Raw genomic sequence first — 72,089 nt, 5'->3', positions numbered from 1 at the left:
ACTGTTTAGAAATATAACAGTACAACTTAACATAGAGGTTCATTACACATAACTAAATCACAAAAACCTGGAGCCATGCACCTACTATACAATGTTGTATGATAATTTAGGGAATATGTGAATACTGCATGTTACCAACATCCTTGTTTAACTTTCTGTTCCTTCCCAGTGAGTACGACGACTATGGATTCAAGACCATTCCTGATTATGAAGTAGAGGACGTGAAGCTCCTGGCCAAAATCCAGGCCCTGGAGATCCGTTCCAACAACCTGCGCAACAATGAGATGGTGGACAAGCCTTTGCGGACCAGGTGGGCTAACTACCTGGCCAGCCGTCCCTTGGACCAGCTGGCTCCCTCCCTGGAGCTGAAGGGCCTGATCCGGTGTGGGATCCCTGTGGAGTACCGGGAGCAGGTGTGGCGCTGGATCGTGAGGACGCGGACGCAGGTCTATAGGAAGCGGAATCCCAATCGCTACCAGGAGCTGAGGAAGCACTGCGAGGTGTCTGAGCACCCGGCCTCGCGGCAGATCAGGCTGGAGCTGCACCGCACCCTCACCAGCAATAAGCACTTCTCCTCGCCCACCTCCGACGCAGTCCAAAAGCTGCAGCGCATTCTGCTAGCCTTCTCCTGGCAAAACCCCACCATCGGCTACTGCAGGGCCTCAACCGGTACTGTACCTTTTGTATTGAAAGTTCTTAATGCCATTCGCTCATTAAGTAGTAAAAGGTGTTGCCAAAAAAGACAAAACACTTTCTTGTACTTCTTGGACGTGGACTAGCATAACTTATCATTTTCTAAAACAGAGAATAATGCCTATTACCGGTAAGCAGTGCCACAGGTAATGGCAGCATTACCGGTGTTTAACATTTTTCATTGGAGGTAGCTATGCCAGGAGACTATACTAGAGCAATGTGTTGTTGTATTATAAATAGCAATAAGAATACACATGCAAACAGTGTTTATTTATTGAGTTCAGAAATATTTGAGAAATTGACACCTAGTGGTTGTTAACTGTGTTGTGTATTCTTAGCTACTCATCCCTCCCCTGTACAATATATCTTTTTCTGGAATCACAAATATACTGGCCCAGATATGTTCTTTAATATTCTACACAACTGTAAAGACAACTGTGGTGGAAAGCACAAGTGGCCATATTCAGGCAGATTAAAAATAATACGATAGCCAGTCCCTGACCATCTTCCAGCGTCTCCTCAAGACTCACCTCTTCAGACAGCACCTGTAGAAACTCCTCTTTTCCATCTGGACACTTATCGCTCTTCCTTAAATGCACTTTACTTGCTCTTATCTGCTCCCTATTTTACTGCATTTAACCCTGTACTTTAGAGTACTGTAATCTGTTGAGTGTCATTTAATCTGTAGTATTTTGTATTTAATTATATCCTGATGTAACTATCACTGACACTGTTATCTGTTCCGTTATTGAATTGTATTTTGTCATATATACTTGTACTTGCTAGAACCGAAATGATTATATTTTCTTGCTCTTAATTGTATTAATACTTGTACTGATTCTTGAAATGTATTTTTGTCTACGACTGTAAGTCACTCTGGATAAGGGCGTCTGCTAAGAAATAAAATAATAATAAATACAAATAAGTGTATAACTTACATAATTTCTTGCTAGTTTCATACATCAAATGTATTTATTCCTCTGAAAATTTATTTCAAAATAGGGCCTAAAATGTGTAAACATGTGGCTTGGCACACCTATGTGTCCCCCTTTTCTTCTGAATATTAGCAGCACACTTCCAGTGGAGTCATGTGGTGTGTGTGTTTCCTCTTGCAGGTTGGCAGCTATTGCACTTTTAGTTCTGAAGGATGAAGAGGATGCCTTCTAGTGTCTGGTGGCTGTTGTTGAAATCATAATGCCACAAGACTACTACAGCAAAACCCTCACTGCCTCTCAGGTACAGTATGTACAACAACTGATTTCAAATCAGTGAACCCTCTTCTTCCCTCCAGGGACACAAGGACGCAACAAGCCCTTGCCACCTCTCGATCTTAGGCAACTTTCTGTGCCTCATTTTCTTTTCCCTTGCGGTATCCATTGTAGAGCTACCTTCTGGATATGGGTTTGTTCCATCCCGAGTACGTGGCCTATACACCTCAGTCTTCTTCTTTTTGTATCTGTGATGATTTGGTCTTCTCGTGGAGGTCTTTATTTGAGATTTTGTTTGACCAGTTTTTGCCTGTTTTCCAAAGGCACCTGTTATGGAAATTGGCTAATTTGTCCATGTCTCTCCGTTATTACTAAGAAAATGTTAAAATATTTGTGACATTGCTCGTCAGCCTATAGCTGAGTTTTAATGCTATCCCCTTTGCTTCTCCAGTAAGTACTGTGGATGTGCTAATTCAGGCAGTCATAGTCCCTATTTGTTCTAACAGCTGAGCAACTCCTGCTGCTCTAAGCAGAGCTCTTTGTTTCTTGCAGGCTGATCAGAGGGTGTTCCGTGACTTTCTTGCTGAGAAGATGCCTCGCCTGACGGCCCACTTCAAGGAGCACAGCATCGATCATTCCCTCATCACCTTCAACTGGTTCCTGGTGGTCTTCGTGGAAAGCCTGGTCAGCGACATCCTGCTCAGAGTGTGGGATGCTTTCCTCTATGAGGGCACAAAGGTACAGGGCTGGCTGTGTTAGTAATTGATCCTTTAATACCCACCCCCCCACCACCAACACTACCCACACCACCCACACTTACCCAACTGTGTTGAAACGTGCTTAATACATTTTTCAGCACAAATTGTTGAGAAAAATTGTCTTAACTTGCAAACATGTGCACAGTATGTCACACTTACATTGTAACAGCTTATCCAATTATTTTAAATTATAGTAATGACATTTTAGAGAGTTATATAGAGTAAAAATGAAAAACATGGAAATAAGTAAAATATAATTAATTATAAAAGGGCTCAGTCCAGTGACGACTTGATGAGCGAAAGTATCCTTCTTTTTTAACCTGAACAGTATTTCCTTCTTTCTGTTTCCAGGTGATATTTCGCTGTGCACTGGCCCTCTTTAAGTACAATGAAGAGGACATTCTAAAAATTCACGACAATCTGGAAATCTACCAATACCTCAGTTTTTTCACCAAAACTATCTCTGATGGCAGGTGAGGCAGAATGAGGATGATGATAATGTACAGCAGATGCATCAGACCAGTTGCTGTCAATCACAGACTGTATAAACAGTTCACACTCCTCTCACTCACTCCAGTGGCCATGCTTTTAACCACTAGTAAAGTTAGTGATTTCAATAAACTGTCTTGTACCATTTTGATGATGGTAAATGTGAACAGTGATTTTGCAGTTTACTGAGCTTTACCATGCATCCACTATGAAACCGTAAGTCCTTCTTTACCATTCATTTCCTACAGGTAATGGAGCCCCCACCTCACAGACCCACATAATGTCTTCTTTGCAGCTTAGAAAACAGATGTACTGTATGTATAGCTGTTTAATGAACAGTTTGCAAGCAGATTATTAAAGTGTTGAACAATTTAACTGGTGGGTCAATTGGCTGGTTTCACAGGCCCTGATTAGCACTAATCCTGGACTACCTATTGTTATCTTAGGTAAGGTAGTCCAAAATTAGTGCTAATTGTAGTTTGTGAAACCAGCCATTTAAGATCCTATTAAAAACAGAATTTTCTTGCCATTAGGTCTTAGTAGTAAAAATAAGTTATCCTAAGGATGAATAATTCCAAGGTTCTGTTGCCTTTTATTTACTGAAAACATTTCCTTTCTGTTATACTGTAGCACGGAACTGGATCAATCAGTCTGCTTTCTCTTGATTTTCAGTGAAATAACTGGGTTTATATGATAATAATTTGGCAGAGCTTTCTCACAATGACTGTAAAGCAGCAGAAATATGTTTCCATTTAGTTCTCAAAGCCTTTTTCATTGGAATTATTGATTCAATCACCATGTTTCTCCTCTGCCCAGCCACTAAACCTGAAATACAAACGCATTCATTTAGATGCAGCCATTCATGCTTCAGTATTAGACAAGAATCCAGGCAGTGCCGGCTGTGCAGAGACAGGGGGCCATTGACTGATTTGGACCACCTGAAGATTGATACACTGTAGAAGTTAATGGGTTCAATCTCTAAACAATTATGTTATAAAATTAGCAAGTAACAACTTTGTATGTCAGACTTAAATTTTTTGTTCCTGTTAGAACTGTGTGGGGCTCCCGAGTGGCGCATCCAGTAAAGGCGCTCCACGTGGAGTGCAGGATGTGCCCTATAGGCTGGACGTCGCGAGTTCGAGTCCAGGCTATTCCTTTGCCGACCGAGGACAGGAGCTTCCAGGGGGCGGCGCTCAATTGGCCGAGCGCCGCCCGGGGGGAGGGAGGGTTAGGTCGGCCAGGGCGTCATCGGCTCACCGCGCACCAGCGACCCCTGTAGTCTGGCTGGGCGCCTGGAGGCTTGCCTGTAAGCTGCCCGAGAGCTGTGTTGTCCTCCGACGCTGTAGCTCTTGTGTGGCTGCATGGCGAGTCCGCAGTGTGAAAAAAAGGGGTCGGCTGACGGCACACGCGTCGGCCATTCCAAATTGGGGAGAAAATAATAAAAAAAATTTGGCAACGACTAAATTAAAAAAAAAAAAAAAAAAAACTGCATTGTTTCTCAAGTGTGTATGTTTGTCTTTTTGTGTCTTTTTATGAATTTAATTTTGGCAGGCCCATACTTTATTATTTATTTATTTATTTGTGTATTTTTTGAAAGGGGGAAAAATGCAGAGTTCCCAGGTCCTTTAACTTTGCAGTTGTTTCATCAGTGGCATTTTGTTTTCTCTGTATCTTCTGTCTTTAGGAAACAGAAGCATTTAATGATATGAATCCCTTCCCTATGAAGCTGCTGAAGAACAGACGAGAGTTTCACATGTAGAGCCTGACAGCCGAGCTGCTGGAGCTGGAGAGGATACAGAAGGAATTTGTGAAAGAACAACAAGTGGAGCGCAAAGACAAGGACCAAGGACACGTTGAGATTTTGTTTGTGCTTTTTTTGTTTACTAAAAAATGTGAAGAGAAAAGCTATAATAAAAAATAAGAATAATGGAAAAATGTGTTAAAATAAATTATTTTTGTGAAGAATGGGTTGTCTTTTGCACTCGAATCAATGTATAAGGGCCTGTTGGCAACCAATACAAGCTGCCTTTATTTTCTCACGTGTTGCCAGGTTGATTACCTGGTCAAAGACTAAACACATACATGTAAAACATTTAGAACATATTTGTATTCTGTATTTGTATATTATGATATTTTATTGGATTTTTTATGTACGTATCATTGCACAATAGGGAGAATTAACGAGAACATATCGAATATTTAGGCGTTCATTTTTGTACTGCTGTTTTATAAAGTGATGGCAATCTGAACTATAGTCAAAGTCTCTCAAAGTGAATTATTATTTTAGGAAAGTATTACGGCACAAGCACTTGTATATTACCAGTGTCACTCTCCTCACAAGGTTAAACTGTGAAACCCAGAACATACTTTAACTGGCTGAGATGAGCCCTTTTCAAGGCATTTTCTCTGCTGTATAATATAACAGAACTTGTTTTTTGATGAAATGGTGTGCATTTTTTGCATCCTTTGTGTAAGGTATTTGAACTGAAAAACATCAAATACTGGTATTATCATTGTGTTGTTTTAGATTTGTTAAACAAAATCTTATTCTACTGAAAATATTTCTCTTTTGTTTCTATAAAGGTTTATATAAATACAGTAATAACATTTGCTGACACTGCAGTGGAGAAACACTTCATTTATTAATTTGTCCCACAGCAAATTCAGAAAAGATTGTTAACCTGCAATGTTGTATGGGTTGTGGGCTGTAAGAGGCAGCTTGCATGCTAGACAGGAGTGGAGAGCTGGAGAAGTAACCTGTCTTGCTAAGAAGTATGTAGCCTGTTCTTTAATGCAAAATAAAAGTGATTGCTGCTTTTGAAGAACGCCTGTTTCACACTTCCATTCTTACCAAGTCATTACTATATATATATATATATATATATATACACAGACGTGCTCAAATTTGTTGGTACCCCTCCACAAAAAACGAAGAATGCACAATTTTCTCTGAAATAACTTGAAACTGACAAAAGTAATTGGCATCCATCATTGTTTATTCCATATTTAATAGAAATCAGACTTTGCTTTTGATTTTTTATTCAACATAATATTGTAAATAATAAAACAAATGAAAATGGCATGGACAAAAATGATGGGACCGCTAACCTAATATTTTGTGCACAACCTTTGGAGGCAATCACTGCAATCAAATGTTTTCTGTAGCTCTCAATGAGACTTCTGCACAGGTAGTTTGGCCCACTCTTCCTGAACAAACTGCTCCAGCTGTCTCAGTTTTGATGGGTGCCTTCTCCAGACTGCAAGTTTCAGCTCTTTCCATAGATGTTTGATAGGATTCAGATCAGGACTCATAGAAGACCACTTCAGAATAGTCCAATGTTTTGTTCTTATCCATTCTTGGGTGCTTTTAGCTGTGTGTTTTGGGTCATTATCCTGTTGGAGGACCCATGACCTGCGACTGAGACAGAGCTTTCTGACACTGGGCAGTACGTTTCGCTCCAGAATGCCTTGAGTCTTGAGATTTCATTGTGCCCTGCACAGATTCAAGGCACCCTGTGCCAGGTGCAGCAAAACAGCCCCAAAACATAACCGAGCCTCCTCCATGTTTCACTGTAGGTATGGTGTTCTTTTCTTTGAAAGCTTCATTTTTTCGTCTGTGAACATAGAGCTGATGTGACTTGCCAAAAAGCTCCAATTTTGACTCATCTGTCCAAAGGACATTCTCCCAGAAGGATTGTGGCTTGTCAATATGCATTTTAGCAAATTCCAGTCTGGCTTTTTTATGTTTTTCTTTCAAAAGTGGTGTCCTCCTGGGTCTTCTTCCATGGAGCCCACTTTCGCTCAAAAAGCGACGGATGGTGCGATCAGAAACTGACAGTCTTTGGCAGTTATCCTTGGTTCTTTTTCTTCAATTCGCACTATCCTTCTGTTCAATCTGGGGTCGATTTTCCTCTTGCGGCCGCGCCCAGGGAGGTTGGCTACAGTTCCATGGACCTTAAACTTCTTAATAATATTTGCAACTGTTGTCACAGGAACATCAAGCTGCTTGGAGATGGTCTTGTAGCCTTTACCTTTACCATGCTGTCCTTTGCTTTCTCTGGTCCATGTTCAGTGTGGTGCACACAATGATACCAAACAGCACAGTGACTACTTTTCTCCATTTAAATAGGCTGAATGACTGATTACAAGATTGGAGACATGTGTGATACTAATTAAAGAAACTAATTAGTTTGAAATATCACTATAATCCAACTATTTATTATCTTTTCTAAGGGGTACCAACAAATGTGTCCAGGCCATTTTAGAATATCTTTGTAGAATAAGCAATAATTGGGCCATGGGCAGCCAGGATGACACTGGACCATCCACAATGATTAGTTGAAGTTCTTGAGGAAAGTTGGCGGTGAAAATCTGCTGGTCCTGAATGACTCATCATTTTTTTTTTTCAGTTTAGTAGTCACCAATTGTTTTTATTATTTTCTCCCCAATTTGGAATAGCCAATTATTTTTAGGCTCAGCCCACCGCTACCTCCGCCGCGCTGACTCGGGAGCGGCGAAGACGAACACACGCTGTTCTCCAAAGCGTGTGCCATCAGCCGACCGCTTCTTTTACACACTGCAGGCCCACCATGCAGCCACCTCAGAACTACAGCGTCGGAGGACAATGCGGCTCTGGGCAGCTTACTGGCAAGCCCGTCCGGCCAGACCCAAGCCCCCCCGCCCCCCCCCCCGGCCGGTGCTCTGTCAATTGTGCGTCGCCCCCTGGGAGCTCCTGTCCACGGTCAGCAGTGGAATTGCCTGGACTCGAATTGGCGACGTCCAGGCTATAGGGCACATCCTGCACTCCACACGGAGCGCCTTTATCGAATGCGCCACTCAGGAGCCCCAAAATGACTCATCATTTCTGAGATTTCCTTATGAAACATAAACTTGTGCAGTCTTTGGAATATAACTGCCTGCCAGTTAAATACTTGTTCTCAGGCCTCTATCAAAGTCAATGACATGTATTATGTATGAAAGCAAACCACCGTACATTCATTTCTGAAACCTTTTCTTTCAACACAATAAGCCCAATTAAAAGTGAAAATTATATTTATTTTCCCCAACAATAATATGAGATTAAATATTTTAATGTCCACTAGGCGGAGACATAATTCAGTTTCTAACACACCAGTACGTTCTTTTTATACAGTATGCACAGTCTTAAACATAAATAATGTTATCTGCAAAAGTGGGTTACGATTGTGATATCTTAATCAATATTTCATGATGAAACTGTTCTTGTTATAACGTGTATTCTAATAACATTTGTACTTCTTTTTCACATTTTGTATTGTACTACGTTTAGTATTAGATAGTAACTTTGCCTTTGCCACTTGTGTGATATTAGCGTAGTCTTGAGTGATAGTATTATTCCATAATGAACCATGCAGTATATAAATTGCATGCATATATATATATATATATATATATATATATATATATATATATATATATATATATATATATATATATATATATATATAATTGCATGCCCCGGTAGCTAAATGCTTAGTTACGGCTCTGGGCAAAACCAAAGCCCATGGCCAGTATACAATATTTTTCTGTATGCATTCTTTTCTGTTGAGCACTACTGACACCGTTGAAACGGTGAGTCTTAGGTCGCCTGCGGATACATTAGTGATTAGTCCAATCAATGCGTCTGGACCTGGTGTGTAATCCCAAGGCAACTGCTCACTGTTAACACATTTTAAGACGTTAATTCACGTTTTAAGTAATACAGTGTCCCCTTCAGACATGTTAAAGGAGAGACTCGGAAATAACACTCAAAACTATGCGCGACTAAATACCATCCTAACTCCTAACATCCAAAAAAAAATAAAAAATAAAAAACAATAATATATATAAAAAAGCATGCCCCGGTAGCTACGGAGTCTTTCCATCCACCTCCGGTTGGAGGTATGACACAGGCCAGGTTTTTGGGATGGAACCGCATAACAGTCTCGCGTTTTGATTGGTCCATGTCTGTCACATGAATATGTCGTCCCACGAGTGGAAAAGCTTGCAGGCATTTTTAACATTGTGATCAGAGAGAGAGAGAGATCTGGTTTCCACAACCTTACCATTAAAATATAATTTGGTATTACGCTGTACTGATATAACAAACTATGGGTAATTACTTTATATGAATTATGATGTTATGCACGAATGTAAGAATTGGCTTTCTGTGGTGGTGTACTTTTTTCTTTCAAGTAGCATATATCTATAATCGTGTTTGCGATATATTTTAATATAAAATGTATACTCTATTGCAGTTTTGTTAGAGGATACATTAGTTTATCTCCAATGTAATCACAGTTTTACATATAGACTGCCCCTGTTTTCATTTACGTCGCAAATTCTGGGCTGCTTTGCTTTTCAGATAATGTCCCAAATTCTGGGCCGATTTGGTTTGCAGATAACGTCCCAAATTCTGGGCCGCTTTGGTTTTTAGATAACGTCCCAAATTCTGGGCCGCTTTGGTTTTTAGATAACGTCCCAAATTCTGGGCCGATTTGGTTTGCAGATAACGTCCCAAATTCTGGGCCGCCTTGGTTTTTAGATAGCGTCCCAAATTCTGGGCCGCTTTGCATTTTCGAATTCAGCTCAGTTTTGGGGACTCAGTTGACAGCCGAGTTTACCATAAACTGGATCGTGAATTCATTTGAGAGTAACCCATAGTACATGAATCAAAGTTAATGTATTTTTTACTCTTTCCAGAAATCTTTTTTTTTTATTTATTTTTTTTTTTTTTATGAAAAAACAGAAATAAAATGTAAATGTTAAAAAAAAACGTATTTCTTATTACATGAAGAAACTACATTGCACTGAAATAGATACGTGAAAATTAATTAAAGCAGTCGTTTTCCTTTATTAAAGACTAATAGTGAAAATAAATGATTGTAGTAATTTTTCTTTTACTCTACCCTTCCCAGTCTTTTCCCCGCCCCTCTTTTGCGCAAAACCTGCACTCAAATTCCCCTCCACACACGTGTACCACCACCATTGCAAAATATATTTTCGGGTATTCAGCCCCATTCATGTCTATGCCAGTGTTAAAAAACACATTTTCAGTCATATCTCTCGAACTAGAGTACCTATAACCACCGTTCGAAGGGTACTAGAACAGCATGAATGTAATTTGCTCAGTTTCGTAGCAATTCTTTGCAGAAAATATTTTCAGGGCGTTCAGGGTGTTCAGCCTCATTCATGTCTATAGCAGGGTTGAAAAACATATTTCAGGCATATCTCTCGAACCCGAGCACGTAGAACCACCATTCAAAGTGATATAGACTCAGGGGAGCACCCCAAACCACCCCCTAAAACGGTGTGGTGGTTCACCCAAAAACTCATGTCATGACGAAAAAATTCACTTTGCCAAGCCGTCCTGGCATCTGAACCATGAAAATGGTGACTCCTTGTGTGGGGCCCCACGGGGCCCGGCCACAAAAAAAAAATCAAGTTCCTAACCCCCACAGAACCCGAGATACGCCCTGTCAAAAATGTCCAAAAACTATCCTTTTCGGGGTCATATCTCCATGACCCTGGGGCCTAGAAACCGGGTTGAACTTCCTAGGGTCATGTCTGGGGGCCCTCTTTCACAAGGAGCCACCCGTTTTCAAATGCTACATTTTCAACAAATTTACACATTTTCAGCATGATGGAATGTCAAGGTTGCATTTCCAATAGCTTTTGAGCTCCAGGTTGTCAAAAAAAGTCTAAACTGGTGTCCTTTCTAGCTGGGGACACGTCGCTTGGAGGGATCGACAGGGGCCCCGAGGTGGACCTCCGTACCGATTTTCAAGTCTCGGGGACCCCCGGAACCCGAGATATAGCACCCTGAAAAATGTCTATGGGAAATCCCATTATAAAACCCCTTTGGGGCAACGCCCACCATCTGGCGGTGGGGTGGCGTATGAACCCATGGCTGATATCTTTCTTTAGCTAAGACTCTTGTGCACACAAAGAGTGCCCTTCTGAGTTCGCTGGCCCAGGGGTCGTGGAGATACGGGTACGATAAGAGACCACCCCCTTCCCTATGGCAAATCCCATTATAAAAACACCACTGGGGTAAGGCTCGGCCAATGGCGGTCGTGGGTCGTACGAACTCGAAGGAACCAATTTTCTTTAGCTAAGACTGTTGTGCATCTAAAGAGAGTACTAGCGAGTTTGTTGGCCCAGGATATGTGGACTCATGGGGTACGATAGGAGGACCCCCCCCCCGACCGCGATTTCCTATAGCAAAATACATACAAAAAATGTCCATTATATATAAGACCTGAAGTGTGCACATTTTGTAGTGTATTTATGCAACAGAAGCACCAATTTAAGTCTATTCCTAGTGTTTTGTGATCACAGTATCAGCTTGAGTGTATCGGAGCATAGTTTTGCACCAAAAGCGAGCAGAGGCGAAACAAAGCACTATATACCCTATTCTTTAAAATATCTCTTTGCAGTGCAAATTTGAGGAACGCAACCACTTAGCAACTTGCAAATTGGTACTGCAATTTAAAGGCCTGTAGTGTCAGACTGGTAGTCCCTAACTGATTCAAGTGTTTTTGGAATGATTCCTGCAAAGACTGATTTATAAGAAAAAACAGAGATTGACAAACAGCATTTTGCTTTATATGCAGAAACGGGCAACTACAAGAGGGTGTCAAACAAGCTGTGAATGTCCTAGGAGGCTACAGAGTACCTCTGGGTATGAATCCAGATGCTCGCAGTACCTGTTCTTAGATGTCCGAAACCACTGTATAACCTGTATAACCTATAAATATCACTTTTTATTGTGTATTTGAGGAACACACCAATTACAAACTTCAATTGAATTGCTGTGCTATCAGAATATCAGTGTATAACTTTGCTGGGTATTGCAATGTATGCTGGGTATCAAAAGGCCTTCACTTTCACAAAAGGCTGTCAATTTAAAAAAGGCCGTCAAAGTTACAAAAAAATAGGTATGCTCCTAACCCAATACTTGTCTTTTTAATTCTGTGCATCCAAATACTTGTAGTTAAAAGTTTTAAGAATTAAGCCTACTGTTTGTTGTTCTGTCCTAAACCAGCAGTTTGTCACCCAAATTTATTAAATAAACAGAGGGGGGGGGGGGGGGGGGTCATCAGATTATTCTCCATTTTATTGTAACTGAGGTACCGTTCAGTTGAGCGAAAATTGTAAAGGGGTACTCAAGCTGAAACCTCCAGATAGAAGGGGTACAATTTCAAAAAAAGGTTGAAAACCCCTGACCTGCAGTATAAATGATCAGGAATAAATAAGGGAAATGCTGACTAATACAATACAATAGGATTTATTTGAAGTTGTTGAAGGGCACTGGTCTCTTAAACCCAGAAGTTCTGATAAACCCCTATGCCTCACTATATATTGATGGACATTACATAAGCAAATGAGATGACCTTTTTTTTTTTGGTATACCATGTTCCTAAATGTTTTCTGAGGAGAGTAAAAAATAATTAACTTTGATTCATGTACTCTTAAATGAATTAACGGTCCAGTTTATGGTAAACTGTGCATGCATGACTTAGAAACTCGGCTGTCAGCTAAGCAGAATATCTCAAAAACTGGCCTGAATTTGAAAATGCAGAATTCTGAACGTTATCTGAAAACCAGAGCAGCCCAGAAATTGGGATGTTATCAAAGTGGCCCAGAATTTGGGACGTTATCTAAAAACCAAAGCGACCCAGAATTTGGGACGTTATCTAAAAACCAAAGCGGCCCAGAATTTGGGACGTTATCTAAAAACCAAAGCGACCCAGAATTTGGGACGTTATCTAAAAACCAAAGCGGCCCAGAATTTGGGACGTTATCTAAAAACCAAAGCGGTCCAGAATTTGGGATGTTATCTGCAAACCAAATCGGCCAAGAATTTGGGACATTACCTGAAAAGTAAAGCGGCCCAGAATTTGCGACGTAAATGAAAACAGGGACAGTCTATATGTAAAACTGTGATTACATTAGAGATAAACTAATGTATCCTGTAAGAAAACTGCAATAGCGTATATGTTTTATATTAAAATATATCGCAAACACGATTATAGATATATGCTACTTGAAAGAAAAAAGTACACCACCACAGAAAGCCAATTCTTACATTCGTGCATAACATGATAATTTATATAAAGTAATTACCCATAGTTTGTTATATCAGTACAGCATAATACCACATTATATTTTAATGGTAAGGTTGTGGAAAGCAGATCACTCTCTCTCTCTCTGATCACAATGTTAAAAATGCCTGCAAGCTTTTCCACTCATGTGATGACATATTCATGTGACAGACATGGACCAATCAAAACGCGAGACTGTTATGCGGTTCCATCCCAAAAACCTGGCCTGTGTCATACCTCCTTTCCAACCACCATATATATAGATATATGTATGTATATTTGCATGTCCCGGTAGCTAAATGCTTACACTGTAAAAACACTGTATTTTTAGGTGGGATTAACCTTAATTTTTACATACATTTTTCAGTTTTTTTTAATTAAATGCAAAACATTTCAATATTACTGCAAAATACTTTTTTAAAAAAATATGTACTATTAATTTTACGGAAATATACACTGAAAAACATGTACGTATGCAATTTGCTTACAAAATGATAAATTCCGTTAAATTAAAGAAGATAACTTTTAAAAAACCGCACAAGCTGTATTTATAACGACACAAACTTTAATGTTAATGTATGTAACTGTTATTTAAAAAACTGTAAATTACTGCTAAATTAATTATTTAACAGGCTTATCTGAGTTGAATTAAATAATGAAAAATGTGTTTACTTTTTAATGTCGTTCAGATTTGTTAAAATGAGCTGTGCTGTAGTTTTCTTCCTAAAATAATAGGCCTACTTAATTTCAATGACTAGAAATAAACAAGAAAAGCTGCACATTTCAAACTCACCAGTCCTCAATGACTTAATTTGATTAATTATTCAATTAGCTAGATACATTTAACACCTATCCAGGCCCCAAACTAGTATATGAGAATCGGCAACTGTACCTTGAATCAAATGCACGTTTCAACCATCAATTTAAAATACCTCGCAATTTAAAAACAGTGTGTGTATATATGTGTGTGTGTGTGTGTGTGTGTGTGTGTGTGTGTGTGTGTGTGTGTGTGTGTGTGTGTTAAATCGAATGAATAATTAGATCAATTAAGTAATTGAGGACTTGTGTGAAATGAAAACTGAGTTTGACACTCCTCTTTTAAACCCTTCTCTCAAATATGGTTTGTGGTCGCTCTGGTCATTTTATATCGATTTAAAAAGCGCTGCATTGATAACAAGCCAGCACTGCTGCACAGCCTCTCTGACAAAGCCGACAAGCTGACGAAGCTCTGTTCACCACCACCCTGTTATCAGTAAACTTTTTTTTTTTTTAAATGTCATATTGATGATTCATTCATTCATTTCTAATATTAATTGTACCTGAATTATTCATTTAATTATAAATGTTAACTTAAGTTTTTAGAAAAACTTGGACTTTCTAAAATCTCGCGATACTATCAAGCCTGGATGACGAAATGTCCTGGACATTACCTCATGTGAAGTAGAAACAACGTTTGTGAGAAGCCATTTTATTTTTACCGATGCAAAACTCTGCTCGACAGAAAAACTTGAAAGGTGAGTTTGTGTTTGGCAACACAAAATGTTGTATGAATGATATTTTAATTGTACCGAAATGAAAAAGTCTGTATTTTAATTAGAGCATGTCACGAAATATGAATTAAAAATAGTGGGAGATTTAGGATAGCCATTATTCACACATTTTATACAACTAAAGACAGTGTCCGTGCTTAGATGTGTTGTGAACTTGTGTGTGTGTGTGTATATATATATATATATATATATATATATATATATATATATATATACAGACGTGCTCAAATTTGTTGGTACCCTTACAGCTCTTTGAAATAATGCTTCATTCCTCCTGAAAAGTGATGAAATTAAAAGCTATTTTATCATGTATACTTGCATGCCTTTGGTATGTCATAGAATAAAGCAAAGAAGTTGTGAAAAGAGATGAATTATTGCTTATTCTACAAAGATATTCTAAAATGGACTGGACACATTTGTTGGTACCCCTTAGAAAAGATAATAAATTATTGGATTATAGTGATATTTCAAACTCATTTGTTTCTTTAATTAGTATCACACATGTCTCCAATCTTGTAATCAGTCATTCAGCCTATTTAAATGGAGAAAAGTAGTCACTGTGCTGTTTGGTATCATTGTGTGCACCACACTGAACATGGACCAGAGAAAGCAAAGGAGAGAGTTGTCTGAGGAGATTCAGAAAGAAAATAATAGACAAGCATGGTAAAGGTAAAGGCTACAAGACCATCTCCAAGCAGCTTGATGTTCCTGTGACAACAGTTGCAAATATTATTAAGAAGTTTAAGGTCCATGGAACTGTAGCCAACCTCCCTGGGCGCGACCGCAAGAGGAAAATCGACCCCAGATTGAACAGAAGGATAGTGCGAATGGTAGAAAAAGAACCAAGGATAACTGCCAAAGAGATACAAGCTGAACTCCAAGGTGAAGGTACGTCAGTTTGTGATCGCACCATCCGTCGCTTTTTGAGCGAAAGTGGGCTCCATGGAAGAAGACCCAGGAGGACTCCACTTTTGAAAGAAAAACATAAAAAAGCCAGACTGGAATTTGCTAAAATGCATATTGACAAGCCACAATCCTTCTGGGAAAATGTCCTTTGGACAGATGAGTTAAAATTTGAGCTTTTTGGCAAGTCACATCAGCTCTATGTTCACAGACGAAAAAATGAAGCTTTCAAAGAAAAGAACACTGTACGTACAGTGAAACATGGAGGAGGCTCGGTTATGTTTTGGGGCTGCGCCTGGCACAGGGTGCCTTGAACCTGTGCAGGGCACAATGAAATCTCAAGACTATCAAGACATTCTGGAGTGAAATGTACTGCCCAGTGTCAGAAAGCTCTGTCTCAGTCGCAGGTCATGGGTCCTCCATAATGACCCAAAACACACAACTAAAAGCACCCAAGAATGGATAAGAACAAAACATTGTACTATTCTGAAGTGGCCTTCTATGAGTCCTGATCTGAATCCTATCGAACATCTATGGAAAGAGCTGAAACTTGCAGTCTGGAGAAGGCACCCATCAAACCTGAGACAGCTGGAGCAGTTTGCTCAGGAAGAGTGGGCCAAACTACCTGTTAACAGGTGCAGAAGTCTCATTGAGAGCTACACAAAACATTTGATTGCAGTGATTGCCTCTAAAGGTTGTGCAACAAAATATTAGGTTAGCGGCCCCATCATTTTTGTCCATGCCATTTTCATTTGTTTTATTATTTACAATATTATGTTGAATACAAAATCAGAAGCAAAGTCTGATTTCTATTAAATATGGAATAAACAATGGTGGATGCCAATTACTTTTGTCAGTTTCAAGTTATTTCAGAGAAAATTGTGCATTCTTCATTTTTTGTGGAGGGGTACCAACAAATTTGAGCACGTCTGTATATAAATGTAATTTATACATGCATACAATTCCATTAAATTAGCCATTGTATGGTCTCATGTTATGCTTTACCTAAAATAAATACATTCATCCTAAACTGGTATAGAAATGAATTCCCTGTATCTACTGGCATACATTTCATCAAATGCTCTTGTCAAATGCTCTTGGTTGTGAACACAAAAATAAGCATTACTGTTCTAGCTTTGTTTGTTCTCAGTCTTTAAAATGTATATTAACAATCTAACAGCTTGCAGCTAACATGCTTAACACTGTGCGTAATAATGATCTACGGATAAGCTTGATCAATTATGAAAGAGATTGTTGAATTAATTTGAAGGAGTAGCAATTTTATATATAATGTCTGTTCCGTTCTAATATCCCAGTATATAGTCACTTATAAGTTACGTTGCAGTACTCCACACCATTCTTCCCATGGCCTGAACTCAGAATAAACTGTCCAGCTAATAAGTTATAAATTGTTCATTGGCTATGAAAGAAGGGGTTCTTACTAACTTTTCACTTGTAATCTTACATGAGAATCATCCAGCCAGTTGTGCAAGAAAAGGCTCTGATTGTTGTATGATAATGTGGGGGAGGAATGTATCCAAAGAAAAGACAAAAACTTAGTGTATGGTGTATTGAGGGTTTAGTAAGTTGAAGGTAAAAGATTAAACTTCAAAGTATATTGAATTTGGTATTTGACTGCATTGTGACCACTTTAAAATCCACAGCCTTCCTTTATAGTTTGAGTTAAGCGAACAGAGCAAGGCTATCATTTTAATCTTTTTTTTCTTTTCTTATAAAGCTATAAAATAGCAGCTCTGTAAGTGTTTGCTGTAAAAAGGTTCAGTATAACAAAGGGAATCCTTTTCAGATGCTGCTTTGATAATACACAATAGCATCCCCCAAGCAGGTTTCCCTACATCTAAAATATTTGGCAATGAAAAAAATGGATTTCTGTGAAGGAATGGTTTGCAGTGTGCAGGTGTAGTGATGATGCAGTGCTCCAGAACAAACACACACAAGACAGTTCACAATTAACAGCTCTTTATTTTCAGCTGGGTTGCGTGCCAACAACACTTTAAATAGTAAGCATGGGCTCTACACATCAATGTGTATTGCGCCATGCAAAAGGAGGGTTACAGTCCCGAAATAATAAAAACACTTTTTAAACACACAATACACAGACACAGACATGTCTCCTGACAGTGGGTGCTCTAGTGCAAGTGAATGGTGAAAGACAAACACAGAGGTAACAGTAGGTCAGTGTAGTCCGGGGTTTGGTGCTGGCGTGCAGCGACAGCTCCCAGTTCGTGTTAGCCGTCTAGCCAAACAAACAATGACAGTTAGCTGACAAACAAACAAAACACAAAACACTCACAGTACTTTTAATTCTCCTGTGCATACGGTCCTTATAGTTTAACCATCAAAACTAAGGAACAGATCACTGGGGCCACTTCCCCTAAAAACCCTCCGTCATGCCCTCTTTCGGTGGCGCGGCCAATCACGTCTCCTCCAATCCGTGACTGACACATCACCTACCGCATTAAGGCGCTGACTTCAGGTATCGTGGCCCCACCCCCTTCCTGAATGTCCGGCTTCCGACTGACCCTGGAATGAACTGCAAAAACATCCATTCTGGGGCACTCTGTTCTGGTTCTACAGCGCCCTCAGAGATTGGGAGGGAGATTGTTGACGAGGATTCATTCACTCTCTGTCACAATTACCAACCATTTTTATTAGTGGGGCTTGCAAAGCAAGAGTCCCCACTTTAAATCTTCGACATACTTCTTATTATTATTCTTTGGCACGCTACTCCTCTTACACCGTTTAAGCTAGAAACGCCGTTCAAACTTTAAAACGTGTAGACTGGTCTGGAATAGTGTGCTTGTATACAACTTTTTGATATCTTTTATACTTTTTAAACTATTAAGCTTTTTATCCTTTTTTTGTCCATCTTCCTTCACTTTAATGGGACTTTTTCAACATTCTAAAGATCCCCATTGTTTAAAAACTCCCAGACTTCCAACATTCTATTTACTGTAAACGATGTAACTTTTGACACAGATCAGCTACTTTGACCACTTTCCCAACAAGTTAGACAACTACTTAGAGCAAATGAAATCTTCCTCTACTTCTCAGCTATTCAAATATGAAATCAAAACAGGAATGGCGTCTACCAATCAAGAGGTACAGCTGTTTTAGTACTGTAGCGTTTCAACAGGAGGCAGAAAACAGGAGACACGCTTGGTTCTTGGTTCAATGCTTTTATTTTCGGATGCTAGCTTGCACCCACCAGAGTCCACTGCTCTGTCTGCTTCTCTGCATTCAACCACTTTACTCCATACAACAACAAGATGGTGTCGCAGCGCCTTCTTATAATATTAGCCCCATCCCCCTTATGCAAATAGGGTATCAGGGCTCAGGCACATATCCCATTGGCCCTCATCCACACACTAGGATCAATGGGGACAGACTAATAACAACCAATCTTAACAGACCAGAGAAGACAAACAGACAGGTTACATTATACATAGGAGCACATACACTAAAGGTAAACAAAGCAGCTGCGGAATACAGCGGGAGGGAATAAACACACATAAACATAGACAGCGGGGATTACAGAACACAAACACAACTGCACAGACCGCTACGCAGTGGTGGAATGACCTTCCTACAGATGTCAGGACTGCCCCAGTCCCTGACCACATTCCGGCGCCTCCTTAAGACTCACCTCTTCAGACAGCACCTGTAGAACTCCTCTGTTTTTCCCCTTTAAATGTGCTTTACTTGCTCTTATCTGCCCCCTATTTTACTGCATTTAATCCTATACTTCAGAGTACTGTAATCTGCCAAGTGTTTAATCTGTAGTATTTTGTATTTAATCATATCCTGATGTAACTATCACTGACACTGTTATCTGTTGTATTATTGAATTGTATTTAGTCACACTTGTACTTGCTTGAACCAAAGTCATTGTATTTATCTTGCTCTTAATTGTATTATTACTTGTACTGTGATACTTGAAATGTATTTGCTTACGATTGTAAGTCGCCCTGGATAAGGGCGTCTGCTAAGAAATAAATAATAATAATAATAAAAGTATAGCAGAGATTCTGTCCTATCCCTGTGTGATTTATACACAATATACCTACATCATATCTACAATATATTTTGGGACACTTTGGGGACAGACAGATGGACACAGACAGACAGACAGACAAATAGCTAGATAGATAGATAACATATAACTATAATGACAGAATAAAGAAATATTGCAGTTATTGAATTCCAGCCATCATTAATTCATGTATTAATAAGCACGTCGTATATTTCAATAAAGTGAACACTAAAGTCGCGTACGCCATTACAAACTGTAATTTGCCTTTTAGTCATATGAATTGGTTGTGTATAAATATTACAAAATACCGGCCGTGTACATGAATAATACATTCAACAATTATTATACGATAATAAAATAAAATATACGATATCAAATCTAAAATGACCTTTATTCATATAAAATGATCGAGTCGCAATATAAAAGCAATATTAATCCTAAATAGACTCTAGTTAAGCAAAACGCTATCAGTATGGCTAATTATTAATCAAAAGCCCAAACATATTGCACCCCCTAAACCCCAGAGACACACAAAGAGAATCTTTCTTTCTTTCTCTCTCCTGCTGTTGGTCGGCCCCTCCTTTCTATGCACCCCCCTCCATTCTAATAGTGCAGCGCCAGCCCTTTTCTGAGTCACGGCGGTGTCTAACCAAACCCACCTTGCTGGCTGCTCTATTTTTTTTACTCATCCACTCTGCCTCAGAAAACCCTGTCATGACTTATAAATGAATAGTACACCCCTGACACCTAATACCCCCATTGGATAATTTAGCCACCCAAGGAAACATCACATTCGTTTAACACGTCTTCCACTTGAGTGTTATTCACTCTCTGCAGCAGATTGTACTTTTCACGAGAAACGCTGATTTTCACCTGGACACATCCTTTATGATCATCAAAGGTAGGAAAAACAAACAACAAAGTCAATGTCAGTGGCTGTGCGTTTCAGAAGTGAGCACTTCTAAGGTAGCATCGTATTAAAACTGTTTTTGCATCATGTTCCTGGGGAAGCTACAGTTAAATCTGTAAGTTCCTATTACAAATAATTACGCTTGCCTGACGTTCAAAGCAAAAACTACCCTTTCTAAGTATTAGTGTTTTCCGCGTTTGTAACCCGTATGTTATGTATACCTCAGATAAAATGACTTGTTTAAACTGTTTTTAAGTCCTTTTTATTTGTGTTTATTTTCTGTTTACTTTTTGGAGTCAGACTACCTGCTGTTTTATTGGTTTAAAACAACATAAATTAGAAGCCTACCATAGACTACATTTTAACGACGTATTCATTAAAAAGTATTGATATAGTAGTGCCTGGCGGCTATGGTTTAACTGTTTGTTGTATGTGAACAAAGTTGTGAGAAGTACTTTTCCGGTCACTTTCTGTTTAAGACCGGGGACCAAGTAACCAACATTTTTGTCACACTAGTGAAGCATGCGTTTGTGATGTATTTTCAAACTCGTGGTGCTGTCAGTACGTGTTTGCAGCCACCGGTGTATTTTTAAAATACCCTGTTCTCATCTAAAGCTTTTTGTTTCCTTGGTGTTCTGAGGTATCACTTTCACAGTCGTGTTGCTCAGCCCCACTAATTGTACGTTATGTGGCTTGTGTCAGAACAAACGGTTTGTGTAGACGGTATGGCGATTGGAATCGGAGCGGCCGTGCTGCTGCCGTTGCCTTTCATGCATAGATTTCAGTAATTATACGCACAGGAGAGAAGTTTGCCCCGAACTTCGACTGGCAGGTAGGTCTGCCTATTAGGCAGATAATAAAACACCTCTCTGCGAAAACCCGCCTCCTCAGTTACATCACCAAGGAGACACGCCTTCTAAGGGCAAAAGCTGCCTGTTTCCACGCCCTCACATTCAAACTGAAAACTGCGTGCCAAGGTTTTGCAGCAGAACAGATTTGGAATGAAAAAGGTAGGATGTTTTATTCATCTTCTCAAAATACACCGTTTTTAGCAGAACGTGTGCACACAAAGGCATTAAAAAATGTTGAGTTACGCCTTAAATATGAATATGAATATCTTCTTCTGTTAAGTTGTATTATATAACGTTTTTTTTTTTTAAGTGTAGCTATCATTTCAAATTTTAGTGATGCTTAATCTCCACCTTTGTCTCGTTTTGTTGTTCAAACGTATATTTTAATTATTCACTTTATGTGCAGCATAGTATTTATGCTGTACTGTGTGTGCAAGTTGTTCACAGTGATCCACAACATTCAGTTACACATAATTTATAATTGATTTGCTGTTAAAAATGATAATACAAAATATAATAAACTTACCAGGCATGTCAGCTGAAGTTATGCTAATGTCCTATGTCTAAAGCAAATATTGGTAACAGAATAACAAGGTTGGTTACTCTAAACTAAATTATTAATTTACCAGCTGGTAAGACTACTGTAGTTAAACACAGAGGCCTGGAAGGCAGGTTTACATTGGCTGGTTTATATTGGGCACATGCCTGGCAGGCTGGTTTATAATTGGGCACATGCCTGGCAGGCTGGTTTATATTGGTAACATGCCTGGCAGGCTGGTTTATATTGGGCACATGCCTGGCAGGCTGGTTTATATTGGGCACATGCCTGGCAGGCTGGTTTATATTGGGCACATGCCTGGCAGGCTGGTTTATAATGGGCACATGTCTGGCAGGCTGGTTTATATTGGGCACATGCCTGGCAGGCTGGTTTATAATGGACACTTGCCTGGCAGGCTGGTTTATAATGGGCACTTGCCTGGCAGGCTGGTTTATAATAGGCACATGCCTGGCAGGCTGGTTTATATTGGGCACATGCCTGGCAGGCTGGTTTATATTGGGCACATGCCTGGAAGGCTGGTTTATATTGGGCACATGCCTGGCAGGCTGGTTTATAATGGGCACATGTCTGGCAGGCTGGTTTATAATGGGCACATGCCTGGCAGGCTGGTTTATAATGGGCACATGCCTGGCAGGCTGGTTTATAATGGGCACATGCCTGGTAGGTTGGTTTATATTGGGTGTTTAAATTGGGCACATGCCTGGCAGGCTGGTTTATAATGGGCACATATGTCTGGTGGCATTTGATGGGCACTGTGTTAATGTTTTATTCTTAGGAGGTGAATTGATGATATACGTCAGAAGGTTCCTTTAAATGTGGGTCAAAATCCAACTTTTCTGAGTGATTTGTTACGGAATGACACACATCACTGAGAAATTGTTTAACGTTTTTTTTTCTTCCTTTTAGTGAGATAATGGAACGTTTCTGGATCTCATCACTTGAAGACTCTCTGCGCAAGGAGTCTGACGCACGTGTGCAGAAAACGATACATATTGTAAAACGAGATTCAAGAGAGGATTTTATGCAAAATCACTTGACATGTCTTAAGGAGAATGGAACTGGCACATTTGTAGCTATCAAAAAAAGAGGGGAAAATCACTTTCAGTGGCAATGTGAAAGGTCCAATAAACCAAAAGGTAAATCCTCAGGAGCACCTTCAATAACTCGTGCCAATAGATGTGGAGCGTACGTTTCTTTTACATTTGTGAGCAACAATTCTACACATGGGCGCAACTCAGTATGGTTTTGCATTTTATGCTGTGCTAGTGAAGAGCAACCAAGGCTGAGGAATACCTGTAGCATTTTTTATTGTGAGTGAGGAATCCAGTGACATCTTGTCACTGTCTGAAAAAAGTTCAGGAAGCTGTTGGAGAGTTTCAGCCAAGATATGTTTTAAAATTCATAGTTGAAGTTTATGTATGAAATGCAAAGGATAAACAGATTAAGATGAGTAACTTACATGGCAATGGTATTTCATGATTGCATAATTTACAGCTTATACTGTAGAATGTTTGGGGTGGTAATGTGTCGTTTGATATAAAAATTATTATGAACATAAAATGTGATATTTGAAACAACATAATGCCAATATAGGGTTTAATTTAAAACCGAGTTTAATCTGGTTTATATAGTTATCTTATTATGTAGAATTTTGTTTAAAAAAAAAAAAAAAAAAAAAGAATTTGCAGCCCATCCAGTAAAACTACAAGTATGGCAGCAATCAACCACTCCCTCAATCTCACGCTACCCAATTTGGCAGCCTTGTAGCGGTACAATCAGCTTTGTATGCAGCTCTCTTAATTTACGAAGTGATAGACAGATTAAGTATTACTTCCTTTTTATATTTCCCTTTGCAGATGTGTCATGGTAGATAGGGACATGAAAGAAATCAATGCAGTACACACAGTGTTTCCTTATGCAAAGGTGCTGCTGTGCTGGTTCCATGTACTTCAGGTAAAAAACCAAAACCACTTTCGGTTAGGGGTCATTCCGGGTTGATTGCAGTGTAGCAATGACTGTGGTCCATACCAAGTGGACTAAAATGCAGTCTAGCAAATGCTGCAAATTAGACCTGATTGCACCGTACCAAAACCAAATAGTTAATCATGTGAATTGGTTCAGCTGACGTGAACATGCAGAACACGTTAGACCGCCCATGTGGACCAATATCAGAAGCAATGCAGAAGATAAGTCACATCAAACTTTTAACAGTTTAAAAACCCTTCAGTAGAATAAATATCATCTAAAAGAGTTCCAAAATTTTCCATAGAGGAAAAGATGTATTTAGTACACCTAATTAAAAACTACATTAACAAAGCTTACAGCACCAGCAAAGAAGACGAGAATGTTATATTATGTAAAATGGCATGGAAAAATATTGAACAGAATTTCAATGCTAACCTTTTGGGGCGGCCGCAAATTTTTCAGGATAGAGGTGTACAGTACTAACTGTAGTCCAAGCACATGGACTAAACCTCCTCATTCCACTAGTTCAGGGGTGGCCAACTCTGGTACTGCAGAGCCACAATCCTGCTGGTTTTATAGGTCTCTCTAAATCATCAAACACTAATCAACTGGCACCCATGGGAATTTTGACCAATTAAGACCAATTAATAATGTCAATTAAGTTATCAAGGGCTCGGTTAAAACAAAAACCAGAAGACCCTGTGGCTCTCAAGGACCAGGGTTAGCCAGTCCTGCACTAGTTAGATGAATCAAGTGGACTAACTGGTACAGTGCAATCGACCCTCAATGACTAATTACTTAAATATATCTACAGATAACCTACTGATTTCAATTGCACTTAGTATAAAAGTACTTGAGAGCGGGTATTTATATCCATAATGTAGAATTCACATACAAGGTCTTAAAGCCTTATATCAGGGGTAGGCGACCCTGGTCCTGGAGTGCCACAATCCTGCAGAGTTTGTAGGTATCTCTTAATCATCAATTATTAAATCCCTGGAACAAATGGTAATTCTGATAAATTAAGCTAATCAATGAGTCAATGAATTTATTAAGGGTCTTGGGGTAAACAAAAAACTGAAGTGTTTGTGGCAGTGGTTCCCAACCCTGGTCCAGGAGGACCACCTACCCTGCTGGTTTTTGTTCCAACGAGCTCTCAATTACTTAATTGAACCCTTAATTTAAGTAATAGTTTAAACTGAACTTTTTAAATCATGTAACTTATAAAGAGTTGGAGAATTCAAGTTCCTTATACAATTTTACACCTAACTTGGAACCCCAACTGTTTAAAAGAATTAAAAGGCTCTGATTAGGCAAATTATTAGTTCGATTAAGTAATTGCAAGCTCGGTTGGAACAAAAACCAGCAGGTTAGGGGGTCCTCCAGGACCAGGGTTGGGAATCACTGGTCTGTGGCACTCCAGGACCAGGGGTGTCTACCCCTGCCTTATATATTCAGAAAAATATCTGCCTCCTCCCAGGCCAGCTTTTGGCAAAATGACAGAATGCAAACTTGTGTGCATTATAAAATAAAAAAAAGATTGTATGGTAGAAATTTGGTATCTCCTAAGTCTGAAGGTTACAGGAAGGGAATTGAATGACAATCTGATTGATAAAAAATGAAAACATTGTTCCTTTAATGTGATCTAACAAAAGTGAAACAAAGTAGCAGAGTCGGAAAACTGTTCATTCCAATTGCATTTTACATGTGTCTTCATACTTAGATTTGATTATACTTGATTTATTATAATCATTTTTATTATGTAATTTACACAATCCATGATACATAGCAAATTCAAAACTAATTAAAAAACTAATATACAATAAGTTTTAAAAAATCAGTGTACAAGTTACAATTTTGAAAGCAAACAAAAAACAGACCATGTGCTATAGTACTTTCTAACACATACTTAGACAGTGATAATTATCAACGTTTAGTTTTTTGTTTTTTAAAGGCGGTACACAGATGGATTGTCCGACGTGATGGAGGATGCAGTCAGAATCTGTCTGCAAAAAATGAAGTGATTAGGTCTATGATTGCCTTAAAACAATGCAGTACAGTAAGTTTCTTTTTCTTTCTTTCTTCCACGTTAGCAAATGTCATAAGGTGCTGATCTTTATTGATGAGTTCAAAGTTTGTTTTTTAATTTCCTTCTCACCACAATAATGACATACTGTTGCTCATGCATGGATAATCCATTTACCATAATTATACTACCCATCTTTTTAATAGAATTTGTATATTGACAAACGTGTATTTTTTGAAAAAAAATAATTTGGTATGCATGTCTTTCTGTTAACATTTGTTTTTATTTATTTTCATTCATTTTAGGCTGCCGAGTTTGAAAAGATGTCAAAGGAAGTGATTGTCAAAACAGACAGAGAAACTGGCAGTTCAGTAATTTCACAGGACCATTGGTTTCGAAATGCAGACATGTGGGCCAATTTTGGACGGAGAGTTTACCACCAAGACAGTGAAACAAACAACCTTGTTGAGAGGTATGCTTTATGTAAAAATAGTGATTAAAACAAAAACATAAGTTGCAGCACTATAGGCAAGAGTCAGACTTGTCTCGAATCCTGCCTATGCCATTGCCAGCTTTGGCCAGAAGTTCTGAGAGGGTGGCACACAATTGACCTGGCGCCTGCAGGTTCAGGGCGTTGGCATTTCTAGCTGCATCGACTCCTCCAAACGATGTGTTCGCTAGGGGGTGGGAGCTCTGGGCTTGTAGTGCGAAAAATAACATATGGCTTTGACAGTGCTCGTATCGGAGGGCGCATGTTTTGTCTCATCCCTCCTGAGGAGGCGGGGAGGTGTTGCGGTCAGCCAAGTTGAATTGCTGATAAAGGGAAAAAAATTGGTGATACTAAATAAAAAAAATAAAAAATTGCTTTTGCTTTTCTTTTTTTCCCATAGATTTTTTTTCAGCATGAAGTATCAGTTTCTTCATGGCTATGCAAACAGACGTGTTGATGAACTACTTCTACTACTTAATACCAAGGTGGTCACTTACTAGAGGTTTGTGTAACATTTCCAATACTAGCATTTTTATGTGGTCTAGTGTTGCAAATGAGTGTTGGATTTCAAAAAATAAATACATTATACTTTATATTTGTAATTTTCTAAAACATAAAGTTGTTGTGTACATTTATTTCAGTATCTACAAATAAGGAGATAGTGTACCACAGGTAAATGCATTTTTGTCATGTATATAATTTACACAACCCATAACTTTTTTTAGCATGTGAATAATAGAATACTGCTCTACTAATTGTATTCTGTCTTGTATATGGTGCAGGTATCTGGAAGGTCTTCATGGTGCTCAGAGGATTTCTGATTCCAAAACACAGGATGCTGCAGAATCTGCATTACGTATGAAGAACAAAGGCCTTCAAAATAATTTTGTTTACAAATCAGGTGGCCATTGCACAGTGCCTTCAGAAGCAGATAAAGCAAAATGTTATGCTGTGGATTTAATTAGCATGAAATGTGAATGCGCCGTTTCTGAAAGGGGTCATTTGTGCAAGCATATTGAGTTTGCAAAAATGATGTGCAAAGAACAGGGGATTGATATTGATGGAATTCGAAAAGAATTAGCCAGTTCACTAACTGAACAGCATTGCTATGAGTGGGATGGAAAACATTTAATTGTACATTGTGCTACATTGTACACCTGTCTTGCCAATAGTCTTGGAGAAATATGTGTCTGTCTAAGACTTTCTGAGTTAATTGGTACACAGAACCCTAACCAAGAGGTAACGGACTGCTTTGTGAATACCACAGCAAATTGTCAATCACACAATAAACAGTTGTGTGTAAAGAAGATGATTTCAGACTTAAAGGAGTGGTGTGACAGCAGTGATTATAAGGAATCTCCAGAGTTGAATGCTGTAGTAAAACGTGCACACCAACTAGCATTTGGACAGTATAGCATGGCCAGCAATAAAATAAAAATTATAAGGCTGCATGCTTACAGAAAACGCATTGAAAGAGCAAGAAGCCATGCTATAGACATGCATTCATATCAGCTCAAAGTCTGTTCCTTTAGAAAAACAATAATTGGTAGCAGAGCAAAGAATCATATACTAAAATCGAGCTGAACGTGTGCTGTTATGAGCCCACGCCTTTATTTTTGAATTACAGAATGCACACAAAACTGGACAAAGTATAGAGGTTAATTATAACCGTTAAGGACCTCAAAGGTCTCTTCAAGTAAGAGTGAAATAGCTATTTATTTAAGTTTAATTAAGAGTTTAATTAAACCTCTGGGCCAGCCAAGTTTCAAAGCCAAATCAACCATAGTTAAAAGCAACAAACCAATAAGATTATTAAATAAAAGCATGATTAGTTGTGACTTCACTTTTATTTTCATGCTTTTTTCAGTACTTTGTGGAAAGCATCCAGGGCAGCAGTGTGGAGTAGTGGTTAGGGCTCTGGACTCTTGACCGGAGGGTTGTGGGTTCAATCCCCAGTGGGGGACACTGCTGTTGTACCCTTGAGCAAGGTACTTTACCTAGATTGCTCCAGTAAAAACCCAACTGTATAAATGGGTAATTGTATGTAAAAATAATGTGAAATAATGTATAATGTGATATCTGTATAATGTGAAATAATGTATAATGTGATATCTTGTAACAATTGTAAGTCGCCCTGGATAAGGGCGTCTGCTAAGAAATAAATAATAATAATAATAATAATCATATCTTTCTCTGGTTGACCCCTCTTTCTAACTTTATTGTTTTGTACATAGGAAATATTTTGGTCTGATTTTACTTTTTCTATATTTCATATTCATAGTGTATTTTTTGTTACAGACTTGATGTAATTTAACGTTTTGGTTACAGTACACCTGCGTTTTTCATCACTAGTGTAAAACAGTAAAGAAACATACTTAAATTCATGAAGCTTTCCAATGGCAACATCTTTGGTTGTGATCGAGCCCTCCAAAACTGCGATCCTGTCAAAAGGAATCATCCTTACTGCCAACTTGCCGATGCCCACACCTAAATCGCAGGCTTCTCCTGAAGACAGAAAAGTGTTACTATTATTGTAACAATCAACTTTTAACGTACAATAAGACTGACATTACATTTTCTATATTCACAAATAATGGATTTATTTAATGATAAATATAATGTTTACTGTTTGCATGTTACATTTGACTTAAGCTGGTGCCTGAATGCAAGACAACTTAGAATGGAAACATATAATTAGATTGTTAGGTTTTAAAAACAAGGCTACCCACACTACACTATTAAGATAAGGTACTTTGAAGCTGTTGAATGCAGTGGTCTGTATATTGTACCATGTGTTATACTACTAATTGATATGTTTTAGTGTGTTGACATTGCACTGGACATTTACTAATGTACCCTCAGTCAGTTTGGAACACAGGGAAGTTACAGTGGTTGTTGGGCCAGGACTAATGCCAACTGTCTCTTCAATCTTCTTTTTAAGCTCACTCTTTTTATTTTTATCTACCCTTAGATATGCAACCAGGAAATTGGCTGACACATTCTCAGGTGGACCTATCCTTCTCCTGATCTCCTCTGCTGTCACACTGTATCTTTGGGGGAAAGGTATAAGAATAATAAGATACAAAATATGGCCAACATTGCAAAATTGATACACAAATGTAAATTTAATGAAACCATAAAAAGGTATTTACTTAATTCAGAATTAATTTAATTCTGCATTAAGCCTTTGGAATGAACTTGAGAATACTTAAATTATGGAATGTTCCAATATCACATTAATCTGTTTATTTATGTTATATTACCTTTTCTTTCTCTTGTTGAAAGAAAGAGGGAGAAGGCTCTCGACTTCAGCAAATACTTGTGGTATAGCCATGCTGTCGGGTATTACAGCTGGGCGAGGCACAGCCAGTGATACAGGTGGATGCTGAAGTGACACAGCGACTGTGCTGGAGGAAGGAGGGCATGCCTGTGGCAGTGGGGAAGCAGTGTCGCTTTCTGAACAAGCAGCAGGGGTTGCTGATGTAGCATGAGCTTTTTCTGCATGATTTTTCACTGAAGGAAAAAAATACAACACCTTACTTGTAAATAACACTACGTTTCTTGTTTTATGAGCAACTATCGTAGGTTGTAGAAAATGTTGGTATATGGTCTAATGTGTTGGTATATGGCCTAATGTGTTAGTCCAGCTGCATCAGTAAAGTATCTGATTTTTTCACTTTCATTGTTAACATCCTGACACAGATCCTAATATGTTGGTATGACTCTCAGTAAAGTATCTGATATTTTCACTTTCATTGTTAACATCCTTTCTAACAACTTATAACACTTTAAAATGTATGCGCCAAAGTGCTGTCCATGAGCAGCAATACTGAAGACATTATTGTGGAGTGTACATTAAAGTGTTATAAGTTGTTAGAAAAAAAAAAAGATCAGATACTTTACTGATAGTCATACACATTAGGCCATATAACATTTTCTACAAACTACGATAGTGGCTCTATACATAAACTATTCAGTAATTTGATAAAATATAATTATTTATTCACAAACATTAATTCATACTTACCAGTGACCGAAGTACACTTCCTACGCTTTCTGGGAGGCATTGCTCTGAGAAAAAAATATCAGAATGAAATTATGATAATGGCAAGCTACAGCATTTTTTTTTTTTCAATCACAATTTTTTTTTTTAATCAGCCTGCCAGCCATGTGCCCCTTATAAACCAGCCTGCCAGGCATGTGCCCATTATAAACCAGCCTGCCAGGCATGTGCCCATTATAAACCAGCCTGCCAGGCATGTGCCCATTATAAACCAGCCTGCCAGGCATGTCCACATTATAAACCAGCCTGCCAGGCACGTGCACATTATAAACCAGCCTGCCAGGCACGTACCCATTATAAACCAGCCTGCCAGGCACGTACCCATTATAAACCGGCCTGCCAGACACGTGCCCATTATAAACCGGCCTTCCAGGCATGTGCCCAATATAAACCAGCCTTCCAGGCATGTGCCCAATATAAACCAGCCTTCCAGGCATGTGCCCAATATAAACCAGCCTTCCAGGCATGTGCCCATTATAAACCAGCCTGCCAGGCATGTGCCCATTATAAACCAGCCTGCCAGGCATGTGCCTATTATAAACCAGCCTGCCAGGCATGTGCCCATTATAAACACCCAATGTAAACCTGCCTTCCAGGCCTCTGTGTTTTAACTAGGGGCAGCAGTGTGGAGTAGTGGTTAGGGCTCTGGACTCTTGACCGGAGGGTTGTGGGTTCAATCCCCAGTGAGGGACACTGCTGTTGTACCCTTGAGCAAGGTACTTTACCTAGATTGCTCCAGTAAAAAAAAAAAAAAAAAAAACGATATAAATGGGTAATTGTATGTAAAAATAATGTGATATCGTGTAACAATTGTAAGTCGCCCTGGATAAGGGCGTCTGCTAAGAAATAATAATAATAATAATAACTACAGTAGTCTTACCAGCTGGTAAATTAATAATTTAGTTTAGAGTAACCAACCTTGTTATTCTGTTACCAATATTTGCTTAAGGCATTAGGACATTAGCATAACTTCAGCTGACATGCCTGGTAAGTTTATTATATTTTGTATTATCATTTTTAACAGCAAATCAATTATAAATTATGTGTAACTGAATGTTGTGGATCACTGTGAACAACTCGCACACACAGTACAGCATAAATACTATGCTGCACATAACGTGAATAATTAAAATATACGTTTGAACAACAAAACGAGACAAAGGTAGAGATTAAGCATCACTAAAATTTGAAATGATAGCTACACTTAAAAAAAAAAAAAAGTTATATAATACAACTTAACAGAAGAAGATATTCATATTCATATTTAAGGCATAACTCAACATTTTTTAATGCCTTTGTGTGCACACGTTCTGCTAAAAACGGTGTATTTTGAGAAGATGAATAAAACATCCTACCTTTTTCATTCCAAATCTGTTCTGCTGCAAAACCTTGGCGCGCAGTTTTCAGTTTGAATGTGAGGGCGTGGAAGGCAGCTTTTGCCCTTAGAAGGCGTGTCTCCTTGGTGATGTAACTGAGGAGGCGGGTTTTCGCAGAGAGGTGTTTTATTATCTGCCTAATAGGCAGACCTGCCTGCCAGTCGAAGTTAGGGGCAAACTTCTCTCCTGTGCTTATAAGGGTGTCAGGCTTGGGATGTGAGGCGTGTATCGTCCGTCTTGCAAGTATACACTGTTGGGTCTGGTGGATCTGACAGTCTGTGATTGGCTCTCGGCAGTTGCAGGTAAGTTACAGGATTGGTTGGTTTTGTCAATGCAAAGTATTGATTGGCTAGTTTCGGTGAACAATAAAATTAATTTGGACCAATTGTGTCTTTGTTTAGTATTTACTGTCCAATAGATGTGAAGTACGCTTAAAAAGATACAAAAAAGCAAAAGAAAGCCAGCACTAGCGCGGATTGATTTTAAATTTGATTCACAGTTGGTATTGAGACGTTGCAGGGTGCATCTACTGTCTATTAGTGGCCGCTAGAGCTGGAAGCTGATTGGCTAACGGTACTGAATCATTTTCTAATTTAGATGCGTCCCTTGCGAGACATGATATGCTGTGGTACGAGCCTTGACGTTCTTAGATTCTTATATTAAACCGTGTGAAAATCTTGTAAAATTTTATCAGTATAACAATAAAAATAACAGAATAAAACCCTTTTTTTTTTTTTTTTTTTTTTTTAAAACCTGAAAAGTCTTCATTCGATAAGTATTCACCAACTTTGCTATGACCAATTGCCTTCAGAATTCACACAATAAGTTAAATGGAGTCCATCTGTGAGCAATAAAAGTGTTTCACATGATTTCAGATTAAATACACCTGTCTGTGTAAGGTCCCACAGTTGGGTAGTGCATTCAAAGCAAAAATAGTACCATGAAGACTAAGGAGCTTTCAAAACAACTCCAGGATAAAGTTGTGGAAAGGCACAGATCAGGGGAGGGGTATAAAAAGATTTCAAAGGCATTGAATATCCCTTGGAGCACAGTCAAGTCGATCATTAAGAAGTGGAAGGTATACGGCACCACTCAGAATCTGCTTAGAGCAGGCTGTCCTCCCAAACTGAGCAGCTGGGTAATAAGGGCATTGGTCAGAGAAGCCAGCAAGAGGCCAATGACAACTCTGAAAGGCCTACAGCTTTCCATGGCTGAGATGGAAGAAACTGTCCATGTGTCAACAATAGCTCAGGTACTCCACAAATCTGGCCTGTATGGATGAGTGGCAAGAAGGAAGCCATTTCTGAAAAAAGCCCATGTAAAACCCCGCTTGGAATTTGCAAAAAGGCATGTGGGAGACTGAAAAGATGTGGCAAAAGAATCTGTGGTCAGATGAAACAAAAATTGGCCTAAATGCAAAGCGTTATGTGCGGCGCAAACCCAACACAGCACATCACCCAGGTAACACCATCCCTACTGTGAAGCATGGTGGTGGCAGCATCATGCTATGGGGATGCTTTTCATCGGCAGGGACTGGGAAGCTTGTCAGGGTAGAGGGCAAAATGGATGGAGCTAAATACAGGCAAATCCTTCAGGAAAACCTGCTTCAGTGTGCAAAAGACCTAAGAATGGGATGTAGATTCACCTTTCAGCAGGACAATGACCCCAAGCACACAGCCAAAGCGACACTGGAGTGGCTTATTATTATTATTATTATTATTATTATTATTATTATTATTATTATTATTATTATTATTATTATTATTATTATTATTATTATTTATTTCTTAGCAGACGCCCTTATCCAGGGCGACTTACAATTGTAAGCAAATACATTTCAAGTGTTACAATACAAGTAATACAATAAGAGCAAGAAATACAATAACTTTTGTTCAAGCAAAGTACAAGTGTGACAAACCACAATTCAATAATACAGCAGATAATAGTGATAGTTACATCAGGATATGATTAAATAGTGATAGTTACATCAGGATGTGATTAAATACAAAGTACTACAGGTTAAACACTTGGCAGATTACAGTATTCTGAAGTACAGGATTAAATGCAGTAAAATAGGGGGCAGATAAGAGCAAAATAAAGCACATTTACATGAAGGGTGATAGTGTCCCAGGATACAAACAGAGGAGTTCTACAGGTGCTCTTTGAAGAGGTGAGTCTTAAGGAGGCGCCGGAATGTGGTCAGGGGCTTAAAAACAAGAAAGTGAATGTCCTAGAGTGGCTCAGTCAAAGTCCGGACTTGAATCCGATTGAGAATCTGTGGTAAGATTTTAAGATTGCTGTCCACCAACAATCCCCATCCAACTTGACAGAGCTTGAACAATTTTGCCAAGAAGAATGGGCGAATATTGCACGATCCAGATGTGCAAAGCAGGTAGAGACTTACCCCAAAAGACTCACAGCTGTAATTGCTGCCAAAGGTGGTTCTACCAAGTATTGACTGAGGGGGGGGGATACTTATCTAACCAAGACATTTCAGTTTTTTTTTTATTTCATTAACTGTTGTTTCACAATAAAAATTCTCTTGCCTCTTCAAAGTGTTGAGTAGGTTGTGTAAATCAAAGGGAAAACAATCCCATTTAAATGCATCAAGATTTCAGGTTGTAACACAACAAACTATGAAAACGTCCAAGGGGGGTGAATACTTACTATAGGCACTGTAAGTTGCTAATTTTCCTAACAATACTTAGTTTATCATATAAAAAATAAAGGCAATATAGACATATGCACTTAAGTTTTTTCATGTATTTCTATAACAAAACCAAACTGTTTCTCATTGTAAAACATACAGCAGCCCCTCTCAACTTCAAGACTTTCTACAGTAAACTGGAGACAAAGCTGGTGTTTTGGAAGATTTAAAAAAAAAAAAAAATGTTATTGCTCTGACAACAGGTCAAATGTAACAGGTTAATCAATCATATAACTTAATACAATACCTAAGCTAAAGTACATTACTAATGTTAAATTAATACAAAAACTACTTTCACTTTCCTGTTCCAATCACATGCTGCACAATTCCCAGCTAAATCTTACAAAATTAAAGCACTTTCCAATACTATTTATCCTAAAATAATATGTAAAACTGTAATATTCCAGAATAGGTTGTGAAGGTTGTTACTTTGCTCCACTGAATTAACAATAAAGCAGAAGATGTTAAAGTTATACACTTTTCACGTGTGTATTTCAGGCAGAAACAGTACATTATTATTTATTATTTCTATTTGTTTCTTAGCAGACGCCCTTATACATTATTTCACATTATTTATTTATTTTTTACATACAATTACCCATTTATACAGTTGGGTTTTTACTGGAGCCATCTAGGTAAAGTACCTTGCTCAAGGGTACAGCAGCAGTGTCCCCCACCTGGGTTTGAACCCACGACCCTCTGGTTAAGAGTCCAGAGCCCTAACCCAGTACATAAGTAGACATCGCTTTTTTCTTTTTCATTTTTTTTTTTTTTTAATCCCTGCCATTGTAGTTTCTTCGCAATACATTGGGGCAATAAACTGGGATTATAAAAGGCGCTGCGATGTGGAAGGCCATCTGGGTCAAAAACGCATTGTGTAGCGGTTCTCGAACTGGGGGCATGCCCGCCCAATGGGGGCTGCAGACTGTATCCTGGGGGGGGGGGGCGCGAGAAGGTTCAGGGTTTTTTTTTTTTTAAATGTTAAATTACAGTGCACATCTTAACCTAGGCTATACTGTATAAAGGGCAGATACTTTATTTGGGCTTTATTGGCGATTTTGATTGGATCACCAATAATACTTCCACCAATCAGAGCGTTGCATGCCATACTGTACTCATATCTATCCCGCCCTCTGTCAGACTGGTATACAGGATAGATTAAAGAAGCGCTGGACAAGAGAAATAATGGCAGTGATGAAGTCCATTCACTTGAAAATATTAAAAGTAGACCGGACATTTTCATCAATGGATTTAAAAAATGTGGAATTGATGATGCGATCAGAAGCCCAGAGGCAGTGTAAACTGCCTGCTAGTAGGACTGTTATTTTTTATGTTAAGCATTTTTGTGTTCTTTTTTTTTGAAGGGTTTAATTAAGTAACAGCCAAAATTGTTTATGTCAGACTTGTTGAAAATAAAATCATTGTAAATAAAAACGTGACTTGGTATAATTTAATTAAAACGCTATTAATAATACATTTACACATTAGTTACAGTGGGGTTACCACTGAATTAAGCGATTTCTAAGGCACTTAATCCTCGTCTCGGAGGTTCCTGGTCTATCCATCTTCACTACATTTTACCCAATGCCAAGTCCATATACCGCCACGAATTGGAGGGGAATGGCAGATAGAAGGCGACTTTTAATAGGATAATTTATTACACATACTATTTTCTTTAAATTCATTGGTTCGCATTTAATTTTCAGGGATCTGATTGGACAAATTAGTATGCATAGTAATTCAAATTACAACACGTACTAAAAGTCAAATGAGAATGTGTACTAAATATTTGAAATGCGTACTATAGAACGCGTTTTTTGACCCAGATGGACTTCCATAGTAGTGATGCGTATGTAGTCGCTTGTAATGATTTCGTTTTCACAACGTAATTACAAGAGTAGCCAATCACATTCGGGATAACAGAAGGAATTTGGAAAATACTGCGGCGAGAGATTTTCTAACGTGCCAATAGAGATTTGCAGAGTGCTGCCCATTTAGTGTTACCAGGCGTCTCAGGAAAACTGGGATAGCTAGTTTTCAGCCCATATTTTTTTCCTGGTTGGAAACATAAAATTGTGAAATGTTCCCGGTTTTACAATTGTACATTTTTTTTATAACGTACAAAACTATAGCAGTGTGAATGTGTTAACACCATTCAGAAATAAAATAATCAATTTTATGGATTACGTACACAATCCGTTTAATTTCCTGGACCATTTTTTTGTGCTATTTTAGTCAGGTTACAATAAAAAAAAAAAAAGAAAACCATGAATTGTTACAATCTGCAATAAATCACACCTGTATTTAACTTTAAAATTATGATTAGGCTATATGCAGTTGTTTTGACTGCTTTGCAGTGTCATTGAATTGAAAAAAAAAAAAAAAAAGTTCAGATTTTTCAATCTAGAAATCGGATAAACCTTTGCCAAATTCTTGAGACAGACAATGTTGACCATGACACGATTTAGTTTGTTACCCAGATGTGGTTTTTTTTTTTTTTTTACGTTTTGATTTGTTTTTCAAATTTCAAATGTAAGGCGACTAAATTGGACAATTACACATACTATTTTCTTTAACTTCACTGGCTCGTATTTCATTTTCAGGGATCAGATTGGCCAAATTATATGTAATGAAAATGATCATGTACATAATCCAATTTAGTACGTATAATAAATGTGAAACGTGTATTAAATAACATGTTTGACCCAAATGACCTTCCATCGTTATTCTGGAAAAAAAAAAAAAAAAAAAAAAAAAAAACCTAACGTGTTATTCATGTGACCTTGATGACATCCATATGAATTCAAAGGACTATTTATTTTTACTACAGGATACACAGTGTCAAGTTGTACTTGCAAATGGACTGGTAATTACTTAAATTGATCAGATTGGTCTTCGCTAGAATTCTGGCAAGTCTCTGAAATATTGAACCCCTGAGATTGACAAGTCTATATTGTTAAAAGTAATTATCCTTTGTAATCTTCAAATAGGCTTGTAACAAAACTCCTTCCCCTTTCTGGTCCCCAAGTTAATCATTTTAACCAATCAAAATGTGAGATTCAGTAATTGTAACACAGCGGCACTAGTTTGTGGTTAAAGATGCAATACGATCAGAGGGAAAACCAATGCCTTTTAAAACTGGTTTTGTCCCATCACACAGATTCAGTTGAGAAAATAAGTCTTGGTTAGGGGTACTGCTTTTATTTTGCTCATTAGAAACCTCACAGGTTATCTCACTTAGGGATCTTGAAACTCACATTAAATGGTGACTTAAATTTCAAGCAAGGAATCACTTTGATGTTAACTCTGTATTAAAGTAAATGAAAGAGCCACACATGGCAAACATTATATAACTGATAATTGTAGAGAAACAATTACAATTATATTTGAAGTGACTTACTCTAATGATCCCAACAGTGGCAGATATAAATAAAGCCACTCTTGAAGATGAACTATTGACCCCCTTATTGCAAATGCATGGTCCTTGATAGAGAATGGTTACAAGTTTAAGGTCAGACAAATGTAGGGTAATATTTATATACCAGTTAACAAGATTCCGATTTCTCCAAGTCAAAATATGAGTTCCAAAAGGTCAGACCACAATGCAATAGACTTTTGATTGTGAAGCATGTTTGATACAATGTCAGCCTAGTTAGTGACTGAAGTCACTCTGAATATACTACATGTTTGCATATATAATAATGAGCCATACTTCCAAAGCGTTTGCTCCAGTATTTTATTTCATACTTTACGAAAGGAGACAAATCAATGGCAACGTTTCAAAACAGAGAACCACCACAAGAGCTTGGGAGACCCCAAAACATTGCTATTGGGTTCCAATATTAGGTTTTCTCCATTCAAAATAGAAGAGGTACTTGGACTGGAGTAGGTACTTTTTGCTACTGTTGCCCATTGCATCCTTTGGAGAATTTATTCTAATTTGTGTATTGATCACATATAAACTATATATAATGATCTAGGGAAAATAAACACCCATTTCAGATAGGAGATCAACATGCCAAAGAATCAAAAATGACTTGATCAAAGAAGGTTGCTTGAAGAGTTCTCTTTCCTACATTTTCAGGACTGTTCGAATGCTGAAAGAAAAAAAAAAAAAAAAGTATTTATTAAGAATAGACTGTTGCAAAATGTATGTAAAACACACTATACCAAAAGTGCACAAATCTGGTCCTCAAGGTCCAGGTTTTATTGGGCTCATTAAATAACTGACTCTAAGGAGGTTCCTTTGGTTAAGGTAGAACAAATAACAGGGTGGCTCCAGACCTCAAGAAACTTGTTATATACTGTTGGCTATTAAATATGTAATACTGGTAATCAAGTAGCATTGTCTTGTTACTGAGGGAAATTTTACACGTGGCCAGTATTAGTAATGGTTTGTGATGGCCAACTAAATTATTCCAGAGGTTATTAAAGTTTTAAATCAGAGCGATTTTAGAAACGGCTGTTGGGATCTCAGCAGCAGCCATACCAGTGTTTGAACTGAACCAAGGCACATACATTTATCCAATTCAAGTGTGAAGCAATTTTCGTTTGGGGCTATAAAACTACATTGATACAAGTGCACTTTTAAACATTACAACTGCATGGTTGAGGGTATATTTACATAGAATTTTGCTGCTGCTTCTTAATAAATGAATGGATGTCTGTGCTCCAATTGTCCTAAAGGACAGTAATGCAGCTAGAAAGCTTCTATTATACCTAGCTTGCCAATTTAAGGAAAATGTGCACAGAATACCTTTTCCCAGAGGTCATCAGGTCAAATGCCTCGTTAACACGGTCCAAGGGCAGAGTGTGGGTAATGAACTCATCCAGCTTAATTTTCTTTGCCATGTAATCATTCACCAGCGTAGGTACGCTCTCCACACTCTTCCATCCTGTGAGAACCAGTAAAACAAGGCTTGAAGAAGAACAAAAACAACTAGAAGAGGATCACTAAATTGGCTCTAACCCTTACCTCCAAAATATGTTCCCTTCCATGTTCGTCCATATACTAGTTGTAGCGGTCGCGTCGACATGTCCGCCACGTTTGTATAGCCAACAACAACACTGGTTCCCCAGCCTCTCTGACATGCCTCAAGGGCAGCTCTCTGGAAATCAAATGTATTTGGTCATTTATGACTGTTCTAGGATTTTTAAATTACGACTTCATAAGAGGTTCTCCATATATGCAAAAATGTAACAAAGTACCTTTGCCTTTATATTGACCAGGCTGAACTCACCATCACAGTAACACTGCCCACACACTCAAAGGAGTAGTCCACACCTCCTTTAGTCAACTCAATGAGTACTTCCTGGATGGGCTTGCTGTAATCATTGGGGTTGACAAACTCAGTTGCGCCGAATTCTTCTGCTTTAATGAACTTGTCTTTATTGGTATCGACCGCAATGATCCGAGAGGCTCCCGCTGCCTTACAGCCCATCACAGTAGCAAGACCCACGGCTCCCAGGCCAAACACAGCGCAGGAAGAGCCGGGTTCAACCTGCAGCCAGGGAGGGAAAGGGGGTGAGAGGAGGCCACCAAAATGGCTACATTATAAAAAAAATGTAACATAGGGGACATAATAGTCCAAAGGACAATTAGTACCATTTTTAATGACAGGCTACAAGAAATCAAACCTCCCGACGGGTAGCGGGTAAGCTGCACAAAGTATGCTCTTCCAGAGCAGTAGGCAGAAAAGTGGTTAATTGGACACCATATTGGGAGGTGGTGCTTCAGGCTATGCAAGGGCTGTGTCTGGATATGACTGGGAGTTAAACAATGCATGCCTCCTGGGCTGGGATCTGTTTGCTTTCCTGTTTTGTTCAGGTACTTCAGCTGCTAGAAGGTATTTGATTTTAGGGTTAGATGCCTTGTTTGAAATTCCTTCTAGGTCAACCTTTTATTAATGTTTTTTTGTGTTTTATTTTTGCACTATAGTGATTGAACTGCACCACTAAAGGACGGTTTCAAAGAGCCTTGTGATTTTGCATTCTATTCTATACTGACCTCTGGTGGCTGTAAATGATTACACCCAAAGGTGTTTAACCCAAAACTACTGTATGGGCTTGACATGTTCACAGCAATTGTAAAACAGCCTGCTCCAGTCCTCCACAGGTTAAAACAATGTTAATGATACAAAACGGGTAACAAACAGAATGTTGATTTCAGGACTCAAAGGGTGTGCCTAAGGGGTTTTATCTAGTTTTGTAACTAGAACAGTTTAATACTCTGTAAATTGTACTTTGACATAAAGACCCAAAGCAATATCCCTAATGAACCAATAGAGGATATTAACAATGGATTCATTTAGAACATTAACATGCTACAGTGACATGGCCATTTTACCTGAATATTATAGCAGATGCAGCCTTTACTGCAATACATTTATTTCTACCAAGACAAATAAACAGCCTTTTGCTTCAGAAACTCTTAAGACAACCAGCTGTATACAGTGTCAAGTTATATTTTCACGACCATAATTTAATTTTTTTTTTTTTTTTTTTTAATTCAATGGTTGCCTAATAGATTGATAGCCAATACCTCCAGGAAGTAATGCCACCCAAAATTGGTATTTTTAACTGGTATTAATGTTTCCATGTATCAATTACTTTTTATACTAAACAACCAAAAATGAATTCAGATTTTTGTCAATGACAGTATCTGTTTCAAGCTTGCCTGTTCCTGTATTAACTTCACTGATCTTCAGTAATATTTTAAATGAAAGAGCAACAGTAACCTTGGCGGTATTGAGTGCAGCTCCATACCCAGTGGAAATGCCACAGCCAAGCAGGCAGACTTTATCAAGAGGGGCAGAGTCATTAATCTTGGTCACAGAGATATCAGCCACTACAGTGTACTCAGAGAAAGTGCTGGTCCCCATGAAGTGGTAGATGGGCTTCCCCTTGCAGGTAAACCTGGACGTCTTATCAGGCATTAAACCTTCACCCTGGCTAATCCTGCCAATACAAGAGATATGATTGAAACAACCCTCGGTGACAAAACCTGCTACAGCTGCCTGTGCTAAACTATACATGAAACACTTTGAAATCTGCCTGCATTGCAGATCACAAATATGGTGATCCCTTTGCAAGTGAACCTGGTGAATTCCTCAAATCACAGGATATCTCTCATTGGGCCTGCCATGAAAAAGGTATACATCTGCTTGATAGGTATTTTTTTATTTTAATTATTCATAATTACTTTATTTAAAACAAAGATTAGTTTTCAAATGATTGTAAAAACATGAATTTGAAATCTATATGGTATGCTACAGAAAGCAGTTTGCCATTCCTCCCAAATTAGTACAGTAGAAGCATCTGAGCTGTAAATTGCATCTAAACTATTCAATGCAACAGGCAGTGTTGTTTGATCCCCTGCTGTAACGGATTCTGTCACTTGTTGGTGAGATGACAAAAAACTCTAAACCCATGAATGCAGACAAGCCCAGTTCTTTCGCATAGTGGTAGGATGCTTGCTTGCTGTGTGTGGGGTTGCCGGTTACATCAGCGAAAGAATAAATCTGTCTGACTTTTCTGAGAGACCACTTGTTACATAAGATAGTGCAAAACCTAATTACCAGTTTTTATCGCAGACGTTGGTTTTAGGACTCAGACAGAACTTGCATTCCCCACACTGGGGGACAAACAGAGGGATAACTTTGTCTCCTGGAAAAGATACAGTAAAATAAGAATGTTACACTGTAGTGGAATTGAGCCAATAAAAATTATTTCTTGTGGTTAGGACAGGACTGTGTAAAAGGCTGGTAACCTGAACTTCGATACGCATTAAATAGGTTTCCAATGTACAGTACTCCCTAGGTATTGGGATACCCCTACAAGGTAAAACATTGAGAAGTGTGCACTTGTTGGGTAGGGTGCATGTTTTTTCAGAATACCCATATGTCCTGGGTATTCTGAGAATTCATGAAAGCAAAAATCTTACCCACATTTGCATGTACTTTAGGTGCAGAAGCTGCAACCAGGTCATGCGATTTACCGCACAAGTGATTATATAAAACACGAATCTACAGCGTTGTGCTGTTAACTTAAGCCAATCCCATAGCATTAACGGAAAGAACACATTTAAGATGAGACACTTTAACCAAGCAGACGCAACACAATTTTCACAAATATGTTGAAGGCGACTGCCTTTTATGTACCAGAAGCCTATATGTTACTGATTTAACAAAGTGTCTTCATCTCACCTGGTTTGAATTTGGTCACTCCTGGTCCAACACTCTCTACAATCCCAGCTCCTTCATGTCCCAGGATTGCAGGGAATAGCTTTGTTTCACCAGCTTCATATAGGAAGTAGAGGTCAGTGTGACACAATCCAGTAGCGACAATCTGTTTGGTAAAAGATCCACACATTAAGTATGTATATAGATAGTGTGTCTCACTGACAGAACTGAAAAACCATCCCTGGTCTTTTGAAGTCTTTCATTTATATTATACCAGCTCTATTTTCTTGGAATGTAATGTTTTACAGTACCTGCTTAACTCCCCATTGTGTGTGTTTTTGAATTCTTCTCTACTGTCATTCTGTTTTGATCATTATTTACCAGGCCTAACCAATGCCATTTTTTCACCCAGGGGCTGCTTCTGAAAATACTCCTAAAAGCTGAATTTCTGATGGTTTTATGTAAAATGACCAATGGGATGTGAAGCTGACATTTCTGTTTCCTCTGTATAGATTTGACATTACTCCAAATTCAGCTTATGTTAATTAAAGTATGTACAACATAATGTTACCTGAATGCGAACTTCATGAGCCTGTGGTGGTGCCACCTCCACCTCCTCAATTGACAGGGGCTTCCCTGGCTCCCAAGCGACAGCAGCCTTGCATTTGATAACCTGCACAATAAATTAGTTATTCTATTAAAATACAGCTACAATAAGAATATTACACTTTCTAAAATAGAGTAGTCACATTTTAACCCAGAAGGTCTTCGATGTTAAAATGCATTCCCAGAATCCACGGAGAGAAAAAAAAAAAAAAAGTTAATTAAAACCTCCGGGCCAGCCAACTTTCAAAGTTAAGCCAAACCAACCCTAGTTAAAAGCAACAAACCAATAAGATCATTAAATAAAAGCATGATTAGTTGTGACTTCACTTATTTTCATGCTTTTTTCAGGACTGTGTGGAAAGCATCCAATTGGTTAATTTCTGCAGACATTTCTCAAATCATTTCTTATTACTCTCAAGGGAGTGTGTTGTTGACACTTTGCCCAATCACACAAGCCCTTTGAGTTTTATTGTAAATGGATGAAAAAAGGGGAAGATTATAATATAATCTCTATAAGACAAAAGACGAGGTGCAAGAGGTATACAGAGTTTGTGAAGGTGATTTTTAGCTTGAGGGTGGTATTCATTTTCCCTGATCAAACGAAAGTAATCAAAAACAGTGTATGCAGCAATTTCCTTGCCCAATGCTTAAGCCACATCATTAGTTCAGAAAAGGAAACTATTTACAGGAGATTACTATACATGAAATATTTTGTGATCACGATAAAACAAAATCAAACTCCTATATAGAACATAAATAATTAACCATAAAACGTAACCATTTGTAAACTACTACAATAAATATATGCTAGTTAAGCCATAGTAGAAGAGCATCTCCATATTTTGAACACAGTATTAAACAGCTACACCATTTACAATGTGTGCATGATACTAAATCATTATTGTTACCTGCATCTGCTTATCTATTCATATACAATAGTCACTGAACTATTTTGAATACTGACACAAATCAATCACTCCATACCTTGCCTGCTGTTGCCATGATCTTTAGACTTAACTGACAAAGTTGAAAGTAAGAATTGGCAGAAAATATCTGTCTTCACTTGTGTGCAGTACATGCATATATAAAACGGCTGTCAATGCTTTACAATTGCAATACCCATATAGCTAACTTTAATATCAAGGAAAACATGCAGATGTCGGTTCTTTTGGTTATACTCCAATAATTGCTAATAATTAACAGGTATTGCAGAGTAAATTTTTAGTTTCTCCCCCCCCCAATGATAAATGTTTAGAAGGTTTGGTCAATTGGAATTGTGAGAATAGGTACTACAATATTGCTTGACAATATCTAATAACAATCAAGTCTGTAGACAAGCCTCTCAAGACAAATCTTAAAAGTAATTAACATTGGGGGAAGAGATGTATGGTACTGCATACATTGTATGCATGTATTTGTTAAGTACACAGTAATATACTACTTGTTTACGAGGAAAAGAACACTTATGCATTGTCCAGTTCTTAATGATCCATGGGCAGTAGGCTGGGCTGTTGTACCTATAAAACACCAACCAACAAAAAAAAAAAAAAAAAAAAACAAACAAACAAAAAAAACCCCACACATTTACTTAGTAACAGGTAGCTGGTTAACTTATAATCCAAAACACAATGTGAATGTGTTACTGATTGTGTTCAGTTTGTTACATGGCTTGAGTTTTATTTCACTTCATTTAAAAAAAAAAAAAAAACATTTTAGGACACGCCCACAATGAATTTTTGTTAAGTACATATTAGTACGTCAGCAACATACATCCACATCCAGCTGATGACTATGACATTTATCAACAGTATCTACAGAATAGTATAAAATAAGCATTAGCAAAAATTTGACAAGTGATTCTCTAGATAGCTCCAGAATGACTCAGGAACTTAAGATACATGTTTATAACAAGTTTCAGGACAACTACTTATCCAGTATAATATATATATATATATATATATATATATATATATATATATATATATATATATATATATATATATATATATATATATATATATATTACACACACACACACACACACACACACACACACACACACATCAAAGCATGACATACAGATAGATGGATGTAAAGCAGTGTTGTGTGTTAAGTGGAGTTTTACCTGGAAAGTTACTCTGCCCCGCTAAAATTGCATTGGTGATGCCAATACTGTAGGTGCAAACCAATATGGAGAAGACCTGAGTACTGTATCCTCACAGTGGAAAACACACAAATCAGAGCTTTTCCATTTTTTGCATGTTGGTTAACTGTTTTATTTATTAGAAACAGAACTTACCATGGGCAGCTATCCATGAACTATTGTTTGTGACTGAAGAATCAAGGCTAACAAACTTGCAAAATGAAGTGATAGGTCATTTATGCTAGTCACAACATTAAAATAAACTGTCAGTGAACTTTTATCAAACCCTGTATCAAAATGTAAATATAAAAACAAACATTCTAACAAAGCCTTGACCAAAATTGGGTATTTAGGGTCATTGATCTGCTGTTCACATGATTCTGTAAACCAAGAGGTATATAGGTTTACCAGCAACTAAATAACATTTCTTGCAATTGTACATTACTTCAAAATATATTAAATACAACATGTTACCTTCATTTTTCCTGTTGCGTGAGAGCTGCGAAGCCTGTTTGGGGTAGGGGTGCTGATTGTAGCGTTTTTTTTGTGTGTGTAGTTGTGTGAAACTATTGCATTGCTTAAGTAGTGTCTTTAATGCAGTTTAGCAGCTGTTAACCAGTTCCCTTGCAAAATGAGGGTGGAGCCTACTTAAGCTAAATGAATCTACTAGTGCTCAGTCGACAGGTAACCAGTCAGAGGCAGTTAGGTAAATGATCCTGCTTCAAGTAATTAATATCAGCTGTATTTAAGTAACATTATAAAGGTGGTGTTGTTTTAATTAGGTGATTTACTGTTTGTGATTAGTACCAGGTGAGTGTGGTTGAGTTGAATAGAGGTTGATTTGCAATTGGATTGGTTTACACACAGCTTTGATCTATCTAGTTAGTATAATAGACATCTAGCCTATTTGTGCACCAGCACAAAGTGCTTGTTTCTCTACCAATGAGCCAGGAGTCTCGCTGTGGGAGTCCAGCGAGGAGAGACCTGCGAGGAGAGGCTGTTGGATAAATTCCGAACCTATCAGCGCTCTGGAAAATGCCAACTACTAGACAGGTTTCTACCCACCACCAACCTTTATGTACTCATGCTTGTAGTCTCATTTCTGTCCCAAAAAGAACCCGAAATGCTACAATATATTGATGGACATTACATAAGCAAATGAGATGTCCTTTTTTTGGAATACCATGTTCCTTCTCAAAAATGTGTTTTAATATTAGCTTTTATAAATGAAAATGACTGCTTTAATTAATTGTCTTGTATCTATTTCAGTGCAATGTAGTTTCTTCATTGTAACAAGAAACACGTTTTTTTTTTTTTAAACATTTTCATTTCTGTTTCTTAATAAAAAACAAAAAAATGTTTTTTGGGGAGAGTAAAAAATACATTAACTTTGATTCATGTACTAAGGGTTACTCTTAAATGAATTTACGATCCAGTTTATTGTAAACTGTAGATGCATGAATTAGTAACTCGGCTGTCAGCTGAGCAGAATATCGTGTTATTTGGTATAAAATATATAGATTAAAAAAAAAAAAAAAACTGGGCAAAATTCGCAAATGCAAAGCGGCCCAGAATTTGGGATGTTATCTAAAAACCAGAGCAGACAGGAAAATTGGGACTTAAATGACAACAGGGGCAGTCTATATGTAAAACTGTGATTACATTAGAGATAAATGTAACACAACTGTAACAATGTGGAATATATATATATATATATATATATATATATATATATATATATATATATATATATATTTGATATTAAAATATATATCACACAAACGATTATAGATATATGCTTTTTGAAAGAAAAAAGTACACCACCACAAAAATTATATATTTAATTGAAAGATTGTGTAAAGCAGATCTCTCGCTCTCTCTGATCGCAATGTTAAAAATGCTTGCAAGCTTTCCCACTAGTGTGACGACATATTCATGTGACAGACATGGACCAATCGAGACGTCGTCATTTGTTTGTAATGAACAGTTTTTGGTGACGTCGCAGAAAGAAAAGTCACTGGACATGCGCTCTGAACAGACGGGATTTGAAATCAGGTTTTGGGCTCCAGATAAGATAGTTTTCAAACTTATTTTATGTAACAAAGCAGTTAATCAAGTTTGTGTATCTGCGATTTGTTAGCCGTTTTTTAGACTTGTTTTCATTGTTTAAGCAAGTAAGGCGTGTATTATATTCATTTTTAAAAATGGTTTGCCATTAAATAGTACAGCCGATATATTTTAATATGCCCGCTGATGACCGCGACGGGAGTTATGCATCCCAAGCCTAAGGCAACGAAGTCAAGGTCAATTATCACACGGTAGAGCCCTCATCGAGAGAGCACTATCGCTATCAGAAAACGATTTTTACCGTTTTCCTTAAAAAAAAAAAAAAAAAGGACGGCATACATATAAATAGAAAAATGATGAATTTTAAACTTGTTAGGATTTTAAAATATTTATAATGTGTACAATGCCTGAATGAACAGAGCAATTCCGGAACAGTTCGTGGACGATGGAGTTTGAACTATGAAAATCTCTCATTTGAGTCTGAACTACCAATACAATCTTTGATTTAAATACCACTCTAAAATGCCTCCTAACTCACCATGTTTCTACCATCAGCCAAAGCCTTTCTTTCATATATATATATATATATATATATATATATATATATATATATATATATATATATATATGAATGGAGAAATATTACTGAACTGTCTTGTTGCTGTCTTTGTTGCTGTTGTCTTGAAAGATGCCGTGTCTGTGACTCCAGTCGAGCTGACAGTCTGTGATTGGGCTCTTGGCAGTTGCAGGTTTGGTTGCTTTCATCAATGCAAAGAATTGATTGCCTGGTTTTAGTGAATAATTAATTAATTTGAACCAATTGTGTTTTTGTTTAGTATTTACTGTCCAATAGATGTGATGTACGCTGAAAAGATACAAAAAATCAAAAATCCAGCACTTGCGCGGATTGATTTTAAATTTGATTCACAGTTGTTGCTGAGACATTCCAGCGGGCATCTACTGTCTTAGTGCCCGCTAAAGCTGGAAGCTGATTGGCTAACTGTACAGAATCGTTTCTATTTAAGTGATAGAGACCGTCGATGCGGGCTCTACCGTGTGGTAGATGACTGCGACTGGAGTTATGCGTCCCGAGCCGTAGGCGAGGGCGCTAACGAAAGTCAAGGTCATCTACCACACGGTACAGCCTGCATCGAGAGGGCTCTATCGCTATTAGAAAATGATTTATTTCTTTATTTTCTCTTAACTTTTTAAAACCTATATTTACCTTGAACTTGTGAAATTTCGCCGGGTTACCTTCTGCTGGGGAATAGTTCCTAACATAATAAGAATAGAAAAATGACATGCATGTAGAGAAAACGTTATTATTATTATTATTATTATTATTATTATTATTATTATTATTATTATTATTATTATTAATTATTATTTGGCTAACATATTTATTGGGGTCTTACGCTTTCTTATTATAATTGGTCTGTGTAGTATTGTGTCGAGACTTGTTGGAGGCGGGGCATCATTCAAGCTGGCATGGAGTGGATTGGCTGATGCGGAAAGAACTGAAGCAGGGTTGGCAGTTTGACTGGCTGCTTTTGAGGGAGAGTGTTGTTTGGATCCAGCTGATGATAGAATTGTGGACCAATCGTGTCTTTCCTGTTGATTTGCTGTCCAGTAGCTGCGAATTGAGCCTTAATTACGATGTCCTGTCAGACATGATTTTGCTTGTCTCTAGACTAGCGTCAGAAAGTATGTTTAAGTAGCTTTTTATGTTATTAGATTAGTTGTAGATTAGAATGTTAAGGGAAAAAGCTGGTATTTATGCTCGGATTGATTTAACTGTGAATTCACAGTTAAGCACTTCAACGTTCCAGCGGGCATCTATGCAATATAGAAGCCCGCCAGATCTGGAAGCTGATTGGCTGTTCGTACTCAATCGTTTTCTAATTTAGATGTGTCCATTGCGAGACATGATGTGCTATGGTACGAGCCTTGACGTTCTTACATTAAACTGTCAATCTTGTAAAATGTTATCAGTATAAAAATAACAAATAAACCTTTTTTTTTTTTTGCAGTGGGAGTGGCAGACTCGCTGGCACCCGAGCGAGCTCTGGACGAATGTGATGTGAATTTTTGCAGAAGGAAATCAAGAGAATCAGCTGCAAGACAGACACAGATATGCGTATGTTAATGCTTTACAAGAATGCTCTCAAAATGAGATGTGGAGTCTCAATTTAAGGTTGATATTTATGATAATAACTTGCAAAACTTAGTAAACTGAGTGCGAAGGTTGTTGCCACTTACTTATGGAAGGCCATTAGGGTCAAAATTGCATACATAGTACATGTTTTGATTTGGACCAATCAGAATACATAACATAGTACGTGTTCTAAATAAAGCCGAATTAAACAGTCTTTTCATTTTCATTTAAAGAAGGCTAGAAATCCCAAGTAGAAGGCTGGGGGGTATGGGGGTCCTCCCCCAGCGAGGATGCAGGGGGGTATGGGGGTCCTCCCCCAGCGCGGGTGCAGGGGGGTATGGGGGTCCTCCCCCAGCGCGGGTGCAGGGGGGTATGGGGGTCCTCCCCCAGCGCGGGTGCAGGGGGGTATGAGGGTCCTCCCCCAGCGCGGGTGCAGGGGGTTATGGGGGTCCTCCCCCAGCGAGGGTGCAGGGGGGTATGGGGGTCCTCCCCCAGCGCGGGTGCAGGGGGGTATGGGGGTCCTCCCCCAGCGCGGGTGCAGGGGGGTATGGGGGTCCTCCCCCAGCGCGGGTGCAGGGGGGTATGGGGGTCCTCCCCCAGCGTGGGTGCAAGTGGCAACGCCCCCAACCCAAAATGAATTACAGGGTATTTTGTTTTCTTTTTTTTCATGTATTCCATTTTTTTCTTTTGCATTTTATACAAAAAAAAGTTTCTAAAAATATTCATGGAATCAACCAGTCTTTACATTTATTTTTAGTCTTCCAAGATTCTGAGTATACATACTTTCTCATGTCGCCGTTTCTCATTAACTACAGAGTCCGAGAATACATAAGTGCATAAATAACTAATACATTTTTATTGCAAGAACTGCGATTTCAAACACTGTTGATTTTTACGCTTTTCAGAAGTTCATTTCTGTTGCATTTTCTGTAAACCTTAAATCGATTTATATAGTAAGTTGTATTATTTGTTCTTTTGTTTTAATATATATATTTTTTAATTCTGTTAACTGTTGCTTGATTAAAATAAACGTTTGAAAGCATTTTATTCTACATATGTCATCCCTACTCATGTAACACTATCCCACATTATATATATATATATATATATATATATATATATATATATATATATATATATATATATATTGTAGAAAGAGCGGCGTCGCCTATAAGAAATGGCGACGCCATTTGGAAAACTATACAACCCAGGAACCTTAGCTTTAATAAGGAAGGCGGGGTTTCTGGGTATAAAGGGAAGTGGAGCGGTATAAAAAAATATCCCAAACTTTGAACATCCCCCTCAGTGACCAGATAAGGAGGGCATTAGTCAGAGAAGCAACCAAGAGGTCAATGGTAACTCTGAAGGAGCTGGAGAGATCCACAGCTGAGATGGGAGAAACCGTCCATGGGACAACTATAACCCGGACGCTCCACAAAGCTGGGCTTTATGGAAGAGTGGCGAGAAGAAAGTCATTGCTGAAAAAAACCCATATCAAATCCCCATTGGATTTTGCCAAAAGGCATGTGGGAGACACAGCAAATGTGGAAAAAGGTTCTCTGCAAGAGACCTGGGACTGGGGTGGAGGTTCACCTTCCAGCAGGACAATGACCCTAAACACACAGCCAAAGCTACACTGGAGTGGTTTAAAAACAAGAACCTGAATGTCTTAGAATAGCCCAGTCAAAGCCCAGACCTCAATCCAATTGAGAATCTGTGGCAAGACTTGAAAATTGCTGTTCACCAAAGGTCCCCATCCAACTTGACAGAGCTTGAGCAATTTTGCCAAGAAGAATGGGCAAAAATTGCAGGATCCAGATGTGCAAAGCTGGTAGAGACTTACCCAAAAAGACTCACAGCTGTAATTGCTGCCAAAGGTGCTTCTACCAAGTGTTGACTCAGGGGGGTGAATATTTATGCAACCAACAAATGTCTTTATTTTTGTTTAATTAACTTTTGTGTCACAATAAAAACTATTTTGCACCTTCAAAGTGTTAAGTATGTTGTGTAAATCAAATGGTAAAAATCCCAATTAAATCCATTTTAATTCCAGGTTGTAACACTGCAAAATGTGGAAAAGTCCAAGGGGGTGAATACTTATGCAAGGCACTGTATATACAGTGTCTTGCAAAAGTATTCAGACCCCTGACCAAGTCTCTCATATTACTGAATTACAAATGGTACATTGAAATTTCGTTCTGTTTGATATTTTATTTTAAAACACTGAAACTCAAAATCAACTATTGTAAGGTGACACTGGTTTTATGTTGGGAAATATTTTTAAGAAAAATAAAAAACTGAAATATCTTGCTTGCATAAGTATTCAACTCCCACACATTAATATTTGGTAGAGCCACCTTTCGCTGCAATAGCAGCTTTAAGTCTTTTGGGGTAAGTATGTACCAGCTTTGCACAGTGTCAGAGTGATTTTGGCCCATTCTTCTTGGCAGATTTGCTCCAGGTTGTTCAGGTTGGTTGGACGACGCTTGTGGACCGCAATTTTTAAATAGTGCCACAGATTCTCAATGGGATTGAGATCAGGACTTTGACTGGGCCACTGTAGGACATTCACCCTTTTGTTCTTGAGCCACTCCAATGTTGCTTTGACCTTGTGCTTGGGATCATTGTCCTGCTGAAAGGTGAATTTCCTCCCAAGCTTCAGTTTTTTAGCGGACTGAAGCAGGTTCTCTTGCAGTATTTCCCTGTATTTTGCTCCATCCATTCTTCCTTCAATTTTAACAAGATGCCCAGTCCCTGCTGATGAGAAGCATCCCCACAGCATGATGCTGCCACCACCATACTTCACTGTAAGGATGGTGTGTCTTGAGGCATGGGCAGTGATTCGCCACACATAGCGCTTTGAGTTTTGGCCAAAAAGCTCTATCTTGGTCTCATCTGACCACAAAACCTTTTCCCACATCGCAGCTGGGTCACTCTCATGCCTCTATAATTTCATACGGGCCTTGCCATCTGGAGTAGAGTTTGCTCTCGGGAGTCGGAACTAAAACCATCACTCTGTCTCCTGGTTCAAATGACCGTACCTTAGCGGTCCTATTGTATTGGGTAGCCTGGCGTCCCTGAGCCTGCTCCATATGTGCCCTTACAATTGGTGTGACCTGTTCTATCCGATCACGCATTTGTATAACGTAATCTACTATATTACGCCCTTTTGAAGTCTGAGCTTCCCAGGTCTCTTTTAAAAGGTCTAAAATTCCACGAGGCTGTCTTCCATAAAGGAGGTAACATTAGGTGCCAATCCCTCCCATCCTTATTAACCACTTTTTTAACATCGACTTTAGTGTTCGGTTGAACCGTTCGACTAATCCATTCGTCTGAGGGTGGTAAACAGAGATTCGTATTGGCTGTATTTGTAATGTGTTGCACAAATCTGACATTATACGACTCATAAAATGGGTTCCCTGATCCGTTAATATTTCTTTGGGTAGAACCACCCACGAAAACGCTTGTATTAGTTCTTTTACTATAGTCTTTGTGGCCATATTGCGTAGGGGTATCGCCTCGGGATATTGAGTGGTTTAATTAAGTATTACCAAAATATATTCATGCCCTCGTGCAGACTTGTCTAGTGGTCCCACGAGGTCCATTGCTATCCTCTCAAAAGGTATGTCACTTATAGGAAGTGGTTGAAGGGGAGCCCTTAAATTAGGACGAGGACTGGTAAGCTGACACTCGGGACAGGATTTACAGTACCTTTCTACTAATTTTCGAACCCCCCACCCAATAAAACCTTTGGAGTACTCGTTGGTGGGTTTTCTCCCCTCCGGGGTCGGCCCCGAACAAATGTGTGTGAGCTAGGTGCATTACTCGGTTTTGGTATGCTCTAGGAACCAATAACTGTTCTACCGGTTGCTCATTAATAGCGGTATTCCTGTACAGTAAATCATTTTTAAACATAAAATGCTCTTGGGGATCTATCACAGCACCCTCTACTGGCGAACCGTTAACCATATTTACTAGAATGGGTTCCTGTTCACGTCTGAAATGGGTTACAGTACCATGGAAGTACCATTGAAGTGAAATTAAATTGCATTGTTTGTGATCCTCCAGCTAGAGCAATGGTAAAAGGAACAAAGCAGAGCAATGGCTGCGAGAAAAGTACTCAAAAGGGAGTATGGTTGGGTAGGATGACCTATCAAAGTGTTGACAACATTGTGCTCCGCAATGATTGGCCATTTAGAAATCAAGCCCAGGAAGAACACCTTCAATCTTCTCCATTTTGTGACCTCCAAATCGACATGGTAAAGACATTTGCAAATGACTACATGCATCAAGCCTGTCTTGGAGTCATGAAGAAACTAATCTAAACATGGATGAGAGGCAAAAGAGAAACAAAAATGTCAATAGGACAAGTATCAGTAATAAACATCCGGCTTCTTCAGCTACAAAGGTCTGTCCCAAACACCTTTGCGCGAAAACTAAGAGGTTTGGGAGACATAGATAGATGGAAGGCTACAGAGTAGAGGCAGTTTCTGCAGTACATTGGAAAACGTGTGTTAAAAGGTGTTTTGAGACATGACCTGTATCAGCATTTCAAGACTCTCTCAGTTGCAATGTGCTTACTTGCTTGTCCTCGGTTGGCTTAAGAGTACAATCCACATGCACATGAACTTTTAGTTTACTTTGTAAGCAAGACGCGAGAACTATATGGCCATAAGTTTCTTGTGAACAATGTTCACAGTATGCTCCATATTGCAGATGACATTCAGGAATTTGGAAGTCTTGACAGTTGTGGAGCTTTTCCTTTTGAAAACTTCAACCAGAAAACAAAAAGGATGGTTCGTTCTGGAAAGAAACCACTGGCTCAAATTGTGAAAAGGCTATACGAAGTGGAAAATGCACAGCAATGCATTAAACCACAGACTAACTTAACATCCATTAATGTGAAAAAAACAAATGTTTATCAGCTAGATGACATGTCTTACTGTGAAGCTGTGGCTCTTAACAACTGAAAAACATGAACACCAAAACAAGCTGTGCAGGGCGTACCAGAGAGCTGAAGCATTCTTTATGCAACCTTGTGACTCTCGTATCATTGGGGCATATCGTGTTCACATACAAGATGCTTACATGAAACTGCTTCCAGAAAACAGACTGGAAAGAAAGGCTATGATGATAGAGGAAGACAGTAACACACAAGCTGTGTTCCTAACAATTCGACATGAATTGTAAAAATCATTGAACAAGAATGTTTAAAATTTTGAGTAAGTAATTTGATAGCCTTATTGCATGTTTTCTAAATGTTAACCTGTTAAGTACTCTGCAAAATGAAGTCATGCATAACAGCGCCTGCATTATAACAATTTCTTTTTCTTCATAAGTATGTATTAAGTTTTTGTATTTGTAGATAATTAACATAAAATGTTTACATTATGTTGTGTCATTTCAGATGCATGTCTATGCTGTTGTAGAATTCATTAAGGAAGGGCCTGTAGAAGTTGTTCTTAAATCTTGGCTGGAAGAAAAAGATGATGTGAGTTTTACATTAATTACTGAATTGACATGTTCTTATGTGTGATGTGTGACAACATCCTACTTATGCATGACACATTCTGGCAAAGTGGTAGATTGGTAGCAGGTGTATATCAGGTGCAGTACAGATGCAGTAATTCCAAGAACAAACAGACAACAAAGTACGGGTGAAATGAGGGTTTTAATGATTATAAATCCAATGGTCTGATGACCAGCCAGAAAACAATAATGAGCTAGCAATACACAGCAATGTGTATTGCACAGTAATGAAAAATGGTTGCAGTCCCACGAACAATAAACATGGTACAAAACACACAATTAGACACACACGATCACAGGTCCAAAGTGAGTGCTCTCAGTGCTAGTGGTGAAGTACAATATATTACGTGCTATTGGTGAAAACAAGTGCTTTGGTGATCCGGCTTTGTGCTGGCCCCTGGCGACAGCTCCGGAATTGTGTTAGCCGTCTATTGCTATTTAACAAAAAAACACAGACAGTTACTAAACAGAAAATACCAACAAAACACTCACAAACTTTTATTTTGGGGATATCTCCCGGTCCTTCCAGTCTCCTTGTATCTCTGAAACCCAAGCGAAGGAAAAGATTTACAATTCTCCGGCCCCTTTCATGCGATTATGCATGACCCCTTGTTAAACGATTACAGCTGACTATTGCCTGCAGCTGCTACCTCGTTTGCCTTCCAGGTCAATACATTCCCACACTGGAGTCTTGTCTTTTTCCAGGCTCACTGACTTCCCGACCCAGGGAATGAACTGTCAGGACAACCTGTCCAAAGCCTTTCCCTTTCGCTACTTAGTACCCTCACAGGTCTAGAGGGAGATTTACAACCAGAACTCATTATAATTCCGTCACACACATATATTAATTTTTACTATGTGAATTAAACCTTTCAATGTAATCTTAACTTTCAGGGTTTGTACTGCTACTGGCCACCTAAGGGAGGTGTCTCTAGACAAAGAAAGGTGAATGACATATAAAGTCAGGATTTTTTCCCATTCATTTACAGGTAGGATTACAGTTACAACAATGTACTAAATCGTAAACATCATTGGAGTTTTGTAGATTTTTTTTTTAATTGCAATAAATATATCAACATTGTGATAAGTCAGTTTTAGGTGTATGGATCGGTGGTATTTGTGTAAATGAGGAGGTTACAAGGCGATTTTAGACTTTTAAGTATTTTTTTTTTTTTTTAAGGGAGCTACACAAAGGCAGAGACCCAGCAAGAAGCCATGCCGGTACCAGATCTCATCAGAGAGCGAGAATGGTGATGGTGAGCATATATCATTTTCATTCCTGCTGTTAATAATGCTGCACCGCATCACAATTGTTACCTTTTTTTGGAATAAAATTATTTTTTGTAAAATTAAATCAAATAATAAGCATTATGTATTTCCACATGTAATTTAGATGAAGAGGAGGAGCCAAATTATTTATTATTTATTTCTTAGCAGACGCCCTTATCCAGGGCGACTTACAATTGTTACAAGATATCACATTATACATTATTTCACATTATAAAAATATTACATTATTTTACATACAATTACCCATTTATACAGTTGGTTTTTTTTTACTAGAGCAATCTAGGTAAAGTACCTTGCTCAAGGGTACAACAGCAGTGTCCCCCACTGGGGATTGAACCCACAACCCTCCGGTCAAGAGTCCAGAGCCCTAACCACTACTCCACACTGCTGCCCCACATGTTTCATCTGTTCAATGCTCCTCAGTTGTACCCCTGCCAATACCTCCAGCTTTCAGTGGAATGTCCTCACAGACAAGTGGTATTTGATTCACTTTTTTGTTTGTGCAAGGTCAAATAAGACACTGGACACTAAATAAATATGTCCAGTTAGTTACATGAGAACATGATCTCCCTTGCCATTATCATTGAATGCATACAAGCAGAGGGGAGTAAAGACTGAATCAAGACTTCATCTCAAGCCAATATAACAATGCAAAGTAAGCAAAGGATGTGGTAATGTTATTATTCCAGTCTCATTGTCAGAAAAGGTTAATTAATGCCCCTTCACCATTAAGAAAAAACAGCAAGAGGAAGTTTAAGACCAGGCAACTACTTAGTAGTAGATGAAAACCACATACACATTTTTCTGTCTACAAAATCATTGATTCAGTATACTGCTGTTGTAGGACTTAAAGCAGAATTAAAAAAAAAAAAAGATTCTTAAGTTGTCCTTAATCATGCATTATGAATATGGATTTGCTGTGGACTTATTTTGTTACTTTCTTTAAACACAGCTCAAACTTCAACAGAGCCAGCTCATACGCCACAGATACCTGACTCCAGTAAGTTTGTTATTTGTCTTTTATATCTGTGTTCCTTAAAAAAAAAAAAAAAAAAATGCATACATTATAATTCTATGAGTTTATATCAGGAAGCAGTTTTTTTAAAAGGTTATGTATGCATTTAAATGCAGATACATATATATACTATATCTTTAAATGCAGAAATCATGATTAACAGTATAAGGAGTAATTAATAAGATTCCTGTGTAACAGATGTCCAGAGCCGATTCCTCCTTAAACTGAACACAGTCATCGAAAATCAGACAGTTGTTATACCTTCTGCACACGCTGGTTAACAGGAATGCAGAGGACGAGGAATTTGTGGATGTTCTCCCTGCCCCACTCACATTGACACAGGAATTTGAAGACCTTTGCCAGAAAATTAAATCTGATGACAAGTTTAAAAAACAAATGGTATTTTTTTAAATTTTATATTTTATAATATGGTCTTAATATCTTCAAAATTAATCTGTTATTTCAACCAATACAGCAAACACCGTAATTATACATTAACTATATTAGATTAAGTCATTTAATTTACTGTTGTTTTTTTAATGGCTTCTATGCACTTCACCAGATATCCTATCTGACTTCTGTGGGTGGCAATAATGTTGGGGACAGTGTTCGCCGAATGATGAGGAAGGTCGGCACTAATGACCTCTGGTCTAATTATAGCCTCAAAGGGAAAAGGGGGAAGAAACCACTACTTGAGCTACCACTTATTATGGTATTGACTAGTAAGTATGCAGTGAAGTAACATTTTTTTCTTTGACTATAGAAATTAACTTAGTTATAGACAATACACAAAACTTTGACCTAGACCAAATAGAAACTTTGACCCACCCACTAATCAGAAATTACAACCCAGTGCTTGATAGTGTTTTTTTATGACTAGAAGAAAGAACCATCTGATAAAAAAAAACCGCCACTGGGTACAGGTAATTTTTATCAGACCACAGATTTGGTCTAGGCAAGGGGTCGGCAACCCTGGTCCTGGAGAGTCGCAGACCCTCCTGGTTTTTGTTTTACCCCCCCAAACCCCTTTATAAATTAATTGATTCAATGATTGGTCTTAATTGGTCAGAATTCCTATGTTGTTCCAGCAGCAGGTATTTAGCAATTGATGATTAAGAGATACCTGCAGGATTGAGGCTCTCTAGGACCAGGGTTGCCGAACCCCTGGTCTAGGCCTTTTGGTATGACATGCATATGGAAAGGTGTGATGTAATTAAAGAATGACTGGGAATCACGGCAAATATTTCATGTTATTTTCATAACTGCATTTCTGCTTCCCTAAAAGTTAAAGTAATGTTTCACAATAATGCAAGCCTTCAACTAGCTAAATTGTGTACAGTACCTTGAGCATAAATCACATTGTCAGATCATGTATCCTCTTTTTTTACAGAAGCCTGTTTAAAAAAAATCACCCAAGAGCAAAGGTGAATGAAATAGAGGGAGAGATTGCTGAAACACTGACACATGCCCCAACAAACGAGGAGGGACAAAGTACAAGGTAATTTCTTCAATGTATTAGCTGTGTGTATTGTCTTTTTTTAAAAGAATTACTAGACATTTCTCCCTCTGTGAAAAAAATATATTATCTTTTGTATGTACTAAACGGTCTAAGGAATTTTGCATTTAAGTGTTGTACATGATTAGAGCCCTGTGTTTTTCATGCCTTGTTCATTTTTTTTTTACCTGTATCTCAATCCTGCAGCCGCAAGATGCTGATATAGCCTCCTCGTTAAGCCACTGATTGAGTAACCATTAACAATCATCTCAGTAATTAGTCATCATATTACTACAAAGTACGTGCATTAACATAGCGCTGTCAGCCGATCTGATTGAGATCAGTCGATTGAATGGCACGTTATCAAGCAAAATCATCCCATAGGAATGGGCCAGTAGATACCTATTAGCCTACTAATCCCTAAATCTACCCCCTACCCTTAAACCTCATGTCTACAACTAACCTAATGTCTACCCCTAAACCTAATCTCAACCCCTAAACCTAACTGTGTTACTATTTTAAGTAATCTTTACTATTACTAGCGCCCTCTAGCGGCTACTCCATCCGACGTCCATTAAAGCGCTTGATTCGGATCTACTCTGCCTGTTGGGAGGCTAGTAGGTACCTACAGTACGTCCCATTCAATCGACTGCCCTCAATCAGATCAGGTGGCGGTGTACAGCGGTTACTGACATTTAGCTTATCTAGTGGTTGGGGTTCTGGACTCTTGACAGGAGGGTTGTGGGTCCAATCCCAGGTGGGGGACACTGCTGCTGTACCCTTGAGCAAGGTACTTTACCTAGATTGCTCCAGTAAAAAACCCAACTGTATAAATGGGTAATTGTATGTAAAAATAATGTAATTTTATGTAAAAATAATGTGATATCTTGTATCTGGATACAAGGGTGTCTGCTAAGAAATAAATAATAATAATATTTCAGAGAATGTGTAAGTAAATTAATTAGATGCTTTCATTTACTAGGAAGATGTATTTGTCATCAGATATTTCTCCTTTCCAGCACTGATCCCTGAACAATATATGTAATACTAAAATCAAAAATTGAATGCTGTAATTTATTCGAGCTGTACAGTAGCTACCGCATATGCCTGCATAATGTAAAGAGCTTCCAGATCCAAACTACAGACTTGTTGTGGGTCAGGAACATGGGTTTATTCAAACAGCACAGTAAGATCATTGCTGCAAAGGAGAACTGTTCTGATGACAAATTATATACATCTGCCTAATAATAATTTACAGACTTTATATAGCGCCTTTTGGAAATCAAAAGCACTTCACAAAAAATACAAATCGGCAATAAATGAATAAAAACAAGCAATAAAACAGCACTACAAGAATAAAACAAGAATAAAAAGATAACAAATAAAATTGCACACAAAAAAAACAGTTTAAAAAGCCATGGTAAAAATATGTTTTTTAAAAGAGATTTAGTAAATGAAAGCATTTACAGTAATTAGCCTCATTTACCTATACATTCTCTGAAATATTATTAAATAAAACTGGGATGCATGCTTAGATAGGCTAAATATCAGTAATATAATGTTTGAGATGATTCAAGTAACGCAACATGATGATTGTTAATGATTTTGACTTTTTATAGTCTAATAATTAATTTTACTGTTTGTTAACCTTGTTAACTTCACATTGAGGCATTCTACTGCATAAATAAAATCAATTAATAATAAGAATAACAACAGCAACAACAATGGCAGCAGTAATAATCACAATGCAACCTTAGTGTATATGAATATGATGTCATAATTGCTATCTTAGATATAAACAGAAAGGTAATGTACCAATGGTCATTCCGCTTCCCTTTCATTTGGCTCATGTCCAATCTGCCCTCAGTAACATTAACGGCTAAGTTTTTAATATTACATTTAGGACCATCTCCTTCAACTGTTTTTTTTATTCATTCTCCGTTTTGTTTCCTTTAATATTGTCTACTAGAAAGATTATCCATTTCTTTCTTATGTCCACAGCTGTAGGCCTACCGCTTCAAAACAAAAATCATTCACATATTTTTTTTTTTTTTTACTCGTCAGTTAAAGTTCATGGAGGCCTACTTCCCGATACTGCATCAGGGAATCACGGACTATAAAATAATATAAAGGATAAGGCTCCATTCTATGCCAGTAATGAGAGCAAATATGTCAATGTATGCCAAGCTTTAACTGTGTTTAGATAAAATATACAAATAAAAAGTTGAAATTGCCAAGAAGCGAAAAGCAATGTTCGTAATGAATAATATTCATAATAATATTCTTGCATATTGAAAACAATCCAGGACACTAACGGATGATACAGTACTTTCATTAAAATATATGCATCTGCAAATTAGATTATTCGTAAAAATAGCATTCTCTATGTAAGCAGCTTAACCCTTTGACACACTAACACAAATACATTTCTGTAAATTGTGTACAGAACCTTTATGAAGGTGATAAATCACTGCTATGTCTGTTATAAATGTGTACAGCACTAGCTTAATGGGGCTGAAATTTTTTTTTTTGTACAACCAAACTACCACCCTTACACGATAATTCCTAAGCAAAGGGCACGAAACTTTGTACTGTATATTTTCCTAAAATAAAATGACCTACATGCAATAGAGCAACTGACAATTATTTTAGATTTCCCAAACGAATTACTTGCAGTTTGTGTCTGAAGTACAATACTTCAAGGAGCAACCACCCATCAAGCAGTGGTACAGGTAGAACAGTAGTTTGAGTGACAATAATATTTTGTTTATCAATATACAAAAACTACAACTCTCATTTGAGTGCTGATCAGAAAAAGGAGGTTCCAAAGCAGACAGTGCTATTTAGCTTGTTCAACACTATAGTCATGTGTACAAGTCTAGAAAAGGTAACTGCACTAAAAACTGCAGGTCGCTCCTGTAGTATAGAAAAGTTAACTCCACTTAAAACAGTAGACCAGTAAACTAAAATCTAATAAGGTGTCATAGTTAAGGTAGATCTAGTTAAATATTGATTCAAAACAAAAAACTAAAATGAAAGCCTTGAAACTTTTTCTTTGTAATTTAAACAACATTCGTACCAATCATTTGAGTAAATATTTGTAAACAAGCTACTGTATAGTACACATCTCACTGAACATGTTTTGTTATTGCTCAATCCATTTTTATGATTGACTCTACCCTTATGAAAGTTTACCATGGTGAATTTATCATAGTGTTTTCACACTTTTACTTCACTTTATCCATGGTTTCCTACTGTTTTAACATGCTTTCATGGTGCTTTACTATACAGGACCACGGGAATACCATGATATAACATAATAGATGTTTCTAAGAAGTGTTTACTATAGTACACCATGGTTAACCATGGTCCAGTATAGTAAAGCACAGTGAAAGCATGTTTAAACAGTAGGAAACCATGGATAAAGTGCAAAAACACTATGATAAATTCACCATGGTAAACTTTCATAAGGGTAGTAATTGAAAGGTATTCTTACTGTGGAGTGTCTACTTAGAAATTGCTGTAATTCACTGATTCCTTCTGACTTCCCTTTTCATCTCTTTACTTACATGTATAACCCATGTAAACAAGGCTTGACATAACATTAACAAAAAGTAAGCCTTTTTTCTTTCTTCCAAATGCGTTTTTGTGTTGTCTGAGAAATAAGTACTTTCTTCAAAGATTATTGTGCCTTGTGTTGCATGCACTGCTGTAAAACAGTGTTTTCTGTCCACCTGTTTTCTGTTGCTGCTCTAGGCCAAGGGTATTATGTCTTTTTAAATAACCACTGGAAGCTTTCCTTCAGTTTCATTAAATTCTCAAAGGTGTTATTGTTCTTCAAGTTCAATGTACAATGTCTGTGAGCATAATTATATTGCAATGTTCACATGGCTTCTAGGTACTGGAGTATACAGTGCTATATTGTTTCTTGGAACACAGGTCTCAAGATGTCCTTCCATTGAATAGGGAGTGTATTGTTCCTTGTAGATTTTGTAATAAAGTGCCTATTACATGACAAGAATAATACAGGCAAATATCATTACAGTAACACATTATTTCACATCACTTAACCTTCAACAGAACACCTTGTGGAAGATAATAGTTACAAAAAAATGTGTTCTTTTGAAGGTTAAGATAAACAAAACATATGGAATTTTTGTTGATATGTCAGTCATGCACATTTCACAATTGCTTCTCAGTAATCTAAGTTAAACACATTGTGTAGTTAATTTAAAGTTCACCAGTACTGTAAGGTAACAAGTACAATTTATATTTGCTGAAATAACAATATACCCTTTAAATCTATATTCCTAAGACAACTCTGACAGGAAGTCTGGAAAATCTTCATCCTGAACAAAAGGACCATTTGGTAAGCCAGAACCCCTGCTGTGGTTCTCGGCTTCAAACAGATTTTGTTTACACCTCGCACCCTAAAACTGATTGTAGGAAGATTAAAAAAAAAAAAAAAACGTATCTGCAAATTCGTAGACATAATGTCTACGGTTATGTGCGCTATACCAAAAATGTCCAGAATTGAGTCATACTGCCCTCTGATGGACGACGGAGATGGTTCAGTTTAGTAAAATTAATATGAGCTTTGCTCTGCGGTAACTCTTATAAAATCAATATTATTGTGAACGCATACATTTACAAACATTGAAAATGTAATATATTAAAAGCCTTACTTAAATCACTGACATTTAAGTAATTTGTCATTCAGACAATTTAAATTCAATCAATTCATTAAAATGATAAATATGGCACGCTAATGATTTAATTTGGTACTGCATTGTGTGAAATCACATCAGGAAAATAGAACTGTAATTATCAAGTACAAATTCATAACTTAGGATTAGTTATTTCACAGAGGTATATTTTAACTGAATGCACTTTAAAAAAAAATGTACAACCCTTTGTCTGAAAAAATAGAGGCGGTGATATATATTTAAGGTCTGATGTACTCTTGCTTGGTTTTAAAAGGGCCAATCATTGAACCAACGATGGGAAATATGCTAATGAAACTCTTCTGTAACTGGATAATTTCCCACCCAGTTCCAAAGTTTAGATAACCTTGTGCAAAGCATTATGAAGTTAGTCGCTGGAAGGAAATGTAGCATCTAAGTGTGTAAGCAATTCAACAACACTTCAGCCTGAAAAATCGCTGACAGGACTCATCACTACTCTCTTGTAACAATCTGACTTCACGGCCATAGTGACAAACACCACTGCTGGAGACAACACTACTAAGAAAAATGACTTCGGGAAGAAAATATTTTACTTCCAATGATGGACAAATCTGTAAGCTATGAAAGTTTATTTGAAACTGCTGTACTGAAACTGCTGCTGTTCTGACCTGCCTGTCTTAAACAACATTGTAACACACATGTGGCGGACGCCATCTTGTGTGTGATTTTATTGCATTGTGGGACATTGTAACACATGGAGAAGGCACCATCTTGCCTTTCCTTAAACCCCATGTCTACGGAGCCCAGCTCGGATCTCAAGTTACAAAACGGAAATGTTATTAACCACGTGGAGAAAGCCATATAATCCTTCATTCGAGACGGTTCTTACTTTCTTCACAAATAAGGACGGGTAACTAAACAACTTATGAATTTCCATGGTGCAAACATAGATTGTAGGATTAATTCAGTTTAAATTGTTTATGATGTTGTAAACAGGAGAGAATGAATCTGAATGAATCTGAATCTGAGCTACACCCTACCTAGAAGGGTGCTAAGTAAGGTTGGTGGTACGCCTTCACAGGGATCGGCTGACCCGATGGTAGGACAGAACCTGAATTTGGCCATCTTGGGGAAAGGGTGTAGCTGTGGGATTGCTGATACTGTGGCGCCACACTGATCACAGGGATGAGTTTAGCAGTACAAAGGGGACGTAGCTAAGTGAGTACAGCCCCTTATGCTGATACAGCAAAGATGCCAGAGCATTGTTATTTTTGTTTTTGTTGCAGACGCGTATCGACCTGGGAGCTGAAGCTACGGAGCCAGCACTAGTAGAGGGGATGAGTCTTTGTAAATAGAAAATAATCGGGACAGTCCTTGTAAATAGATCACTGTGTGGAGATTGACTTTCTCCTGTACCACCACTCACATCTTGACAGGTGTATAATGTGATATTAACCATTATTTACCCATATGTTGAATTGTAGGTCTGATAAAATATATTACTTAATTCCTAAATGTTTGAATATATTTTGAATCCTAATTCCAACTGAATATATGGTTTCTATTTTTCTAAAAACAAACCTAGTATAATCACATTTCACCTGTGTTAGCAGCCCCACATTGGCTTCCTGTACAGTTCAGGATTGATTTTCAGTTACAGGGCCCCAAAACTGCCTAATTCTGTATGGGAAGCACCAACTGTTGCAGCTTTTAAAACCAGACTAAAGACACATTTTTATAATCTATCTTATTTATCCTGAAGTGATTGTGTTTTTCGTTCTCTCATTTCTATTTCTTTACTGTCTTATGTTTTGACTGTTATTGTATTTACTGCTTTTATTGTATGCTCTGCTTTTTATTGCTTATTGTTACTTCTTTTATAGCTGTCCATATACTGCTTTGTCCATGTAACATGCTTTGCAGCAATTTATTGCAAAATGCGCTATATTAAATAAAGATTGATAGATAATACTTTATTATTCGCTCACAACTAATTATTACAATCTAATACAATCTACTTAATATATTCGTAACATTTAAAATAAAAAAAGTATTTTTTCTTTTAATCCAATTTGTCTGTTTTATTTTTAATGTTAAACAAGCACTGATATATGATAACATTGAATTGAACCAAAGTTGAACATTGTCTAAAATATTAGGTCATATTTCACATTAATCCAATTTATAGCCAGAATTCTCATATTACTGTAGAATAAATATTCATATGTACAGTGTAACCTTTGATTCCACTTACATATGAATATGGTTTTATTGTAATACAGTAGGAAATAATTGTGGTAAAACCTTGATAATTTATAGTAAAATATTCGTCAGCCATAACTGAAGAGGTGTCTCTAGATGGTGTCCACATCAATGGATGCTTATCTCAAGATAGCTTAATGATTTGTGCCTGCAATAACTTTATCATATGGTGCCCTGTAGGCAAAAATGCTTTTCTTAATAGATTTCTTCTGTGGATTATTGCTGTCCACTGGTCTAAGGCTGCTTTTTGAGTCCTGTTTAGTTGAAGTAATGCTCCTTACACAGGCCTCAAATGCCAATGCAGATTGACGTACTTTGATAGAGGGCTCATAGAAGCTGGCAGGTGCTCAATTACTGGATTTTTTAGTTTACATTGCTTGGCAAATACTGTAAATCAGAAAACAACAAAGTAATTTAATTGCCAAGCAATGTGGGTTTTGAGTATTTCTAAATCTATTTCCAATATACTCTATTGCCATTGTTTAACCCCTGTTTGTGTGCAATATGTCTTTATAGGGAATATGTTGGATTGGAGTATAGAATGCATTTGAGGTAGACAGTCACATTCAGTACACAGAATAACTGGATAACTGTAATCTGTAATCCACTCCAGTAGGTGGCATTGTTTTCACAAGAATGAGTTCATTGTCCGGTAATAAAATCTTTCTTAATGCTTTTTCTCGGCCTGCCAGAAACTCAGAATTTCCCATTTCTCTCAAGGGCTTATCAAAGGCAAACATATATCTACATAATAACAAAGAAAACATAACATGTAAAAATCATGTTCATTCCTATTGTACAGTCACAATGTGCTCAAACCGAGCAAAGCAAAGTTGATTCAACAGAAAGAAGCAGTATAAGTACACCTTTGTAGTAATTTGTAACATGAAAGCACCACAAGAATATCAAAAAGGCTCAGATGTATTGCTTTTTTTGTTTGTTTTACAAACAATGCCGAATGCATTGCTAAAACATGTGGGAAATCAACATAAATATATATTGAATACATATACAATAAATATATATATAGTGTCCCAAAACATTAATTGTTGCTCCATAAGTATAATACTTATGGGACAGCATGCAGTACTAAACAACAACAACAAAAAACATGTGTAATTCAAAAAGATAAACAGCTAAAATGTTTTGCTTGGCTGTGGCAAAGTTGTTGCTGATTACGTACAGGTGCAGAGGTGATGCAGTGCAGGAATAAACAGACAGAGATTTGTAATCCAGTATGGAAAATAGATGTTTTATTTTCGTTATATTCCAGGTCTGGTGACCAAATAATAAACTCTGGTTATACACAGCGATGCGTAAAACACGGAGAACATGAACAGGGATTGCAGCCCTAAACAATAAACACAGTATCTCTCCCACAATATACAACCACGGTCCACCAGTCCTGGGTGCATGCTGTAGTGCTCGTGGTGGGTGATACAGTTTAAAGAGTGACAAATAGTGCAGTGCTGTTCCGGGTTCAGTGCCGGCTCTTAGCGACAGCTCCGGAACGTGTTAGCCATCTATAAACACACAAGTAACAATTATAGACAAACAAACAAACACTCATGATACTTTTAATACACAGTGCACGGGTCCTTCCGGGTCTATTTCAAAACCAAAAGCGAAGGAAAAGATTTACAATTCTCTGGCCACTTTTATGCAATTATGCATGACCCCTTGGTAAATGATTGCAGCTGACTCTATTGCCTGCAGCTGCTACCTCGTTTACCTTCCAGGTCAATACATTCCTGCAACAGAGTCTTGTCTTTTTCCAGGCTGACTGACCTCCCGACCCAGGGAATGAACTGTCAGGCCAACCTGTCCAAAGCCTTTCCCTTTCGCTACTTAGTGCCCTCACAGGTCAAGAGGGAGATTTACAACCAGAACTCATTATATTTCCGTCACAGGCTTATAACACAGACATTTTGAAAATAGCTTTGTAACAGACTTTAAAGTTATAAGTGCATAGCTGTCAACTCTCCCGTATTTCTTGGGAGATTCCCATAATTTGACTCCCGTAATATAATTTCTCCAGTATTTCAAAGAAATGATATTCGCAAATTGGGGTACGCGTACCCCTGGGGGTACTCGATCGCGCCTCAGGGGGTACGCGAGAAAAATCCTGTAATGGCGGACAACAGATTATTATTATCATTTTTTTAACCACATTGTAGTACTTTTGAATTAACAATGTTGAATCTCCTTTCAAATAAAACCACAGCCGTACTGGTGTACGTTTCCTTTCTGTTGGGCGAGGTTAATTATAAACACCCAACCGGCTGCTGACAGTGAGTGAGCGTTACACGCACATGGCTAAATTACATATTTAAACAGCCGGGCGGTGGTTCTGCAGTCTGTAGGCTAAAAATAAAAAAAAATCATTGTATGATGTTGCTTCTTTTAAAAATGTGTAGTATTTACTAGATCCGTTTACTTTCTGGAGTTTAAATGTTCAGTGTTTGTAGTTTAATCAGTTCAGTGTGTTATATCTAAGTTTATGTTTATAAATAACAGTATTATTGAGTTGAGCAGGCAGCTGTGCCGCACTAGGACAGTGAAATCACTGCGCTGGAGCTGGAGCGACACGACTGTGTTATCTTTACTTGCAATGCTTTATGTGTTTTTTCACTGTAACTAATTTGTTGAAGAACAAAAATGAAATCGCAGGATTAAAAATAAATAAATAAATAAATAAATAAATGCCTAACTCCTGGGATGGGAAAGTGTCTGGAATTAGACTCCCTACTCCAGACCTATTGAGTGTGTTCATATTATATAGCGAGTGCCCATCAACAAGCTGTCTGGCAGCTGATTAACATGAACAGACGACTGCATTAAACACTTTAACATGTAAGCATTTTGCTAAAAGTCATTTTTGACTGCATCATATAAATGTCACCTTTCTACTTTCATCAAATTTAGCTTTTGGAAATATTCACTTCAAAACAATGTGCTTATTCTGGCTGGATTCGATACTGCACAAGACACACACAGCATTTTAAACGTCCAGCTCAAGTGTTAAACAATAACATTCGAGATAAATAAAAAAAAAACACATTCAATGTGTTATTCAATATCCACACAGTTCCGCATGCTACCTGATTTTTTTTTTAAATGCCTGTATTTGTAAATTGTAAATTGTTTTTATGCAAAATGCCCCACCTGTTTTCTCTCTACACTTCTGCAATTGTTGGAAGAAATGTGCGACTTTTGTTGAGAATTGCTTTCTGATTTTGTTTTAAATTAGAACCCTAGGTTTTGTTTTTCAAAAGCATAACCTGTTTTTGAACTCGTTTTTCCATACTTATTGGTCTGGATTTTGAAATAATTTTATAAAGCATTTGTAGTTTTAATTTTATTTCATTTTATTTGATTTTATTAGTTTAACAGCAGTTTTCCATGAACAGTAATTGGTTGAACTCGAGCCCCTCTCCTTCCCTGTGTGCCTTCTGAGCCAGCAAATCGAGGCTTGTTTATTTCTTTTTTTTAATGACCCTCTTACATTTTTTTGTAACTTGAAGTCCTATTTGTTCATTTTAAAATACAGAATAACATACCCTTTGTGTATGGGCTGCATTGTTTACTAATCTGTGTAGTTTTACTGAAATCTGTGATAAAAAGCAGGCATGTCCATCACATTAGTAGGTAAGCATTTTTAAAAACAAAATATTTTCAGTTAACATCAATAAGTACTTAAGCCTAGTAATTAGAAAATACAATTTTCTTCTGTTGTCATAGGTATATTATGACCCTGTCTCAGATGGGGGTACGTGGTAGACTAGATTTTTTGGAAAGAGGTACGGGGCCTAAAAAGTTTGAAAACCACTGTCGTAGAGTCTGTTGGATTTTAGGACCCAGGGGAAAGCCAGGCACGAGTGAAAGTTAAAGTCAAATCAGCCACCTTGACTTCCAGGTCAATTTAAAATGCATAGGCACATTTTTCTTGTGCAGCTCAATCAGATGTGTGAGTATGAAGTCCATTTTACTGAAGGCTTCATAGTCGTAATAAAAAACAAAGCAATGTGGGGATAGCTGAGCTGTCCCCTGTGTAAAACATATAAGTATCCCTTACCAGGGTGCAAAAGTTCAACCAATGAACGTAATGAACGTATCATTTTTGGGGTTGTCTACATGCTCATAGCTTTTGCGCGCTGTTGCATTTCGAAGCACTAAAAAGATTAAATACTCATTCAGGTACAGCTATGTAAGTGTAAAAAGTTGTCAGGATGTTAACAATGAAAAGAGAAATTAAAGGTACATTATTTAAACAGTGGTAGCAACTCGTGGGGACATATAACGCTATATTTTTCAGCACCCCACTATTTACTGTTTAAAGCTAATGCAAAACAGACAATCGCTTGTTTGTACAAAGTAAAAGCTGAGTTATTCATTAACTTAAGTGTTGGCTGTGTGTATACCTGTACGACTAGTAGAAAAGTAAACCGTACAACTGATCTCAAATAAAATAACAAGCAAAATGAAAAAAAAAACAAGGACAGGAAGTCTGAATTTAAAGACAGCATGGCAGAAAAAAATGTCTGAAATCCAACACAAAAAACATCTTTAAATAAATTATACACACAGTTATAACCCAATATTAACCAAAAAAGGTATTAAAAATGTATACTTTAATAAATTATTTTGTTTTAGAAAAGTTGTTAGGAAATCTCTTTTTCAAAGTGAAATATATCTCTGAAAAAAGTTTGATTCTGAGCTGAACATTCCATCTGCCTGAGCTCACTCACAAAACACAGAATGACACCTAGCTCCACTGTGTCAGAGACTGTATCACATTGGTCCTCTTTCTCCCCTGGATTGGCTCTCTGTCTCCATACTTGAGGTTGACAGGCATCACTGCCCTATTAGAGCCAGAAGCTGATTATTCAATGCATTTTTTTTACATATATATTACAGTTGCGGTCATTATGATTTCCCCCGACAACGTGATTCGGTGCATTTTACGGTATGTTGTCACTGCGTTGGGGCTTGTTAAACATCTTTCTGACCACTAGAGGGCAGCAGTGTGGAGTAGTGGTTAGGGCTCTGGACTCTTGACCGGAGGGTTGTGGGTTCAATCCCAGTTAGGGGACACTGCTGTTGTACCCTTGAGCAAGGTACTTTACCTAGATTGCTCCAGTAAAAACCCAACTGTATAAATGGGTAATTGTATGAAAAAAAATAATGTAATTGTATGTAAAAAAAAAAGTGATATCTTGCAACAATTGTAAGTCGCCCTGGATAAGGGCGTCTGCTAAGAAATAAATAATAATAATAATAATACCTAGTTAGAAACTGCTTTGACGATAGATTAATACCAGGGTCGAGGTCATGTGCTAAAACTAACAAATAACTAAAGGGCAAAGCTAACTTCTAGTAAACTCTTTTGTGTAAGGCAATAGTCAGTTCTGGTTCGTTGCTCTCTGTATGTACAATGCCACATAGTCTCTCTACATTTTATTGTTCTAAAGCATGCCAGCACAAACACTGGAAGAAACACAAATCATACACAAATCGTCCAAATACAATCAACAGACTGCATCATTTCTCATGACATGAACACCCCAAAGAAAGAGGTGCCTTGTATGGTGTTTTATTGATCACATAAAGGCACTTGCTCTATGAGGATCAGGGGCCAAGGTCTCCATAAAGAGTGAAGAATGGTGACTGGAGAACTTGCGCTCAAGACAAGGTGAGATCAATCAATGACCTACTTGAAGTCGAGAGACATTTAGCTGTAAACGGTACATATACCTTTCCATCGATGGATAGAAGTTAGTTTCAGTCTGCCTAAGGCTGGCACTAAAGCAGCTTGTGGACAAACTACATAATAGTCAGCTAAGAATAAATGGAATAACCTATAATTAGGCTTAATATGACAGAATAAGTGATCAAAACTGATCTGCTATCAGAATAGTATTCAAGTTCTGAACTTT

General features: G+C 37.8%; 1 protein-coding gene, 3 long non-coding RNA genes and 1 pseudogene across 7 annotated transcripts; 3 read left to right on the top strand and 2 right to left on the bottom strand.

The window, feature by feature from the left end:
* Positions 1-5,814, top strand: part of LOC131696797 (TBC1 domain family member 2A-like) — a 16,171-nt pseudogene extending 10,357 nt beyond the window's left edge.
* Positions 5,815-22,985: 17,171 nt separating this feature from the next.
* LOC131738076 (uncharacterized) lies at positions 22,986-26,508 on the top strand. Its single transcript, XR_009329607.1, has 3 exons — positions 22,986-23,235; positions 26,019-26,123; positions 26,396-26,508. It is a non-coding gene; the product is annotated as an uncharacterized LOC131738076 (long non-coding RNA).
* LOC131738073 (uncharacterized) lies at positions 25,956-32,451 on the bottom strand. Of its 2 annotated transcripts, none has more exons than XR_009329603.1 (5): positions 31,999-32,451; positions 30,608-30,651; positions 29,844-30,093; positions 28,956-29,085; positions 25,956-26,070 (listed from the first exon to the last, which is right to left on the bottom strand). It is a non-coding gene; the product is annotated as an uncharacterized LOC131738073 (long non-coding RNA). The 2 variants fall into 2 exon arrangements; XR_009329602.1 differs by lacking the exon at positions 25,956-26,070 and adding an exon at positions 26,515-26,903.
* A 5,997-nt stretch (positions 32,452-38,448) lies between these two features.
* On the bottom strand, positions 38,449-46,236 carry LOC117421376 (alcohol dehydrogenase class-3-like). Of its 3 annotated transcripts, none has more exons than XM_034035695.3 (9): positions 46,130-46,236; positions 43,478-43,579; positions 42,931-43,072; positions 42,304-42,391; positions 41,464-41,683; positions 39,967-40,227; positions 39,702-39,834; positions 39,483-39,621; positions 38,449-38,823 (listed from the first exon to the last, which is right to left on the bottom strand). In XM_034035695.3, the coding sequence occupies exons 1-9, from the start codon at positions 46,133-46,135 to the stop codon at positions 38,799-38,801; spliced, it is 1,116 nt and encodes a 371-aa protein (XP_033891586.3). In that variant the 5' UTR covers positions 46,136-46,236; the 3' UTR covers positions 38,449-38,798. The 3 variants fall into 3 exon arrangements, with proteins under 3 accessions (XP_033891586.3, XP_033891587.3, XP_058887274.1); XM_034035696.3 differs by lacking the exon at positions 46,130-46,236 and adding an exon at positions 44,497-44,542; XM_059031291.1 differs by lacking the exons at positions 38,449-38,823; positions 46,130-46,236 and adding an exon at positions 44,497-44,542 and having other exon boundaries at positions 39,431-39,621.
* A 429-nt stretch (positions 46,237-46,665) lies between these two features.
* LOC131738067 (uncharacterized) lies at positions 46,666-49,876 on the top strand. Its single transcript, XR_009329600.1, has 3 exons — positions 46,666-46,708; positions 48,411-48,471; positions 49,753-49,876. It is a non-coding gene; the product is annotated as an uncharacterized LOC131738067 (long non-coding RNA).
* The last annotated feature ends 22,213 nt before the right edge of the window (positions 49,877-72,089 follow it).

This window comes from Acipenser ruthenus, chromosome 1 (assembly GCF_902713425.1).
Source record: "Acipenser ruthenus chromosome 1, fAciRut3.2 maternal haplotype, whole genome shotgun sequence".
Classification (NCBI taxonomy): Eukaryota; Metazoa; Chordata; class Actinopteri; order Acipenseriformes; family Acipenseridae; genus Acipenser; species Acipenser ruthenus.
The sequence above is the reverse complement of the archived record's forward strand: the minus strand, read 5'-3'. Positions and strand labels throughout refer to the sequence as shown.

Excerpts from the sequence above, each read along its gene's own strand:
- LOC117421376 (XM_059031291.1), bottom strand. Across the intron at positions 42,392-42,930 it reads AGTGACCAAATTCAAACCAG|GAGACAAAGTTATCCCTCTG; the intron begins GTGAGATGAAGA and ends TATCTTTTCCAG. Across the intron at positions 39,835-39,966 it reads TGGGCAGTGTTACTGTGATG|AGAGCTGCCCTTGAGGCATG; the intron begins GTGAGTTCAGCC and ends TTTGATTTCCAG.